This window comes from Jaculus jaculus, chromosome 1, assembly GCF_020740685.1.
Source record: "Jaculus jaculus isolate mJacJac1 chromosome 1, mJacJac1.mat.Y.cur, whole genome shotgun sequence".
Lineage (NCBI taxonomy): Eukaryota > Metazoa > Chordata > Mammalia > Rodentia > Dipodidae > Jaculus > Jaculus jaculus.
The window spans coordinates 274,290,470-274,344,942 of NC_059102.1; the positions used below are offsets into that span (position 1 = coordinate 274,290,470).

The 54,473-nt window shown below is 45.6% G+C and overlaps 1 protein-coding gene across 1 annotated transcript; it reads left to right on the top strand.

Moving 5' to 3' along the window:
* The first annotated feature begins 2,570 nt into the window (after nt 1-2,570).
* On the top strand, nt 2,571-31,298 carry Calb2 (calbindin 2). The gene is made up of 11 exons (XM_004659562.2): nt 2,571-2,721; nt 13,667-13,743; nt 16,793-16,882; nt 19,177-19,257; nt 23,483-23,539; nt 24,498-24,575; nt 25,057-25,112; nt 25,431-25,470; nt 25,656-25,709; nt 27,103-27,174; nt 30,605-31,298. Exons 1-11 carry the CDS (start codon nt 2,628-2,630, stop codon nt 30,719-30,721), a joined length of 816 nt encoding a protein of 271 aa, XP_004659619.1. The 5' UTR covers nt 2,571-2,627; the 3' UTR covers nt 30,722-31,298.
* Nucleotides 31,299-54,473: the final 23,175 nt, after the last annotated feature.

A 54,473-nucleotide genomic window follows, 5' to 3' on the forward strand; every position in this document is an offset into this window, starting at 1 on the left:
CTTCCTTCTAGACATGGAACAGGTCAGTCTAAGCTGCTTCCCAGACAGCTGTAAGTCAGAAACTATTGATGTACCTACCGTTCCATTAACCATTGACTGCACACAGTATTCATGCTAGCTAAGCCCTGCTTAAATTGTTTCTCGTCAGGTATGTAATCACAACAATGAGAAAAGTAACTAATACACTCCTCCACCTTGTTTTGGCACCAGCTCCTCCAGGAGCCTTTAGCTAACTCCATAGTGGGTCCTGAAAGTTATTGTTTGGGTAACATGGCAAAGGCTTTGTCTCCAATGCAGCAGCTTTCAGAAGTGGAGCTCTGGGGAAGAGGAAGTAAGTGGATGCTGAAGGATCTGCTTTCATCAGTGTTTTAATCCACTGATGGATTCTTAGTTGACTGGATATTGGAGTTAGTAGAAACTGTAGGAGGTAGGGATTAATGGGCGGCAATAGGTCACTAGGGTGTTTACACTGGGGGACCATGTTTTGCCCTTAGGGTTTGTCTCTCTTTCTCATCTACTCTCTTCCTGCCCTTTCCCCTCTTCTTCCTCCTTCTTCCTTTCTCTCTCTCCTGCCCACTTCCTGGCCACCATGAGGTGAGCAGCTTTGCTCCAACACATCCCCTCCGCCACAGTGTTCTACCTCACCACACCCCAGAAACAAAAGAGCCAAGTGACCATGGGCTAAAACTTCTGAAGCCGTGAGCCGAAGTAAACCCTTCTCTTTAAACTTGATTTTGTCATAGTGACAGAAAGCAGACTAACATACTGACCAGTTCTCCAGAGATGACAGTCATTGGCTCCATGAAGGGAAACAGGAACATTAACTCATTTAATCCCCACAACTGTGAGAGGCGAGAACTCATCCCATTTTACAGAAGAGAAAACCCAAGGCACGGACAAGTTGTGCAGTTCACACAGGGCGTCAGACACTATTTGGGATTCAGCCCATGGAGCTTGATTCTAGAGCATTGCTCTTCGGCACTGACCCATCCCTCCCCAAAGGCAGGCAAAGGGCATAGAGACCTGTGCAGCTAGCTTTTCCTAATTCCTGTCTCTTAGCTCACTCCTCTGAACACACTGAGCCTGGACAACACGGGAGCAGTTTAGGAAGCTGGGCTCTGTACTGCCCCTTTGAGATGAGCTCTGTACCCCCTCCCCCTAAGGGTTGGCCCGGCCCTCTCGCTCTCTCCCCGGGTTCTCATCTCCCCAAGCGACCTGCTTTTGCTTCTCGCCTTCTTCTCTTGTGCTCTCCCTTGGAAGGCAGCTAAGCTAACACTCATTAGCACATGTTAATGAGCATCAATTCACATCTCCTCCGTGGGGGGGAAGGGAGAAAGGAGAGATGCTGCTGTCACTCTGGGGGTAAGGTGGCCACAAAGGCCAGGACAGACCTCAGAACTAAGGAAGCGCATTCTCTGCTGAAGACAAGGGCCGGGTGGGGAGCAGGGAGAGAAGGGTGTCCTGGCTGCGGTCCTCGGGTTGTGCTTCACGTCTGGAGGGGCTTCTGTTTTGTCTGAGACAAGCTTTGGATGTTTGCTGTCCCTACGTGTGGTTGTGAGATCTGTCCTGCCAGCCCCTGGACAAATGTCTAAAAACTTCCAGAGTATGCCCAGGGTGTATCCGGTACCCAAAAGTGAGGGAGGGACCTACAGAAAGGAGAGCTCCAGGGAGGTAGAAACCCCTCTATCACTTGCATCTGAATCCTCCCAGGCCCTTACAGATTCCAGCAGCCAACCAGCAAAGCCTTGAGAACTCGGCTTCTCTGCAAGTCTGCGTCCTCTGAAGGAACCACACGCGAGAAGAGTGCTGGAGTTCAAATCCCAGCTCCGCCACTTATATGTTAATCCAATCTTACGTACCTCATCAAAAAAAAAAATGATCCCTCGGGCTGGAGAGATGGCTTAGCGGTTAAGCGCTTGCCTGTGAAGCCTAAGGACCCTGGTTCGAGGCTCGGTTCCCCAGGTCCCACGTTAGCCAGATGCACAAGGGGGCGCATGCGTCTGGAGTTCGTTTGCAGAGGCTGGAAGCCCTGGCGTGCCCATTCTCTCTCTCTCCCTCTATCTGTCTTTCTCTCTGTCTGTCACTCTCAAATAAATAAATAAAAAAAGAACAAAAAGAAAAAGAAAAAAATGATCCCTGATCTTCCTGCTGTGTAAGGGTCAGGTAAGGGGTAGGACAGAGATCCAACGAATTCCAAACTCGGAGTGCAGGTTACCCGGGCCAATTAACCTCAGTATTGCCATCAGTGTCAGAACTGTCACTCCTGTTAGTGATTATCTTTTCTACTGCAAGAAATCAGCTCAAAGTGGCCAGAGAGTGGGGAATGTGGGAGGAGCAAGAGCAGCCTCCCTCACTTTCTACCAAGAAGCCTGTGGTTTTTTCTCTGGAGGGGGCGGTGAGCGGGTCTCGGTGCGTGCGGGATGTGAGTCCGCAGGGAGCCCGGCCGCACCGCCGCGCCCCTGCTCGATTCCCAGAGCCCGCGCGCCCCCTGCCGGCGGCCGGGCGCGGCGCAGCTCGGGGCTGCGTATAAAAGCCGCGTGGCGCTCCGGCCCCAGCGCGAGTGCCAGAGCCAGCCGCGCGGCTCCGAGTGACAGCGCTGTGCTGCCCGAGGTCTTGAGCGGCTCGCCATGGCTGGCCCGCAGCAGCAGCCCCCTTACCTGCACCTGGCCGAGCTGACGGCGTCCCAGTTCCTGGAAATCTGGAAGCATTTCGATGCAGACGGTCAGTAAAGCTCCCAACTTCTGAGCCCGCTGCACTCCCCCACAACCCTCCCCACACCAGGACCTGCGGTGGGAGGGACAGGGATTAAAGGCTCTAGGTGAGCTGCTGGTGCATTTGCCCCCAAGGGGATGTGCCGGTGGCAGAGCCTGCTGGGGTCTCGAGTTTAGGGAATGCCGTGCTGCTCTGATGACAACTGTCAGTAACTTTTCCCTGACGATGTAGAGACAGCCCACCGACTTTTGCATTCTCAGGCTGGGCAAGTTGGAGGTCTGGACAGGTAAAGAGAGACTCCCCATGATCCACCCCTCTGCCATCTTCCCCACCCTTCTCATCAAGCTAACTTCTTGTTTCTAGCCCTGCAGCTACAGGTCTCCCGAAGCCCACTCACTTCTCCCTTCATGCTCCTGGGGTTTTGAGGGTCACCTCAGCAGCCCCAACACCATTGTGGGATTTGGGGAAAGCTAGGCAAACCCGTGGGTCTCCTCGGGCTTGCTGGCCAGGAACAGCAGTGGATGATGGATTTGGGACTCAACACCCCTCCCACTTTCTTTGTCTATTTTACATCCCCACACGCAAGTGGGTTCCAACCACAGCAGCAGTGGATGTGGTGGGAAGGGTCAAGTGCCACCCCCTCACCAGGCCTGGTCCCTCATGGTGAGAACCTTGGACTCTTAGTCTGTTGATAGAGGAAGAAAATCATTTCTATTGACAATTTTATACTTGTATCTACAGTATTTGATCATATTCATTTCCCATTACCATCTCATCTCCCACCACCTCCCACTGAGCTCCTTCCCAACCTGACCCACTTCTACTTGGATGTCTTTCCTTTTGTGATCCACTCAGTCTAATTAGGGTTGCTTGCATGGACGTGGGTGAGAGGTTATTTACAGAGCACTGAGAGCTTACTAGTGGTGGGGGGGAGACCACGCTAAGCACCCCAGTAACCAGACGCTTTGTTCTGTGTGGCTTCACAACAACCAACTCAAAAAAGTGAGGGCCAGGTGAATAAATAGTGTTTGGACTTGGCTCTCAGACCTGGGATCCCAAATGTCTACTATGGTCTGACTCAAGCATACAAGGAGCAAACCCCACCCCCTCCACACCCATAGAGGCATCTAATATTACTGGAGAGGTTTTCTCCATTACACTCTGATTGATTTCCCCTCCATCGTCCTGGATAGTGGGCGTCCAGATGCTCTTGCATCTCAGACCCCTGGCAGGGTGGTGGCTTAGGGTATTTATGGGGAAACTGAGAGGGAGGGGGATGGGAAACAGACTGTCAAGTGGTGACTTGCTGAGCTCTTCTCTCCTCCCTGCCTCACCACTCAGGGTGTTTAGGTGGCTTCATAGAGATCTTCTGGTCAAAGTGCTGTGGGGAGTCAAGGGTTAATATCTGGGGCTATAGGAAGATAAAGTTTTGCTTCTTTGGAGGCAACTGAGATAGCTAGAAGGGCACAGGACTGGGCGGCTGGATTCCTGGGGTAGGATGGTGGCATGCTTGTGGATTACTGAAAGAGGTGGGTCAATTGTTCAGTCTGAAAAATGGGAGGAAGAAGGGGTGGTGTCTCCAATATGTGGCTCATGCCATCCAGCTCTCCGGGTGGGAAGGGCTATAACAGTACTGATGCCTCTTAATATTAGTACATGACATGCTCTGGCCAGTCTGTCTGCACCAGAGACTTCCATGGCTCAAGGAAAGGTACTAAGTGGCCAAGGTTATCCTGCTCGATGAGTCAGCTATAAACAGACAACTACAAGTCTGCTTTTCCCTGGGGACAACTGATAACCCTTCAATTACCAAACAAATCCTTATGCTTAGGTACATTTTGAAATGCTGTACTTTTCAAAGCAGTTGCACCTTCTTGAATCCTGCACCCAGAGGCTGCTGGGCAGGTTTCTCTTGTGCAGATGAGGAATTAGATGCTGAAGTGACTTGGTTGAGGTCATGGAACAAGTCAGTGGTGCTGGTTCCTAACCAGAGCACACGTCCCCACTCAGATGGACACCTACAAGGTAGAAAGAGGGTTTTTGTTTCAGTTTGGTTTTTTCTGTGATGATAAGTACAAGCCCACAGAAAAGTCACAACCCAAATTCAGCAGAATGGGTACTTCCATCATCTCAGAATTGCTAAATTACAGTAAGACACAAGAGTTTTTAAGGATCTTCCAAAGCCAGTGTGCGTTGGTCTCCTCGCTCCCAAAAGTGGGGCCCTGGAACTAATGGAGAAGGGGGAGGCAGTGAGAATTAAAATGTCAGAAATGGAATCAAGTTCGACTGGAAAATACATTTACCAACAAACTAGAATTCCACCAGAGGATCCAGAAATAGGCTTGAGATCATTTTGCTTTGTACTTTTGCTATTAACCTTCTCCTTGACCAGCCTGCCCCTGCTGAGCATCCTAAGGCTGCAGGTGAACCCAACACCACACCAACTGAGGTGCCCAGTCCTGTCTGGGCCTCTCTTTCACCAGCCCTGGCTTCTGTTTGCAACCTAGGGATTTGTTCCAGCTCTACGCGTCTTGCTTTAAAGACCTCTGGGAGAGTCTCCTTGACTGTTCACCAGGTCCCTGGAGTAAGCTTCCTAGAGCCCAGTTAATCACAGCCACCAGGAAAAAGGAGGCACCTCCTTACCTTCCCAGTCTCTTATAGCAAACAAAGACCTTACAGAAGAGCTGGATCCCAACAAGAGTGGGAGTGGGGTAGGAGTATCCCTTACTCAAGCCATTCCAAAACAGACAGAAGAAACACCATCTTAGTAGCCTTCAAATGGATAGCTAGCCTTGTAATGGGGAAAGGCAAGAGAGGTATTTAGAGAGTGGAGAGTTGGTACCCTGAAAGATATAATACTTTTCATAAGATCACACAGCATAGCAGGAGAGGACCAGAGATCTGGTCTCCTAATCAACTATATAGCCACAACTCTTCCTTAGTGGTCACTAGGGCTTGGTACTGGGAGGGGTCAGATGTCTCTTCAAAGAAACATTAGGCATTATAAAATGGCACCCTATGACCCTAGTGGGGTCTGGAGCTCTTACACATATCACCTCCACATTGTGAGTGACACTATGTCTAAGAGCATTGCTTCCTGGTCACTTTGTCAGGAACTTTTTTACTATGTAACATCCAGGTAGCTGCCAAGCCTGACAGTGCAGGTCTATAATCACAGCTACTTGAGAGGCTGAAGCAGGAGGATTATAAATTCAAGGACAGCCTAGGCTACAAAATGAGTTCCAAACCAACCGAGCAGCTTAGTGAGTCCCTGTCTTAGAATAAAAAGTGTCTAGGAATGTAGCTCATTGGTAGAACTCTTGTCTAGCATGTCAAGTCAGCATTCATATGCCCTCTCTGTGTGGTTCTGATAGATACCATCAGGGCCCATTACACTGTCAGCCCATGAGAAACCAAGTTGTGATTCAGAAGAGAAATACTGTAGTTCTTGCTACCCTTCTGAAAGCAGAAAGACTATGAAGAGGAGGCCTCTCCCAAAGGCAAGCACACATCCATGGGACCAAGCTAAGCATCCCATCCCCTGTAGCCTTCTAGCCTACACACGGAAGATGCTCTATGCACAAGAGAACCTATTAAAGGAGTTCTTTGAATACTAAGAACACTAGAATACGAAGACACTGATTTTTGTTATTTTTCACATTTTTTTATGAGAGAAAGAGTGAGAGAGAAAGGGAATTGGTGTGCCAGGGTCTTAGCCACTGCAATCAAACTCAAGACGTGTGTGCCACTGTGTACACGTGTGTGACCTTGTGCACATGAGTCACCTTGTGCATCTGGCTTATGTGGGTTCTGGGCAGTCAAACCTGGGTCCTTAAGCTTCTCAGGCAAGTGCCTTACCTGAAAAGCCATTTCTTCTGGCCGATTTTTGTTATTTTTATTAAGAACTTCAGTATATGGACATGCTGTAATTTGGTCATGTTCCTATCATGTTCTCCTCTTTGGTCCCCTTGCCCAGCCCCATCCCACTGAGGACTCTCCTCTTTCAAGTTCGCCCTCCTTCTGTTTTGTTGCCTCATTCCTTTTGTCCTCCTCTGTCCTCTAGGTCAAAATACTGATGGGGTCAGAACAGTGCAGGTGTTGTAGGGATGTCAGTAACCACTATGATGTCACCAACTAGTGCATGTTGGGAGGTGATTTTTGTGTTAATGACAGATGAACAATGGAGAATATTTGGAAAAATTCAACTAGACTTTAGTGGTTCTTTCCAAAGAGTGAATAAGATATTAAAAGAAATCTTTTCTAAATTAACTTTTGTAGTGTTTGAAAATTTCATATGAGAGGATAGAACACAAATACCTTTAAACTTTTATTTATTTATTTAGTTAGTTAGTTAGTTAGTTTTTTGAGGTAGGGTCTCACTCTGGTCCAGGCTGACCTAGAATTAACTATGTAGTCTCAGGGTGGCCTTGAACTCTTGGCAATCCTCCTACCTCTGCCTCCCGAGTGCTGGGATTAAAGGTGTGCACCACCACACCCGGCTTCAGAAAATAATTCTATGGACATAAAATAATTTTATGGACATCATTCCCTTTCCCAAAAGAATGTATACCTACATACATACAAGTACAAGGACCTGCCCAGAGTCTTCTGAGCTTTGTCTGTTTTTGAATATCCTGGTAGAGCAGGTTCTTGAAGCTTCTCACAAGAACAGAGCCGTGTTCCTCATCTGTGTGGGTCTCTGAGCTCCCTACACTCAAGGACCGTGCAAGGGAGTAACGATAAGGACAGTATGAAGCTGGGAAGGGCTCTTCTACTCCTAAACCCAATGATTAGAAGTGCTCTGCAAACTCATACCCCACGGAGGAACCAGAAGCCAGGCACGCCCTTCCAGAGTGCCAAGCTCTGCTATGCTAGCTCTGTGCCCTCTGTGGGAGGAAGGGGAGAAAAGCTAGAACAACAACGCCTCCCAGAGGTGGAGAGAGGCCTGGGCAGCTGCATTAGGAGAGTAAATGAAAGGGCTGGGTGTGTAGCTCCTGGACAGAGCACTTGCCTGGCATGTGCCAAGAGTCCTGGATTCCGTCCTTAGTAACACACACATGCACACACACACACATACACACACACAAGAAAACACTAAAACATTAAATGAATACTTATGGCATACTAACAGGGAAGGCTTACATAAACAGGCTCCAAGATATCCAGTAGAAGTATTGCCTTTAACTACATTTACAAGTCAATAGACTGTGCTATTCATATGACAGTCATTATACCCATACAAATCAATGGTCAGTCCATTAAAGGCAATGGGGTCCAGTGCTGGGGACCAAGGTTTTATTTGTCTGAAAACAGCTTTCCTTTGGCCCTGTAGTGAAGCCCTGTGGACACCTCATCAACTTTGATGCCAGCATATAAGGCTGCCTGGGAGAGCCTCCTACCTCACCTGAGGCGGCTCCCAAGAAGAGTCCTCCTACCTCCCTCTACCTTCAGCTCAGTTGTAGCATTAACACTGCCCTTTGGTGTGGAGTGTGCACAGAGCTGGGTGATCCCTGAGTGGCCATCGCCCTGCCTCTTGAACAGTGATGGCACCAGCTAGGAGAAGACACTGGGTTTGAGAAGGGCTGGAGCCCCCCAGGGAGGTAGCCAAGCAGCCAAGGGAGCATGTTTTCTCAAACAAGACGCTTCAGCCCTCCTGCCCTGGGCAGTCACCAGCCCAGGCGCACCAAGTCCCTGCCCTCCTGCGTCTTGTTATTCCCCATCCAGATGTGAGCACTTTTACTAGCTATGGTCCTCAGGGAGGTTGCTGGGGCTCAGGAGACCCCTTAGGGGAATCTTTCTCAATACCCAGGGAACCAGAATTAATACAGCAAGGCATGAGGCTCTTCAAGAACAGCGCCTCTGCAGTGTGCCCAGCCGGCTGGCATCCCTCCTGGCAGATTGCATCAGATGCCCTCCTGTGGCCAGCCAGCCCCATCTGGGGCCTCATGCTTGGCCCTTCTCCCCTCCTTTTTGGCTCTCTGTAGTCTCTGCTCTCGTCCAATCTGCCCCTTCCTTCTGGCCTCCCCACGACTGGGACTCAGCCCAGCGCCAGGCTGCCAGCTGTCCACAGGTTCAAGGGACCCAGCCCAACTCCAGAGATTCGTTCAGGAGGCAGATTGAATCCGGTGTATCCAAACAGTCATTGAAGAACTGTGAATCTGGGCCTTTTTTCCCCCCAGGAGGTACTAGAATAGGGAGTGTGTGTATACCTATCCATAAATAATAGTGAAGTCCCTGATATAAACAGAAGGATCATTTGTCAGCCCGTGCCTGAGACTCTCCCATGCTCAAGTTCATTCCAGCACAGGTAGGGTTAGCACCTCTCTGTTTACCTGGCGGCACACTAAAGATAGTGAGGTGGGAAGGGAAAGCTATTTGAAAATGGTGGCCATGCTATGCAAAGTCATACTCAGAATGGAGCCAAGCCTAGGGACCCAATTTCTTGACCCAAGGGCTGGGATCTCATTGTTCCGGAGTTGCTCAGGCTAGAGAGATTATCATAACTTTGAACTCCACACAGACGGTCAAGTGGCCTGGCCTCACAGGTACTTTCTGGGGCAGTTTAACAGTATCTCTTCTCCTTCCAGCTCTGTATCCCATATGCCATGGAATTCTCTAGACACTAGGCACTGATCACAATACCCAGGACACTGGGTCTCAAATTGAACTATGCTGTGGGTCTCGGAAACTAGATCTCTGGGTCACAGCCCCAGGGAGATTCAGTGGGTCCTGGGTGAGGCCTGAGAATTTACATTTCTAACCAGCCCCATCATGGCACACTCACGTTGCCACTGCAAGTCAGGGAATTGCCTGAGACATGTGAAGCAGCTCCCACACCACGTGGAGACAGATTGAGAAGGTTGAGGGAGGGGCGCTGGCTTATGTGTTACAAGGGGTTGAACTTGGGCCCTCACACATGCCAGGGAAGACTCTGCCTCTGAGCTGCACCCCCAGCCCAGATTCTGCGTTTCTAACAAGGTTCCAGGTAATTCTGATGTTGCTGATCCACAGACCACACTGAAACAGCCAGCCAGCCCTTCTATAGTACTCTAAAGTTACTAAATTAGACTCTTCACTTTAATAAGATCCCAAGGTAATTGTTACACACCCTAAAGTTTGAGACGTGCTGCTCCACAGCAGTTCTGAACCTTGATTGTACATTAAAATCACTCAGAGACCTTAGAAAGCATCCCCACTCCACCAATTAAGACAGAAAGTCCGGAGTCCAAACAATGACATTGTTGTCAAAACTTTTACACAAGTCAAGGTGAGACTCAACCCTCCGAAGAGAACAGTAGCTGCCAGAGCCCTCTGGGCTGAAGCGTCATTAGCCATGGATTGACTCAGAGGACCGTAAGAGGTGAGGAATAATAATAATAATAATAATAATAATAATAATAATAATAAAAATCTAGTGCCTCCCATTTATGTGAGATTTTACACTTTCCAGAATGTTTCCAGAAATTACTTTGGTTAGCTCTCACAACCAGGCTTTGCCCACTTTAGACATAAACCAAAGCTCAGAGGAGCTGACTTGCTGAAGAACAGTGGATGGTCATGGAGCTGGTCGTAACAGTTCTCTCTCCTCCTTAGCTCCCTTTTACCTGTTCCCCTCAGAAAATTGGCACATACAACCCTCAGGGAGAATCAAATGCACCTTTTTTTTGTGATGGGGCATCCTACAGTCAGGAATTCCAATAGTCTCTAGTAAAGAGATGGTAAAGAGATGCTGTCCTAGATAAACAGAGGCATGTGGTGATGGAGAATGGAAGCAAGAGTTGGTCTGGGAAGGATGCAGGGTCCCTGCCTTCCACCTAGCACCCTCTCCTAATGTTCCCAGGATATGGTTTGATGAGGAGGTTAGGAATGATGGTTACTATGGTGACCGCATTTTTATTAATGCCCATCCATGTGAGATCTTCTTAGTAGCCCTACCCTCTTGTAACAAGGTCACAGAAAAAGCGGAATGCTTGCCCAGGGATTAAGTCTTCCAAGAAGGATGTCAGCTAACTGCTCCTGTACCCCAGCCCGGCCCCCGCACTCCCCGTTCCCCCCCACCCCACGTGCTGGAGCCACCTAGGTGGTAAGTGGAAGTGACATTAGGAAAGTCACAGCAAGGCAGGCCTTCTCCTCTCCAATAGTAAGCATCTCTCTTTTGGGGCCTGCTTGCCTGTCCACTCCCCACTTGTCACTCTGCCTTCTAAGGCTTGCCTGGCTGCTTACCCTCACAGACCCTGCAGGACTTTAAAGTAACAGGTCCATCTCTACAACTTCAAAAGGTGAAGGCTCATTGCATGGAGCAACATTTTGTCCTCTGGTTGGGGCACATGGGGCGATTCCCAGCAGGGCATAAAGGGTGTACCTGGGAACCTCCTGTTGCCTACTGCATCTTTCCACAGAGCCACCATCCCAGCTTCTGGACCCCTCTCCCTATCTTAGTTTCCTCCCTTCTTTCTCCCGCTTCCCAGAGAGGTCCTCCCTGCCCATCCTGCCCAAGGGGCCCTGGAAGTCACCTCTATTCCCTTATATCAGCATTCCTCGTTTCATGTGACACTGGAAGCAGCATGTTTAAATTCATTTCCCTGCTGTTCATCTGGCCCTGCTTTACCTGTACCTGTTAGCATGTAAGCCCCATGATGGCAGGTCATTATCTAGCTCTCCTTTGTACCTTCAACACCTAGACAACAAGGCCTGTACAAAGCAGAAGTTCAATAAATATCATGTAAACATGAATTAGGTCAGCCTGGGTCTGGTCCTGCTTTACTGTGCCTTAGTTTCTTCTGCAACCAAGAAGGATTCTGCTTCTCCATGTTATGAACCATGAGTCTGAAAGGATTATGGTCACTCAGAAGGCAGGACTACATTGTCACCTTTCCCATAGCAACCCATCAAGGCCTTACACATAGTGAGGTCTTGAATAATCTGCTGAAGCAAAAGAAGGGAATCAAAGCTCTCAGATAAATGAAATATGTTCTACCTATAACAGATTGATGATATGAGGTCCTGCAATTAAATACTTTTAGACAAGAATAGTGCCATGTACCTAGAATCTCAGCCCTGAGAAGGTGAAAGCTGGAGGATCATGAGTTCAAGGCCAGCCTGAACTGAGAGAGAGAGAGAGAGAGAGAGAGAGAGAGAGAGTATAGATATGCCAGGTATTTACATAGGTACTGGGGAATTGAACTCAGGCCTACAGCCGTTGTGATCAAGTTCCCCTAACTGTTGAGCCATCTCATCCCTTTCAGAAAGTCCTGCAGAGGGGCTGGAGAGATGGCTTAGCAGTTAAGGCATTTGCCTGCAAAGCCAAAGGACCCAAGTTCAATTCTCCATGACCCATGTAAGCCAGATGCACAAGGGGGTGCATGTGTCTGGAATTTGTTTACAGTGGCTGAAGGCCCTGGTGTATCCATCTCTCTTTCTCTCTCTCTATTTGCCTCTTAGTCTCTCTCTCAAATAAATAAAATAAATAATTTTTAAGTCCTGCAGAACATCCTAGAAGAAAGACAACTGCCCCATCTTGGAAAAATTGGAACTCTTTTGCTTGCAGACAGAAATGCGTAATTCATCTCAAATGACTGTCTCTGTGCCATATTTATTAAGGCATCTTCTCCACAAGGGGCTGCCTCGAAGGCTATTTATTTAGGATTTATGTTCTCAGTGGGTACTAAGAGAAGGAGCTGGAAGATCTTCCCAATCCCCAGAGGCCAGGGCACATGCTTCTCTGTTGTTATTTGTTGAGTCTATAATTCTGCATGCCCTTGAAGGAAGTAGCCATCTTCCTCCATGCGTATCATGCTCCCCTACTTGGGTTCAGACGTGGAATTTGACTGCAGGCCAGTGATTTCCTAAATTTGTTATACACAGGAGTGCTGAAAAAAGTCACAATGCTCAATTCACACCCCAAGCCAATGACATCAGAATGTCTAGAGGTGAAAGGCAGACGTCCATATTTTGTAAAGATCCCAGGAGATTCCAACATGCAGTGAATTCTGGGAAGTATTGCCTTATCCCTGGCTGAGTTCCCTCCCATAAATATCTCCTTCCCATCTTGTGGCAGACCAATGACCTTAGCAGTGGACTCAGCTTGGCACTGCTATCTGGCCACCAGGCTCCAGGTGTAAGAGCCTAAAGGACATCTCACTACTTGATAGTAATAGAGTCAGCTTGGCACTGCTATCTGGCCGCCAGGAGCCAGGTGTAAGAGCCTAACAAACCTCCCACTACTAGTGTGATCTTCAGGCTTTGACTTTGAGACTTAGTGCTGATCACTGCACTTTCTCCTTAAGCTCATCTTATACACAAATTCTGGTAATTGAACTTTAGCAATGCCAACATTTGTCATGCACTAATAACAGATTGTTCTGTAAATACAAAAAAAATTTCCAATTAAGCCAAGCATGGTGGCAGGAGGAACATGAGGACTGGCTGGGCTACACAGTGAGACCTCGTCTCAAAGCAAAAACTTCATTTGAGTATAATTACCCAGTCTGCAGATGAGATGGGTTAAACTATTTTCATCAACAGTGCCCTTCTGAATAGGGATTCCCAGGATTGTTATTACAAAGTACCACACTCCAGTCTGCTTCCGTCTTCATACAACCCTCTTCCCTATGTCTGGATTTCTGGCAATGGACTGGGGGCTCACCTTAACCCACTGTGGTCTCATCTTAACTAACGACATCTTCAAAGACTCTTCTTCAAATAAGGTCGTGTTCTGAGGCTCCAGGTACACGTGCGTTCTGAGTTTTCCAAGGACACATGTTATATTAATCTTGAATCTCTACCCACAGATACTCTAAGATCAAAGACCCATATACCTAAAACTGGTGGCCAACATACCTGTTTGATGACTAGAAGGGAGAAGTTCTCCATGACTTCCTGACCACTGTGCTAATCTTACTATTCAACTCTGAGGTTAATTCTTTTTTTTTAATTTTTTTTTATATCCTCTCAGGAAATGGATATATTGAAGGTAAAGAGCTAGAAAACTTTTTCCAAGAGCTGGAGAAGGCAAGAAAAGGCTCTGGCATGGTGAGTCCACCTCCCTCCATTGTCTATTCTGCAACCTGTGAGCTGCATGTGTCTTAGGGTAGCTATGAATGCAGCCCATTCATTTGTAGATGACAATGTCATGTCACAGTGTTGAAAGGTTGGAGATCCCTGGTTTTGAGTTTTCTGTCATCTTAACCTCTATGGTCTTAAGCAGCAGGCCTGGAAGCCTCTCTTGTCTTGGAACTTAAAGTTGTTCTTTCATTTTTAAGTATATAAAAAAAATAAGATAGCTCCTAAGAGCACCTTATCTCAATATCCGTGCTATCTTGATTGAAAGGCAACCATGATAAGTATTGGAGTTAATGAGCCCCCGAACTTTACTGCTGTGCATCTAGGCATGAATGTTCAGAATAAATAGTATCTTTTTCCCAGGGACAGAGTCCATAGTTTCTCTGAGATGCTTCAGAGGGTTTATGATCAATACTGAGTGCTCAGAGGACTCCAAGTACCTGTATTTTAGATGAGCATTACTCAGGTACAGCAATATTGACACTTGGGGGAAAAATAACTTTTGTAGTGATGGGGGTGTGTCCTATACAGTAAATGATGTTTAACAGCATCCCTGAATCTATCCATGAGGCACCAGCAGCACCCTCCTTCAAGTGGTAGCAGTCAAAAATGTCTGTAGACATTGTGAAACGTCTCTTGGGTGGGAAGTGGGGGAGCAGAATCATTCTCGGTATAAAACGAGTGTTCTAAGCCCAATGTGCTAGTGCACAGCTTTTAATCCCAGCACTTGGGAGGCAGAGGTAGGAGTATCACTGTAAGTTCAAAGCTACCCTGAGGCTACCTAGTGAATTCCAGGTCAGCTTGGGCTACAACAAGACCCTACCTCAAAACAACAACAACAAAAAAAAAAAAAACAGTGTTCTAGACCAGCAAAGGCTGAATACTCAATAAGAACCTGGAGGACAAGGAACAGTTTCTCTGAAGCAGCATCTAAGGCCTAAATGGTCCTTCCCGGCCTTGTGTGTGGCTGTGTCGTGAACTTCTGAATTGCAGTCACTCTGTGCTAACTGGCTCTAGTGAATTTTCTAAAGCCTCCTGGGAAAGGCATGTGAAATACTGAGAAGCTAAGGTGATTGGCACTAGTCTATTATGAATCCAATGTCCAGTTCTGGAATATATGGATCCCTTTCCCTCCCATTAGCTCCCCTGGGTCCTTTTGGAAGGTCTCTCTCCTCTCTTTTGCTTCATGCCTATTAACTAGCCCACTGCTTAATATCAACTCTTAAGGCAGTTCTCAAGAAGAGTTAGTTTGCTGTGAGCTTCTGGTTTAAAGCTTAGCAGAGTACTTCAAATCAGAGCCATAGGCTTAAAGGGTTGGAGGCAATACATTGGTTTGTTTATCAACATTTCCTTCACTGACTCTCAGTACTAGGATAATGAAGCTCAGATTGTAGAAACTGGGTCATTGACACTAGTTCTGAGATCACAGACAGAGAAATGTGCTTTAGCAATGAATTTCAAATCTTAAGTCATTCCTTTCCTCTGATACCATCAGGGTTGCTTCTAAGTATGTCTATAACAATCCTAACACTGTAAGCCAGGACTGCTTCTCAGAGCAGCTGCCATATACTAGAAAGATCAGTGGCCTTGGGAGTAGAAGAGCTAGGCAATTGATTCCTGGTTTTTGTTAACTGGGTGACCTTAAATGACATCACTTCATTGTGGACTCTATGTGTGTAAGATGGAAGAACATAACCTCAGGTTTGACATGTTTAAGACCACTAGGTTGACTATATTTATAAGCACCTAGCATCATACTGTGCATATTTATAAATATAAATAAATACCATTCAACAAATAAAGATTGCAAATTAAGACCAGTTCAAAAATTGATATAAAAGGAATTCAGAACAGAATATCAAATTTTGTAGCATTTCCCTTGGCCCATTCCTTTAACCACTGAGCCATCTCCCTAGCCCTAGGCCTTGGCCCATTCCTAAGAAGCATGAAAGCCACCTAGAAGCAGAGACAGCAGATGCCCAGGGAATGCAGCACTGACTGGGTATAAGGAAGAGTTCCTTAGTTCGAATGATATGAGCATCCCAAACCAGGGAAGATTCTAGAACTTCAGAAAAACTTTATATTTAAGATAGGAAGTAATGAACTAAATCACATCCTGGTAAATTCTTTGTTTTTCTATAGTCAGAATAATTGAGTGAAATATTTTAATTATCTCTCAGCTATGGGATGACTTTCTCCTCACATTTTTTTTTTCTGACACAAGATCAAAGAACTAGTATAGAATTTCTAGTTAGCCATTGAAGAAAATGAGCAGTTTATATTGCAATGATGGAATGCTTGGAACCCATCTTAGAGCACTGAATTAAGTTGGGTTCTGTTACAAGCTGTCTCAATAAAAAAGTGGGGCCTTGGAATGGAGAAATGGCTTAGCAGTTAAGACGCTTGCCTACAAAGCCTAAGGACCTGGGCTGAATTCCCCAGTACCCAGGTAAGCCATATACACAAAGTGGCCCATGCGTCTGGAGTTTGTTTACAGTGGCTGGAGGCCCTGACATGTCCATTATCTCACTTTCTCTCTCTTTCTATCTGCCTCTCTCTCTCTCTCTCTCTCTCTCTCTCTCTCTCTCTGTGTGTGTGTGTGTGTGTGTGTGTGTGTGTGTGTGTGTCTTGTAAATAAATAAATTAGTTAATTAAAAAAAATTAAGTGGGGCCTTAGATCTCACAGCTGAATAATGGGTTAAGTCAAAATTCTTCTGCTATAGCTATGGGTTGATCCACCTCAAAGACAGAGAGAAGCTATTAATTACATGGCACAGAGCATAGCCAGGTGCCCTGCTCTGTCCTCCTTGGCACTGATGAGGTGAAGCCCTAACGAAAAGATGGTTAGGTTGGGAGAGATCATTACAAGGAAGAGGACATAGCACTGACCTGATGAACATTAACACCACCGGTTCTGTGTCCTGTGTCCAAGACACAAAATGACTTCCACCCTGCTGCATTGGGATCTGTGTGTCCATGGGATGTGGCAGCAAGATCAGGCTCCTTTCTCTGTGTACAGATGTCAAAGAGTGACAACTTTGGAGAGAAGATGAAGGAGTTCATGCAGAAGTATGACAAGAACTCAGATGGAAAAATTGAGATGGCAGAGGTGAGTGCCCCAGGACTGGCTCAGGACCATGTGTAAGAGCCATGTCCCTCAGCCATATACAGGTGCCCTTTCAAGGACCTAATAAGAGGATGGTCAGAAAAGTCCCTGCTCCTAACAATCTGGATGCCCAACATGTGGGAAGTATTCTATGTGTCACCCAAGGAAAGAGGAGGCAATAGACAATGGTCTAGGATCCCTAGATGTTTGGGGCCCAACAGGCTCCAAGCAGAAATATATAATAAACAGAGCTTACAATAAGTAAAAAAAAAAAAAAAAAAATACTGGTCAACAGGAGAGTTTATGCCCCAACTAAGGTATCCAAAGAAAGCCTGAATATATATGTATTCACACATACATGTGCATTTATATATGACTACATACACTCACAGGCATACGCTTATACACATATTCACACTTACCGTAAACATGTGTCAAATGCTCTTCCAGTTTGTGGCCCATGGTCAAGCGGTCGGAAATGATGGCATATAAATTAGGGCCTTGCCTTTCCATGATGCACTGATTCAAATGCTGCCATGGGCCAGATCCTCAAGAAGCCAGGCCCAAGACGGAGATTCCAGTGGAGAAGAGAGCACCACATCCTGATGACCACCACCTGAGAGGGCATCAGCAAAAGATGGAGGGAGATAAGCCAGGTGGCAGTTTCTACCAGAGCCTGGTCCTAGCTGTCACAGGAGGACTCTTTCAAATTGTACCACAGACTGTGTCTCACCTGGCGGCTTGTGTCAGTCAGTCACTGGATGCACCCCATCCTGGGATGAAGGAACCACAGACTGTGTCCAGTGGGGAAGCTCTAGTTTGGCTGAGGGCAGCTTGCCTGCAGGGAGAAATCATGCACTGGTAGAAGGCACCCTTAAAGCTATTAAGGGATGGCACTGTATAGCCCAGTTAAAGAGGCTAGGCACTATATAGATGCCCCTGTTGTAAATACCAGGGTTAGTAAATATTTTTCTCAAAAAATGCAACCTTTAGTGACTGGGAGGATGAACCCATGAGTGGGTAAATATGTTTCGGTGCAAGCGTGAATACCTGAGTTCAGCTCCCCAGCACCCATGTAAAAGCCAGGTCCAGTGGAGCATGTGCCATCTCAGCACTGGGGAGATGGAGACAAAAGGATCTCTAGGGCTTGATGACTACCTAGTATGTCCAGATCAGTGACCCTGTCTCACAAAACAAAAAGGTGGGACACAATTGAGGAAGAGATCCGATGAAAACAACCCCTGGTCTCCATATACACACACACATCCATACAGGTACATCTGTATGTATACATACACACACATATAGACACGCATCCTTGTGTGAATGAATACTACACACACATATACAAGCAAAAAAAATTAACATATAGTAAATGGCAGTGGTTGTGAGCCTCTGTTTGTTCTCTATCCCTTACTTCTGTTATCTGCTCCAAGACATTTTCCTCCTTAAGCTGGTAACAGGTGGCCACCAGATCCAGTCATGTCCATTGGGGGGGGGGGGGCTCTGAAATACAAGGAAACCTTTCCCACAATACATTTCATTGGCCAGAACTGGTTCATGTGCCTTTTTATTAGCCAGTCACTGGTGAGGAGAATGGGACTGTCACCTTTAGGAGAATTAGACTGATTGGCATTTGCCTGTAGCCCAAGGATTCTGGGGGAAGAAAAAGTGATGAAGAGCAATTGGGTAGGCAGGCAGCCATGTTGGCAATACAGAAGTATTTGCATTTTCTAAGGATCAGGTTGTTGGGATACTAATTTGCATCCAATAAGCAGCATGCATTTGGAATACAATCCTGTTAGCTTAGATTTGGGCTATTAAATCACCACCTCAGTCATGACACCGCAAAAGACACCTTCTTCCTGAGGCAGGCCAGCTCACCCCAGGATCACTTAGATGGAGCTCATCTCAGTTCTACCTAGATCAGTTTGTCATTTTCTTTCTTTTTCTTTCTTTTTTTTTTTTTTTTTTTTTGAGTTTTGAGTTTTGAACATGTGGGGTGGATCAGCTACTCTATCTAGAGTGTTCCTTTGAGTCTGGGTGGTCACATTTGAAAGAAGTACTCTTTCCATCCATTTCCTACCCTAAGGATTGGGATGACCCAGAATCACTTCTTGGAACCTTCTTCCCATCTGAAGAGCTACAAGCCCCTGTTCTAAAGGGTGGAAGGAAAATATAGCAAGATGTGTCATCCATGTCCCTCTGCTGGCCATTTTCCATCCTGCCCATGGCAAAGTATGATATGTCCCCTGAAGTCACTGCTCAATACTGATATCATTCTCTGTGTTCCCCAGCTGGCACAGATCCTGCCAACTGAAGAGAATTTTCTTCTGTGCTTCAGGCAGCATGTGGGCTCCAGTGCTGAGTTTATGGAGGTGAGACCAAACTCTGCCTTCTCTTTGCATGAGCAGACCTACCTTCCTCTTACATTTTAGAAGGCCTGCTCCAGGGATGGTTCCTGAGAGATATTGAGCCTGTCAGAGCTCTTCTCCTCAAAGTGTTGTCTGTGAAACAGCAGTATCAGTATTACTGGTCAGGGTGCTTGTCAGAAAGGTAAACTCCCTGCCCCACTGAACCAGAACTAACATAGCAAGATCCCCAGGTGGCATGTCTATAGTAAAAGGTGGGAATCTCAAGATGGAAAGTAACTTTGGGTCAAGGATGATGGGGAGATGTTCTATACATACATCCTTATTTTGGAGACTTATGGTAGACATTTACATATGATATGGAAAACCCCACAGAGAAGAGCCTTGTTTCACTGGATTTGGCTCTAGGATGCCCTACCATTCAGGAACCTTTTTTTTTTTTTTTTTTTATCCCTCAAAGCCAGGTCTCTAAGGTTGGGAAGAATGGACTTAGGTTTCTTGCTAAATCTAGGAGCCCAGTGAAAATTTTGGTTTCTAGTATTTTCCATGTTTGATGTTTGACTGTAATCTGGGCTTTAGTACATGCCTTCCCACACTGTATTAGTTACTTTTCTCATTGCTATGATCAAATACCTGACTATAAGCAATTTAGGGGAAGAACAGTTTATTTCCATTTAAATAGTCCATCACAGGGTGGGGGAAGCATGGCAACAAGAGCGTGAGGCGGCTGGGACATTGCATCTGCAGTCAGGAAGTCAAGAGTGGTGAGTTCTGGAACTCAGCCTGATCTCTCCTTTTTATTCAGTCTGGGACCCCAGACCATAGAATGGTGTTGCTCACATGCAGGGTGGATCTTCTCACCTTGATTAACCTGATCTAGAAACTCCCTCACAGACATGCCCAGAGATGTGTTTTCCTGGTGATTTTGAATCCCACCAAGTTGACAATCAAGATTAACCATAATACCCCCTTAAAATGAACATTGGCCTCTTTGCAATAGAAATTCTTTGGTAAGCTTATGTCCAAACTTTTGATATCTAAACTCAAGTGTCTTTTGAGTAATATTTGACTGATAAATTAACCCATATGAAATTAGTTATATAGAACAATCTTTGCATGTAAAATAGAAATTACATGTGATGTAGCAGCCAATTATGTTACTAACCCTTATGTCCAACATACTACCAATTAATTACTTGTTGCTCTCTTAATGGGCCCTACCTAAGTTATCCAGTGTGTGTGTCCCTGAAAGGAAGTCATCCTGTGACCACCACACAACTACTTTCTCTGATACATGACTGGCCTTCAGCATGATGTCACTCACCAGGCTAAGTCCATTTCCACTAGTACTCCCTTCTTAGTGATTCATGGTCTTGGAATGACTGAAGAGCCTTCCAGAAATCCACATGGCTGTGAGTCCTCCCCACACATAGAAAGTTGGTCATAAGAAACCAATTTTCAAGGTCAAGAGTCATTTTTAAGAGGCAGTCTATCTAAGTATCCCATATGGGATACTTTCAAGGATTTTCCTCCAAATTTTCTGGGACAGCAAGATTCCATAAGCCAATAATTAGCATTCTGGATTCTGTCCTTAGTTCTCTTGCTTGTGTCAGGGAAAAGTCCAGCATATTCTTAGACTTTGCCAGGATGCAGCATTTGCAAAAGAGCCAATTTTAATATATTGTTTATTTTTGGCATGCACAAGACAGAGAAAAAGAGAGAGAGAGAGAGAGAGGAAGAAAGAATATGGGCACATATTCAGATGTATGTGCCACTCTGTGCATCTTCATAGGTACTGGGGAATTGAACCTGGGCCTGTAGGCTTTGCAAGCAAGCATCTTTAATCACTGAGCCATCTCTTTAGCCCTAAGATTCATTTTTTTCATCTGTCTACAGAAAAGAGATATGGGGCTAAGGATATAGCTCAGTAATAGAGCATTAACCTAGTATGTGCAAAGTCCTGGGTTCTGTCTACAGCACAGAAAGAGGACGAGGAGGAGGAGAATGAGGAGACAAAAAAGGAGAGAAAAAGGAAGACTATGCCTGATCCCTCTCTTCCTGATAGGGATGGAAAGCAAAAATGGTTTCCACTCAATCTCTGGTGAGGTAATAAGGTTGTCCTTCAGGGACCAGAGATGATCAAAAGGAACCAAAAGTCTCCCTCCTCCCCACCCATCTTTCAAAATTATTAGTGGGGTCCCCGTGTGACCACCACAGTTCAGTATTATTATAAGCCTTTATTATTCTAAGCCCCAGCATAACTGCAGAGCAAGCACCCTCTCACACAAACATTTCCTGTTACCCTACCCCCCCCCCGCCCCTGTAGAACCACCCTCTCCTGGAGTTAGCCATTTGTTCCATTTTTATCATCTACAAACATGAAATGATTCCTCGGGAGCCCTAAAAAACTGTATTCACAGATAGTTCCATCCCACTGCTCAGCACAACATTCAACATCTAATTTTAGGAACACCTCAGGACTTCTTTGAGATTCCACAAAGCCCAGGTCTCTTGAACTCTTTTCCTTGAATGAGAAGGGAATAAGGACACCTTGATGGATGGGCACAAAGTACTGTAGGGGAAGAGATGTTGAGAGCTTACAGCTCAGCAGAGAGTGGGGTGGTACCCTGTTTAGGGGTTACTATAGGATCATTCAGGAAACCAGCTCTGGGCACTTTACTCCATAGAGGACTAAAGCTGCCTGTAGGATGTTTTGCTTATGACTCATAACTTAAAACATTAGATCCAAATGTCCTAATGTGACACAAAATGGCATTGCTTTGTTGTTTATATTAAAAAAACCCTAAATTGTTCATGGAGCCTAATACTCCTGTTCATAAAGAGGGACCTATGGAGAACTGGGGAACACTGGAGGCAAAATTTAGGAGAATGCTGAGTCTCAGGAGACCATGTGTAGCTCGTCTGGGGGATGAAAGGCAGAAAAGTCGACAGAACAAAACCTGAAAGCCTAAACAATATGAAACATCAAAATAGTCCAAAGACTGAGGGGAACAGCCTCGTTTCCAGAGACCAGACAGCCCACCCCCACCCCGCCCCTACTCTCAGCATTTCTTGATTTCAATCACACAGTGGGGATTAAAGCTGAGGTTTCAGTGCACTTGTAAAAAGGGCCATGTGCTCTTGGGATATTTTATCAGTTAACTATTGTGCATGACAAATTATTCCCAAAATTTAGACACTTAAAGCAACAAACATTTGTCATGTCACAATTTCTATGTTTGGGAATCTGGAGATAGCTTAGCTGAGTGGTTCTGGCCCACAGTCCCTCATGAACTCACAGTAAAGATGGGAAGGCTTGACCAGGGCTGGAAGGTATGACATCTCCATGGTGGTTAGACCCATATCATATACTGAAACTGCATCTCTTTAAGGTGTCAAAGACTGCAATTGGTGTGATCAGCAGACTATGCCCTGTTTCTTACAGGGATCCAACACTTGTACCAAACAACCAAGACTCAAATCATAGCCCAGAACCAGTGCATGATGGGATCCAAAAAGATAGATGATTGACCAGTCATATGACTACCTCTGGGCATAGTGTTCACCTTCCTTAAATCATATGGATTGAGAAGGTGGAATGGATGGTTTCTTTTCTCCTTTTTAAAGAGGACGAAGCCTTTTATAAGCAAACTAAAAGAGTGGATTGGGGATAATCTAAACTGTTTGCATTACTGACCCTGCCTCACCACCACCCATGAATATCAAACACATCATGTCAGAGAGATGGAGGGACAAGTACAGTAAACTAACCAAGCCTGATCCTTCATCTTCTAAAGACCTCCCTTAACCCTGTTCCTATTTGGTATAAAAGTCTTCCAAAGAAGTCAAAGGATAACCCCATCTACCTACAGCAAAAATAAATCCCACCAGACCTTTACTATAGCTCCAGTCAAAGTTGCCTGATTAGCATTGGGAAAACATCAACCCTTCTTTACAAGATGACCCAAAACAGAAGCTGGGTCTGGAGCAAGTTACAGGAAGGAGACCTTGCCCAGGAACTTTTCCTCCTCTTCTGTGATTTTGACCAAGAGACTCTCCCTCATTTCATCCTCTGTGACAGTGAAGAGACTAAGCAAGACCATCTCCATGTCCCCATCCTTCACTGAAACATTCTTTAACACCACCAACCTGTAATCCTATTAAACAGAAATAAAAGGGAGGTGGCAGGTTTTGTCATGTCTTTGTGAACGAGTCGACATTCCCATTGCAGGCTTGGCGGAAATATGACACGGACAGAAGTGGCTACATTGAAGCCAATGAGCTCAAGGTAAGATGGGGAAGTATGAGGGGCATGGAAATGGGACCTAGGCCAGAATGGTTATGTGTTTAAGGTGAGAGGAATGGAGACACTAGGTGAGGAGCATGAATCTGTGATCTCTTGGGAATGCTCGAGCCTGGCACAGATGGTAGAACTTGCTCAAAGGAGCCCTGTGAAACCAGAAATGTGGAGCTATAAGGCCACAGCTATAGGACCACACGCTTCCACATGCTAGGGCGTGCCCATGATAGGAACCCTGGAAGCAATCTGTTCAGTTACCTTCATGTTGCTGGGATAAAGAATCTGGTCAGAAGCATCTGATTTGGGGGGGAAAGTTGTTTATTTTAACTTATAGTGTTTGAGAGATAGCTCTATGGTAGCAGGGAAAACATGGCATAAGCAGAGGCTTTACATCCCTTCCTGGCCAACATCAGGTGATCAACAGCAGCCAGGAGAGCGAGCCAGATTCTAGAAAGAGGAAGCTGGCTTTAACACTCGTAAGCCTGCTCCCAACAACACACCTCCTCCAGCAAGGCTCCACCTCCCAAATTGCCATCAACTGGGAACTAAGCATTCAAAACACACAAGTTTATGGTGGACACCTAATTCAAACCACCACACAATCCCAGAAGGTTGGTCTTCTAGCTTGGACATCCTCCCTAATCCCTCTAAGCAACCAGTAATTCCAAGCACAGCTGAACCCATGTGTGAGCTCTGAGCAGGGAGGCAGAGACAATCTCTACCATCTGTTTGGTTAGTCTCAGAAGCCACCCAGAGGCCACAAGGGTCACACCTCAAGTGTTACAGGATTAGGGAACCACGAAGGATGTAAGCTATATAGCTGATAGATGTAAAAAGAAAAAAAAAAAAAGGAAAGAACAGCGTAAACTGTCTAAATGAATTGGTAAATGAAGAGGTAAAGAGCTGAATGAGTGAGTCTGGCTCTGAAGAGGTCTTTGTGTTCCAGGGTTTCCTGTCAGACCTGCTGAAGAAGGCCAACCGGCCATATGATGAGCCCAAGCTCCAGGAATACACCCAAACCATAGTGAGTGGCACGCGGGCTGGGAACATGGGTCAGGCCATCAGGGTTCTAGTGTGCAGGGTCTTTTCTTTGTTGATTCTTCAGGCCGGAGGGAAGTGACTTAACAGTGGCAAGAGGGGGGCCTCTTGTCTCCACCAGGTTTCCACTGAGCTAACTCTTGGGCCAGAGTGAGACTGGGGAAGGGGAGGCATCTGTTTCCATGGCAACTTCTTCAGCTCCTAAAAAGGATGAACCCAGAAAGGGTGGGCCTGCACAGCTCTGGCTGCATACCTCACCCCCACCCCCTGAGAAGGGGCGGGATAAGCAAGAACCTTGCCCCTACTGTCTCCCCCAGTGACTGACAGGCAATGCTGGTCGCCGGCCTCAAGGTGGCTTCCAAGGAGGCCTGAGCCTCCTCACCTCGCCAGTGGAAGGGGTGGCAGGTGGAGGTCCCATGTGAAAAGGTCAAACAAATAACCCTGGAATCTCTTTCTGTCGCCGACAGCTACGGATGTTTGACTTGAATGGCGATGGCAAATTGGGTCTCTCAGAGATGTCCCGGTAAGCAAGCGCTTGCCCTCCTCACTCCTAGGGTCACTGGGACAGGTTCTCATGCTCCCGTCCCCATGCCTGAGAGCAGTTGGCAGGAAAGTGGCAGATCCAGGTTTCAAGTGGCCCCAAAGCAGAGCCAGTTGGTCTTGGGGATGTTGACACCTGACTGTCCACATCCCTTTTCTGGAACATCACACCAACTCCTGGTAGTGAAGTGCTCAGCGACTATTTCTGTAGCCACAGGCACTGCCTCTGTCCAGTCCCCCAGCTGAATGGCTCTTGCTTGTGTCCTGTCGTCTAACCTCTGCTGTAATGTTTTCTTTTTAGACTCTTGCCTGTACAAGAAAACTTCCTGCTGAAATTTCAGGTACAGACGTCACTTTGCTTTTTGTCCCCTCCTCTCATATCTGTATATGCTTTCAGCCCTCTACTTTCCTTTGCCCTAGTGCAACACACACACACACACAAACACATAGACTTATATACCCACCCTCTTACATACTCATAGTCTGGGGCTTTTGCTTTTTTCTTTAATAATTTTTGTCCTTCCAGGGCATGAAGCTGACCTCAGAAGAGTTCAATGCCATCTTCACATTTTATGACAAGGTGAGAGAACGTTGTGGGTTGGTAAAAGAGGATCCCTGTCACCTGGGGTGGCTCTGGCCCAAATGGTTTGACTCAGTAGGAAGAAACCAGCATTCCAGAGGGTCCCCTGAGTCAAGTGTTTCTTTCTACATCATTTTCTTCTAGGTAAGATGACAAAGAACATTCTGGATTCTGACTGACGGAGTCCAAGAGTTGATTTCTTAAAAGTCTAATGGAGGGACTGGGGCGATGGTTCAGTTATTATAGTGCTTGCCTCACAAGCATGAGAATCTGAGCTCAGTTCCCCGAACCCATACAAAAATGCCAGTCATGGTGGCATATGCCTGCAATCCCATCACTGCAGAGGTGGAGATGAGTGAATCAGTGGAATTTACTGGCCAGCCAAGGTAACCTAACTGGTGAGCTCTAGGCCAGTGAGAGGCTCTGTCTCAAAGAGGTGGACGGGATCTGAGGAACAATACCTGAGGTGGTTTCCCAGCCTTCATATGCATGAATGCACACGCAAAGTGTCACGGAGAATAGTTAGTGGAGGAGGGGTGTGCTCACTGCTGGAGCATGAGTGTGTTGGTGCCGGGCCTTCATGTTGCACTACAGCCAGCTTTTCTGTGTGTCTTTTTTTTTTTTTTTTTTTTTTGAGGCAGACACTCACACTGTAGCCCAGTCTAGTGTAGAGCTCCCTATGTAGCCCAGGCTGGCCTTGAATTCTCAGCCTCCTGTCTGCTGGGATGATCAGATGCTGAGTGCCAGGGTTATAGGCTTATGCCACTGTGCCCAGCCCAGTCAGTTGTTTTTCTGGGACACTGGGAGTGAGATGATCTCCTCATCCCCACCCCTCCCTTAGCTGATCTCTATAGCCAGAGGGTTGGAGGTAGACATAAACAGCCACTGGACTCAAGCAATTAATTCTCATTTAGATATTTTTATATTTTATTTATTTATCTGTTAGGAGAGAGAGAAAAAAAAACAATGAGCACATCAGGGCCTCTTGCTACTGCAAATGAACTCCAGATTCATGAGAAACTTTGTTCATCTGGCATTACTTGGGTACTGGGGAGCTGAACCCATTCCCAAGGTTTTGCAAGCCAGCATCTTTAACTGCTTCCCAGACTTTAACACCTTCCCAGACTTCCTTTCTATTTTTAATTCTTATGAGAAACACCACCAGGGAAGTTTGTATTGAGCTGCCCTATTCCTGCATTGACTGATAAAGACAGAATGACATGTTATTCTGTTGTTTATATGGCCAGAACACCTCCTTTTGCACAGTGAATCAGGAAGGTTAGACCCCTGAGAACTCGTGAAAGTATGCGAGGGAGAGGCCAGGTAGGGAGGGAGGGGATAGCCAGGGCCTGGTTTAAGCTCTGAACCCAGGACTCTCTGCTGCCGCCCCTAGGATGGAAGTGGCTACATTGATGAGAACGAGCTAGATGCCCTTCTGAAGGATCTGTATGAGAAGAACAAGAAGGTGAGCAAGTGAGCATGCGCATGGTGGCCAGGGTGAGGGTCCCAGGGCTGGGAGAGGCGGACACACTCTGCAGAGAAGAGGAACACCTTGACTGCCTTTCTCTCTCCTCCAAGGCAATGGCAGATGCAAGTGGTGTTTCTATTTCTGGCCTGTTGGTTGATTTCTTTTACTTCATTTTTAGGAAAATAAACAATATAGTCTAACATCATAACCTCTACTCTCAGTAGTGAATCGTAGAAAGGCAATCATATGATTACTTCATGACTGATTTAGTTCATGATGACCTCATCCACGTTGTAGCATGTCCGAATTCCCTTCCTTTTTAGAGCTGAGCATTGTGGCCTTGTATACATAAGCCCTCCGCGGGGTGCATACGAGGGCTGCTCCCCCGTGTGGGCTGTCGTGAGTGACGCTGTGAGGACTGACAGCGCTACCATGTCCAGCCCCGTAAAGTGTCAGCAAGAAAGACTTTCATCACAAGGTTGTTGAAGGGGCCAAAAGGAGATGAGAATTTTTATGAATTAACTGTACAGTGTGGAGTTGGAGAACAGGCTACAAGGAGCCACTGGAGAGTGTTTCCTCCCAAAGAAAGGGCTGAGGAAGAACAGTATTCTTTTGCCTAGTGTTGCCTCTGGGGTATCCTTTGGAGACCATCTGGTGGTCTCACTTGGTGCCCTAGATGGGAGTCATCAGGTGGAACTGTTATCAGGAGCCTTGGCACTGTTTCCTTCACCTCCCAGAAAATCTCTTTCATAGAGCACATGGTTTTGCTGTGTTCTTTAATTAGATGGTGAAGGCTCAATAACTGTCTTGGCTGCCAACTAAGAGCTAAATTTAATGATTAATTTCAGTAAAATATTTTTGCTGCAGCCTCTATCTGCCTCTCTTTGCAAGAACTTCGTCTCTGTCTTCATCCTGAATATCAGCTCTCATCTAGTCTATTCTACATATGTTTTTATGTTACCTACAAGTGTTTTTGAAAAGGGACAGGAAATGAATAAGGAATCAGTTAGCTCCTAGGAAGAAGGAAACCTTCACCAGTACCAGCATCAGAACACATCAACCTTTTTCATGACACCGCAGCCCAGTAGAAAATTATTTTTATGCCATTATGTGTCCAAGGGAATATTGAGGACCTGAATGAAAAATATCTTTGACTTGACTTGCATTCATGAGGCATAATTAGTCTTTAAAGGGCTCTGCCTGACAGCTGAGGTTGGTTAACCCTGTATGCATGCATTAAATCTCTGTCTGGCCTGAATTTCCTAGTCATCAATTCACTGGCTCTTTCTTGGTTGACATAGAGGATGGCAAGCACACAGAGGCTGGTCCCAAATGTAGGTACAAAAGCAGAGAGAGAGTCAGGTGTTGGAATTTGGAAGCAGCTTTGAAGGTGAAAGAAGAGGATATTAATAAACTGTTTACCTGAGAGCCTTCCACATGCACCAGGCCCCAGATCTGGCACCTGGACATTGAGAAAATGAATCAGTGGAGAGAGTAAGCCACATTATTAAATGCCAGTACCTGCGCTGGGAAGGGAAAAGGCCATTTTTGGTGAGCCCACATAGCAGGTGCAGTTCCATCTTAATGGTGCCTGCATGAACCAACTGTGATAAAGTTTCTGAGCAGATTAAAGCTGGAGGCTTCTGAAGAGACAAGCTGATGGGATTGAATTTCAACAGTTAGCACTACTTAGCACTACTAAGGCCATGAAAACTTGCTAAAGCCTTTCCCAGTTTCAAACAAAACTTCAAGACATAGAAAATAAGCCACCCCTTCCTCTCTGATGCCAAGTCTCTTCCTGCTGCATTTTCCCACCTGGGATTTTCCCCTAGCTCGTGGTTGATATGTGAGGTCCCATCCTTGGTTCTGGCACTTCCCCCAGCCCCCAATGTTACAAGTTAGGTGACATTTCCAGGGACTCAGTAACTTTAGGAAAGATTCTCGTCAAGATAGAGATGCTTGCATGCCACCACCCTTGGATTGGGTGGTGGCATAAAATCAGAAGTCAGTGATGTAATATCTCTAAGCAACAAAGGGAAACGCTGACTTTTGAGTAACGAAAAAGGGGACGGAGCACAGATGCGACAGGTAAATAGACTTCTGGGCTCAGGGACTGCGGCTGTTTAGTGTGAGTTGATCCATCCTTTTAGTGAATATCTTAGTCTTTATACCTAGGTTTTCTCATTAGCAGAATGGAGATTATGATCCATAAACCTAGAAGAGGGTGTATTTTTTAATATTTTATTTTTATTTACTTGAGAGAGAAAAAAAGAGAGATAGAGAATGGGCATGCCAGGGCCTCCAGCCACTGCAGATAGATTCCAGACACATGCGCCACCTTATGCCTCTGGCTTACGTGGGTCCTGGGGAATCAAACCTGGGTCCTTTGGCTTTGCAGACAAGTGCCTTAACCACTAAGCCATCTCTCCTGCCTGAGGAAGTATTTTTTTTTAAGTATCTGCCAATGTTTCTAATGCATAAGAATGAGGAAGAAGGACTGGGGAAATAGCTGAGTGGTAGAGTGCTTACCTGGCATGCATAAGTCCCTGTGTTTGATTTCTTAGGCCACAAAATATAATACAAAAAGGAGAAGAGAAGAAGAAGGGGGGGAGGAGAGGAGGGTGCAGAGAAGAGGGAAACAAGCCAAGCAGTTGTTTAAGTGACCAGTGTCATGGCAATCTTGTTATATTTTAGACCCCGTAAGTATTTGTAGCCAAGACAATTATTATAAAGTGCATATTCAGATAAGGTGTTTGGAGTCTTTAATTTTGGCCTCTGTTTTATATGGACTCTGAGCTTACGTTCATGGCTTGTCTACATTAGGTTTCCCTAAAGACAAAAGGAAGTCAACAAACAAGAAGGAAGGTGGTGAGCTTTGTTAACTGGAGGAGAGAAAATTCTTTGTTTTAAATGGAGGTTTCTTAGGAAAGTATGGTCCAGGAGGTCTGGAGACAAGACTAAGGCACTTTTCTGGCTGCATTTCCATGACTTGTGGGGAGCCAGGTTGACCCTGAGTAAATAGGGTTCCAGCGAGGTGGGGGAATAGATATAAGTCATGCATGGGCCACACCTGTCACCACAAAAGCTTGTCTTCTCTGGGGTGCCTAGCACAGATGCTAGGTCTACAAATGCATTCCTTGACCCAGTCATCAAGACACCTCCATGAGGCAAGTCTTATGTGAATGTCCACTTCACAGATGAGGCTTTGAGCCTTAGAACAGTTGACTCGTTTCCCCAAAGCAATACAACCATTAAGTGAGGGAGAGAGGGTCTGATTGCAGAGCCCTCGCTTTGTGTCCCTGTAGGCCACTTACCTTGAGTTGAGGTGAAAGAAAGGCGGGTGCAGTTGTGTTTGTGAATGTGTAAGAAGGCTCCTTTGGGCAGGGTCATGCACTAAGCTTGCTCTCACTCTCCCTCCCTCTTCTAGGAGATGAACATCCAACAGCTCACCAACTACAGGAAGAGTGTCATGTCCTTGGCAGAGGCGGGGAAGCTCTACAGAAAGGACCTGGAGATTGTGCTTTGTAGCGAGCCCCCAATGTAAAGTGGGAGAGGGAAGCTACTCCAGCACCTCCCCCAAACTGTGTCCTACTGTCCTAACACTTCTCCCCAGACCTAGAGATCAAGACCTCCCTTCCCCTTTCCCTGCAACCTGCGTACACTAGCTTTCAGAGCAGGAAAGGAGAGATGGAGGGTGTGGGTGGCTAGTAGGGTTCATTCAAGCCCACTGCAACCCAGCCTGACCACGCATACAGCTCTGCCCACAGTGGGTCACCAGCTGCGTGGAAGGTGGGCGGGGACACAGGTGGAGCTTCCCTAGTTCCCTTTGCTGTGATGCATGAGCTCCGTCCTCATATCATTTAGGATCTGTGTCCAACAGAGTAGACGTCTCCCCTTCGCTGGCCCCTACTTTCTCCAGGCCACCACCCATCCCCAACTTCCAGGTTCTGCCCACCACCGTGCTCATGGTGTAGCTATCGCCTTGGAGTTCCTGTCGTGGAGGACGTCCATCCTCTCCTGGCCTTCTTTACTTGTGTGTACCTTTTCTCTTTGGATTTCCTGTCTTCTTGTTTACCAAAGAAGTTTACAGACAATAAAGTGGAAAAATTCTGCTTGTGGAAGCTCAGAATTACTTCTTGTTAAGTGGGCGGCATCTCTCCTTGACAAAGGAAGATCCTGGCCAATGGATGGGGAGGGGACTGGGGCTACCATACTGGAGTAGAAGACCCCAAGATTCAGCCAGGGGTGGTGGTGCATGCCTGTGATACTCAACTTCATAGTGAGTTCAAAGCCAGCCTGGGCTACATGAGAATCTCCTCTCCCCACAAAAAGAAGACCCCCTCCAAGACACCATGACTTTTACTTACCATTATTTGCCTGTCCTTAGACCAAGCAAAGTCACTTCTTTGTTCCATGTGTATTTCTAAATGTCAGATTAAAACAACAGTTACCAGTTCATTGAAGGTTTTCTCAGTCCATGTACTGTGCTTAACAAGTGACCTGGATATCTTTTACTTCTTTAAGAGAAGCATTATGGCTCTCTCCACTCTCCACTCAGGATAACTGAAGATTAAAAGGAGAGATTAATGACCTCACTTCCCAGGGCTAGTTGGTGCCATAGCCAGGATATGAATCCAGTAGACTGAAGGAGCATTATAAACTACAGCCTCTATTTGTAGTAGGGATACCAATGCCGTGTCAATGATGAGGCTAAGTGATCTCCACTAAGCAATAGGGACCTCCAGCCATGAGTTCCAGACCACTGTGGGCTTTACTTTTGCTCATCAAAGTCCTCATTACCCAGTAATACCTGATCAGATACTCCTTATTGTATAGCCAACTTGGCTCTACATTAAGGTCCATTTCTGGATCCGCAGAGTGAGATCCTAAATAGAGAGATAACTAATTTTTAAGCCAGTTTTAATTGTCTATGAGATTCATTTTGGCAATACTACACTACATTCAATCCTGCAACCATTTTATGAGACAGATACTATTTTAAGATGAAGAAATTATGGCTCTAAGACATCAAGTAACTTGTTCAAGGTGCTGTACCTAAGTGGCAAACCTAGGACTTAAATATGGTCTGTTCTAGCTCCAAAGTTGCCTATGGAAATGCCCTTTGATTCGCTATCTAAGAACCTGTCTGAAGCAACAGACCACCACTATCTTAGTTATGAGCATTTCTATGATACCCCACCCTGTTCACAGACTGTGTGCTTCAGTCCACAGAGGACCTCTGTCCTCTTACCCACAGCTGACTAGGCAGAGATGAACATCTTATTCTACCTGGGCCTTTAAGAGTCTCCTGAAACTTGAAGTTGAGACTCAAACTTGCAGAAGATGTAGCATTGGAACTGAGTGGAAATTAGGCTTTGAGACTAGAGCTGGTTCCACAGTATTCCAATGCTTCTATTTGGATACTGGAAAAAGCAGAAACTAAGCTCTTGGAAGGATTCAGTCAGACAATAGTGAAGGAAACATGCACAGACAAACACAGGTGGGAAACCAAACTTTGAGGAACTAATAAAGGGAAAGAAAAGCTAGAGGAAGGAAGGGGAGGAAGGGTGGAAGGGAGGGACCCATGAAGGAAAGGAGAAAGAGGGCAGAGGGAGAGAGAGAATGAGAGTGTAGGGTCAGACATAGTAGGGTCCAGTTCCATCTCCTGGAGAAGCCAGGATCCCAACATTCCCCACTAGTTAAGGGAAGAGTGAAACCTGATCCAGAAAATCAACAGTATGTGCAGCCCCATTCAGACAGAGAATTCTACCTTAAAGGCTATTTGTGTGTCTTGCATTCACACTCTCTCCTTCTGAATGCTTGTTGAAAGCCAGACACAAATCCATGTGTATTTGTACTTCAGAAGGGAGCCTTGGTATCTCAGGCTTAACCTGGGGTACTTGAGTTCTCTGACACCTTTCAAAATGTTACTCTTGTAACCAGAAGTGTAACTTACTGGTATAAGAGTTACTGAGTATATTAAGACCCTGGGTCAGTTCCTAGAACCACTAATAGAGAAGGCAAGACAGAGGAGAGGGGAAGAGGAAGAAAAAGAGAGAGGGAGGGGAAGAAGGAGATATCATTTGCTATGGCTTGAGTGTGTCACCTGGAACACATGTATTGGGACCAATCTCCAAGGTCAATAGTTGATGGCATTTTGAAATAGGGTTTTCAGGAGGAAATTAGGATTAGTTGAAGTCATAAGAGTGTGACTTCCAGGATATAAGAAGAGGAAGAGAGACCGAAGCTAGCAAGCTTGCTCTGTTTTACCATATAGTTCACGGCCTCCACTATGTTATGATGCACTAAGAAGGCCCTCATTTGATACCAACACCATGCCCCTGGACTTTTCAACTTCCATGACCTTGCATTAAATAAACTTGTATTCTTTACACATTATCTCCTCTGTGTATTCAGTTATAGCAACAGAAAATGAACTAAAGTGTCACTCAACTCACATGTATTTCCATCAACTGGCCCAGCTTCTCACAGAGAGGGCAGAAAAAAAAAAAAAGCACTATTAGGAGAAAGGAAGCACTTCAACTCTGTTTAGGGTGTGATGAGAACAGTATTCAGAACCTTGATGTGATAAGTTAGAGTTAGTTGCAATCTCTGGAACCCAAGGCCAAGATGAGAATCTTCTTAGAGGAATCTGGTCCATCCGCCAGATCTCACATCACTGACAATTTTACATGTTTGGACCACTGCAATTCTTCTTCTCCTCCTCCTACTTTTGCAAAGAAAAGTGCTAGAGATATATTTGTGACATTCTACATTGTGGAGCTAGAATACAAAAATATGGGGGAACATGTCTGATGGCACAAAGAAGGTGAGGTTCTGACCACTCAGGAGCACATGACCCCATGACAGGACCTCCTTTGGCATGCACCAATGTCCTTGAAAGTATGGCCCATAGGGCTGGAGAGATGGCCTAGTGGTTAAGCGCTTGCCTGTGAAGCCTAAGAAACCCAGTTCGAGGCTCAATTCCCCAGGACACACATAAGCCAGATGCACAACGGGCGGCACGCATCTGTAGTTTGTTTGCAGTGGCTGGAGGCCCTGACATGCCCATTCTCTCTCTCTCTCTCTCTCTCTCTCTCTCTCTCTCTCTCTCTCTCTGCCTCTTTTTCTGTCGCTCTCAAATCAATAAACAAAAGAAATTTTTTTTAAGGAAGTATGGCCCATAGACCCCATTCTTATGTACCATCATTTCCCCCTGGGAGCCCCTCTCTGGCATCCCGGGGTGTGGGTTGGGCACCACTCCCACAGACACTGTGTGTTCTCCATTGTCCTCATTCAATACCATATTTATTGAGCATCTTCATAGAGTTTATACTTGGAGGTGAAATGCAGACAATAGATAAAAATAGTGTAAGACATAATATTAAAAAGCCATAACTGTCTAAAGAACAGTTAAACGGGAAAGGAAGAGAATAGGAGGAGTGCTGTCTGAGATTCTTGTGGTGGTTTGGTTCAGGTGTCCCCCATAAACTTAGGTGTTCTGAATGCTAGGTTCCCAGCTGATGGGGATTTGGGAATTAATGCCTCCTGGAGGAAGTGTATTGTTGGGGGCTGGCTTATGGGTATTAAAGCCAGTTTCCCCTTGCCAGTGTTGGGCACACCCTCCTGTTGCTGTGGTCCACCTTCTGTTGGCCAGGGGGTGTTGTCCACCCTCTGCTCATGCCATCGTTTTCCCCTGCCATCGTGGAGCTTGCCCTCGAGCCTGTAAGCCAAAATAAACCTTTTTTTCCCAGAAGCTACTCTTGGTTGGGTGATTTCTACCAGCAATATGAACCGGACTGCAACAGTAAAGTGGTACCGAGGAGTGAGATTGCTGCTAGACACCTGACTATGTGGCTTCGGCCTTTTGGAGCTGATTTTCAAGAGAAATGTGGGAAGATTTGAAACCGTGGCCTAAGAGATGCTTTGCAGTGCTGTAAATACAGCTTGATGGACTATTCTGGTCAGAGCTGAAAGACCTGAAGGCAGTAAGAACTATGGACTGTGAGGTTTGGCTTATGAGGGTGAGAAAGAGCTTTGCTTGGACTGGGATAGCAGTTTGTGTGAGAAGCTTGCTCTTGTGCCCATGTCCTTAGAAGTTGTGCAGGGTTGCTTTGCATAGAAATGAACTGGTGTGTGCAGAGGGATATGGCACAGAAAGAAAAATCTTTGGGTGAGCTGTTGCCCATTCAGCTGCAACTGAGAGATTACAACCTATGAGACTGGGCCAGCTGACCTGCACTGGGGCAACAAGAAGAATGTAGACTCTTTTGAAAGGGCCTGAGTGCTCAAGGAGTGTCCTGTTCTTCAAAGTCTGCTTTATTCTCCCCTGGATTAACAAATTGGCACCCTACCTGGTATCATGGAGTATAAGAAATGCTGGAAAGAGGGTCATTGAGTTTGCAATACGGTCTTGGGTTTTGGAAATGGCCATAGGCAGTGTGAAGCAGGTTTGCTGGTTGCCTGCATAGAGACCCCATGGGGCCATGAGGATGAACCGTGGCTTGCAGTGGAGACCCAGTGGAGATGCCAGGACCATGAGATGGCTGCCAAGGAGCTGCCGGCCCTGATGAAGTTTTCCAGGACTGTGAGTAGCCTAGCTGGAGGGGCGGAATTGGAATGCCAGAGACTTGTTGCTGGTTAGAATTATCGGACTTGAAGATTTGTCACTGGCTAGAGGTGTTGGACTTGAAGCTACAGAGTTTGATGTTTGCCCTGGTTGTTTAAATCTTGTATTGGTTGAATGTTTCTTTGCTATGCCCAATGCCATCTATTGCAGTGTGAATATTTATTCTGTGCCATTATGGGTTTTTTGAGGTTATTTTTTGGTATTATGGCTCAGTTAAAAGATCTTGGACTATGGGGATGTATGAACATCATTGGGATTGATTATAAACTATGGGGACTTTTAAAATGAGATGAATGCATTGTATTTTACATCATGTATGGATATCAGTTTATAGGGGCCAGGGGCAGAATGTGGTGGTTTGGTTCAGGTGTCCCCCATAAACTTAGGTGTTCTGAATGCTAGGTTCCCAGCTGATGGAGATTTGGGAATTAATGCCTCCTGGAGGAAGTGTATTGTTGGGGGCTGGCTTATGGGTATTAAAGCCAGTTTCCCCTTGCCAGTGTTGGGCACACCCTCCTGTTTCTGTGGTCCACCTTCTGTTGGCCAGGGCGTGTTGTCCACCCTCTGCTCATGCCATCGTTTTCCCCTGCCATCGTGGAGCTTGCCCTCGAGCCTGTAAGCCAAAATAAACCTCTTTTTCCCAGAAGCTACTCTTGGTTGGGTGATTTCTACCAGCAATGTGAACCGGACTGCAACAATTCTCTAAAGACAATAGGCAAGCAAAGAAAGAAGTGAGTTCCGCATGTGGATGGAGAGAAGCTGCACAGAGGGAGCCATGAGTGCAAAGACCCTGAGGCAGGTGTGTCCTTGGCATGCTCAGAAAGGTCACTGTGGGGGTGGGCTGGAGAAGTATGAGAAAAGGGTGTGGCTATTAGATGGCAAGGGGGGAAAAGAAAAGCAGGTAAGGCCATGTGATACTTGTGGTATCTTAGAGGCCATGCTAACAGGGATTGTGGATTTCATTGGAAATGTCGAGAGAGACCCCCAAGAAGGTGACATCAGAGAGGTGACACAATTTATTTTGAAGGTTGCTCTGTCTTCAGTGTGAGCAGTATGTACAGGAGGCCAGTGGAGACCAGCTAGGAAGCTGGTGCCCTGGTGCAGTTGAGAAAAGCCAGTGACTGGGCCTGTAAAGTGGCAGGAGAGGCTTTAGTAAATACTAGATGCTGGGGCTATGTGTAAAACTGGATCTAGCCGGGCGTGGTGGTGCACGCCTTTAATCCCAGCACTTGGGAGGCAGAGGCAGGAGGATTGCCATGAGTCCAAGGCCACCCTGAGATGACAGAGTTAATTCCAGGTCAGCCTGGACCAGAGTGAGACCCTACCTAGATAAAACAAACAAACAAACAAAAAAAAAAAAAAAAAAACTGGATCTAAAGGGCTTGCTAGGTTCTAGATCGGTGACATGAGAGCCTGACAGATGGGAGTCAGAGTGAATGTAAGGCTGTGGGCTCGAGGAACTGTGTGCCTCGTGCTGAGCTGAGATGCCTGGCAGGGGAGCAGGCTTGGGGATAGATGGAGGGGAATTCAGACTTGGAGCCTGCTTGTCTGGTTTGTGGTGTATCTGTTGGATACTAAACAGGAAGCAGGTGGCATATTTGCATAGGATTATTTGAGGAGGGCTTTTGTTTACAGAGAAACACTTACCAAGACGTGGGTTGTGCATGAGTAGGAGAACCATGGCTGGTATAGTAAGTGGGATTGGAACACAAAGAAGGCTGGTCACCACAGCGAGACTGAGACAGGTGAGAAGGGGCTACCTCTGAGAGAAAAAGGAAGGAGATTTGTCATAGATGGAAGTCTCAAATGTCTTTGCCAATGTCTTCTCAAATGTTGGGCCCCCATAGATCAAGGAGACCCATTTTCCCCCCATAGTACAGGGGACTTGCCTTTGTATCTTTGTTCATTGTACCTGGACTTGGACTTCAGCCATATCTCCCCTTTGACCACTGGGGATGAGAGACTCTTTTAAGACATTCTGGAGGTCTTCATATGCTCTGAATTACATGCCTATTAGTTTCAAATTCTCCTTTCCCCTCTTTGTACTCATTAGGGCTGTGAGAAGAATCCAGGTGACTCCAAAATCTCTAAATCCCTTCTGGTTACCATAGAAACTACACGTCACAAACATTTTAAATCTCACTGCTTTATTTTGTACCTGCCTATTATTGCCATCACCACCCCAGATAATTCTCTTGGGATTTGTGATTGTCCTTACCTGTGATGGAGAATCCATGTTCCATTTTCCTTCTGCCCTGCTTGAATAATGGATTGACCCAATCCAAGAATATCCAGGCTCTGTTTCCAAGGGCCATCTCCGGTGACAATTACTAATTCAGTCCAGGTCCCAAGAGAAAACAGATGGTGCCTCCAAATTGTATCATTCAAGGGGAATTTGTGACAAAGGTCTGTTTTACAAACATGTAAAATAATAAGAGATGAATCGCAATGGAGTTGCTGTTATAACTTTAGGCCTCCAAGGAAAAAGAAGAGCAGAAGGCAACCAGGCTCCAAAGGGGAGAGAGCTAGAGAGAATGTCACATATTTAGATTAAGCACACATCCTATCCCATGTTAACTATTTTTTATTGTTGAGGATCCAACCCTGGGCCTTCTGCATGCTAGGCAAGCACTGGGTCATGATGAGGTAACACAGGAAATGATGGGAGTCTGAGAAACATGTATGGTTCCTCCACCACATGTACCACAAGTAGAGTGTGGAAAGAAATAGTGTGGCCAGTGAACAGAAAGAAACCAAGAAATGGGGGGGAGGGCAGTTCCTGAAAGACAAGGGATAAACATGTCTTTAGATGAAGTATGTAATCAAAGGTACAGATGCTGATGAGATGTGTGAGAGCTGAGACTGTAAGAACTATGCATTTCCTTGTCTAAGCCCTCCAAAAATTCCAAAAATAATGGAAATTCTTTGAGGTAAGGCTGTGTCTTTTGTGCAGTGAATGGGTGCAAGAGTGATTGAATGAAGGAATAATCCCACCATCAAGTAAGTGGATGGGTGTTAGCCTGAGTTTAGACTAGGAAACCTTTTAGGTAATGATAGATCAGCAAGAGCTCCAAGAACCCTGGGACATTTGCCTGTCAGTGATATCTTTGCATGTGTGAGGCCTTTGAGTGGAAAGTGACAGTCCAGGTATCTTACCCAGGCTAAAAGGAGAATTAATGAATAGAGCTGGACTATCTCGTCTATCGAGAAGATCTCCCATGACAACCTGGATGGACAACTGGAATATAGCCAGCATTCTGCCTGTCTCCTGTTTCTGCTTTAATCTGATGGTTTGATTTTCCTAGACGTATGCTCTCCATACAGCAGGAAACATGTCCACTGCTGGCTACAACCCCAGCTTCTAGACTATGCCAACACATAGCAGATACTCGACAAACACTGGTGAACTAGTTGGCTCCAAGTGGCCAAGAGGGACTATACTTTCCTTAGTTCTAGTTCACAGTGTCAAAGGGAAGTAATTCCAATTGGCCCTTCTTAGATGTAATCTCTGACCAAGCAGACATGGCCAGTAGGTGATATAATCCTGGTGAAACTTGAACGTGTGAGATGGAGAGGGAAATTCCAAAGAATGAAAGATTACACTCTCAGAGAAGGGCAATACAGTTGCAAAACAATGGTCAAATCCTTGTATTGTAAAATGCATTTGATGACTGTGCTGCTATAAATATATATTAACATTATATATTTGTTACGGTTTGGCTATGAAGTGCCCCCCTCCAAAAGGCTCAGACTTGGTTTTCAATACAATGTTCAGAGTGAGGCTTCTGGGAAGTGTTCAGGATCATGAGGGAGCTAACACGATTGATGGAATGAGTCACTGATGAATTCATAATTCAACAACAGACTATTGGGAGGAGGAACTCAATTGGAGGAAGGGGGATTCTGGGCTTATGATCTGTCTCCCATTCTTTCCACTCTGCTACCTGGTCAGCTGAGAGAAAAGCAGGCTTGCTTCACCACATGTGATGCTCTGCCTCAACACAAGCCCACAATAAAGGGACCAGATGACAGAAGATTCTGAAGCAATGAGCCCAAATAAATCTTTCCTCCTTTGTTTTTCTCAGGTATTTGGTCACAGCAATGAGACACTAACACAACACAAACATTGTTTTCAACCTAAAAGGTCAGTTTTGATCTTTAGATTTATTTTAAAGATATCAGAACATTTGGGAGATCCCTAAAGAATCGTGAGTCATGGACACCATACTGACCAAGCTTCATGGAGAAGACAGCCCTGAGAGCTAGTGGCAGCCACCTTTCTAACCAGATTTGGCCCAGAGCCACACATGTAGGCAAGGCCTGGACATGCTGAAGGCATATTGGCTGGAAGCTGCGTTGGGTTTTCCCCTAAGCACATTTTATGGGATTGGCTGGCTTCATTCTCACATCAATTCTATGGCTATTGTCTCCTTTTTTGAGAAATGTGCAGAACATGACATTCACCCAGGACAACAAAGCAGTGGTAGAGTCTGAATCCAACTGGAAGTACTTCCACCCTATCACTGTGTTCACAGTAACCGTATTGGATGTCTACTATGCTTCCCAGCCAGATGCTAGGGAAACAGAAGTGAAAATGACCATCCCTGGCTGCGAGAACTTAAATGACTACAGTGAGGAAACTAGGACTTGGCACTATGTGGAGACAGCACCAGGCCTAAGAAACATATAGGCAGAGACCTCTGGTCTGGACTAGGGGCAGGGGTGAATTCCTAGACAAGGCAATGGAACTGCTGAGACCTTCAAGAAATATAATATTTGGTAGGGAGGGGTGGTGAGAGGAAGCTGAAACACTTCAGGCAGGAGGAAACATTGGTATAAGCTGTGGCACAAGGCAAGAGGCAGCCTTGCTCATCTGGGGAATCTCAGGTCACTCAGTAGAGCACACGATTGATGAGAGAAGGGAGATCCATTGCTCAGAGATTGACAAGAACCAGTTGTCCAAGGGCCCTGAAGGCCTAATGAGGGGCTTGGACTTCAATTCACTTAATTGCTTCTTCCAGGTGGCAGCACGGCGCCTGTCTCTCCTCGGGGTCTTGGTTGTAATGTCACCTCAGTGAGGCCAACTCTGATCACACTTCATTCCCCACCACCAGTTTTCTCTATGACACTCTGATGCTTGTTTTTGCCACTTTCTCAGCTATAACTCAATTGCTATAGAGCTGCCAGTTCATCTTCCGTGGCCCCTGCCTTTTAGGACACAAACCTTGGAGATGCTATAGTTTTGAGGTGCCAGATGCAGCCACAATAAATGATTCAGCCACTCACACCCTCCTGAAGCTTCTCTCTCTCTCACTTCAAATACAGTAGAGAGGGCTCATAGGGCCCAGCTGTAACTGTTACAGTATACCCAATTAAATATTTTAATTTCCTAGAAATTGTCATCTAATCCAAATTTCTCATCTTTAAGCCACACCAAGAATTATGTGAATATTTTAAGTTGTTTCATAATCAAATTTTAAATATTCCCAACATTTCTTTAAATAAATATTTTATGTTAAGAAAAAAAGTAAACTAACTCAAAAAGAACAGCATGAATCCCTTCTGTGGGCAGTGCCTCCAAGATTTAATCATATTACGCTATGTGCCAGCTCTTTAAGGCTCCAGCACCTCAATATTACCCCAGTAGGGACCAACTTTACTATCTATGAGCCTTTGGGGAACATATTCAAACCACATCTAATCCACAACCCTTCTCCTTATGGTACACAACTCCTCTGAACCTGGAACACACTCCAAGGGCACTTTTGAGTCTTTCAGGGAAGAGATCCTTCATAAACACATCCCGTGGCAAGGGCAAGGGAAAGACTGAAAATTTAAAGCTCCTAGAACATGTCCCAAGGTCTGACCCAGTGTTCTAAAAAGTTCCCTCTGTGTCTGGCTCCTTGTTTCCATAAGAGACCACTGGCTGATGTGGTACTTTGACCAGAGCCTTCCTTTTGGGTTTCAAGTTCCCATTCCCACCTGTAAGACAGGGAGCTTGGCATGGATGGTGCACAAAGTCCCTCAAATCTCACCATATCACTTTGCTGAAGAAGATATGTGACTGGCAAACCACACTAGAAGATGATGGACACCGTTGGCCACTAGGGAAAGCAAATTAGAACAACAATGGGATACTCCTGCACACCAGAGAAAAAAATAATTTTAAATATTTTATTTCACTTTACAAAAGCAGAGTCCACTAAATTTTTGGGAATTTCAAGAGGCAAAAATAAAAGAGATAAAAGAAATCCTAAAAATAGAACATTTAACAGCAGTCATTTTATTTTTTTATTGATGGCTTCCATAATTACAGACAATAAGCCATAGTAATTCTCTCCCCACCCCAACTTTCCCTTTCACAGCTCTACTCTCCATCATAACCCCTTCCCCTTTCAATCAATCTCTCTTTTATTTTGATGTCATCATCTTTCCCTCCTATTATGATGGTCATAGGTAGTGTGAGGTCATGGATAGCCAAGCCATTTTGCGTCAGGAAGAGTGCATTGTAAGGAGTCCTAACCTTCCTTTGATTCTGACATTCTTTCCACCATCTCTTAGAAGGTGTGATAGAGATGTTTCAGTGCTGAGCACAACAGTTTAAATGACTACAATGACATTCTCACAATGCTTCATGAAGTTTTATGTGTGATTATGTCTCATTCCACCAGATCTTAGCTTATCTACTCACAGGAAGCCATCTGCTTCTGGACCAGAAAAGTTTTTTCTGGATCAGAAATCCTGGCTCAGCTAGGATTCTCTGAGAGCAGCCTAGGTGTCTATAACCATGAGTCTATCTGAGGCACAGCCATTTACCATGAGCTCTACATTCTTGCTCATGGACACACACAAGCTGCTGCCCTAGCTCACAGCAGACTCTTTAAAAAGTAAGCAAAGGGCCACCTGTACATAGAGATCTCACAGTGGTGATGACATTATTACTGTAACCAGCAATATCAGAGAAGAATATCACATAAAATGAGCAGGAACACCTTGGCAAATTGCCAAGGGCTTCCAAGAAAACATATGATATCTAAACTATTTAATTTATTAATATCCTTTTGTCCATATAGGTTGAACTTGGGGAAGTCTGAGCATCTATTAGATCAGATAACTCTTCTCATGTTCATCTTGCAATAGGAATATCCCAATTACCTCTAGGACTTTTCCTTTGTAAGAAGAAGGGACATAATCTCTGTGATTTTTCCCAGAACCTTCTGGGAAATCTCAAAGATTATTATAGATGCAAAAAATTAGTTCCCTTTCATTTCTTCTACCCAATTTGAGAAGGCAAGATTTGAAGACTTGTAACAATAACAGTCAGGATATGGTGATAGGAGCTGAGAAACTGTGCATTATCCATTTATTTGATAACATTTAAAAATAGGGCTGGAGAGATGGCTTAGCAGTTAAGGCTTTTGCCTACAAAGCCAAAGCACCCAGGCTTAATTTCACAGTACTCATGAAAGCCAGATGCACAAAGTGTCACATGCATCTAAAATGCATTTGCAGTGACTAGAGGCCCTGGCATGCCCATTCATTCTCTCTCTTTCTCTCTCTCTCTCTCTCTCTCTCTCTCTCTCTCTCTCTCTCACACACACACACACACACACACACACACACATAAATAAGTAAATAAATAATTAAATAAAATATTAAAAATTAAACAGACCCAAGAATGTTTTATATGGATGCATGTCTTGAAGATATGTATCCACATAAAAATTTGCACATTCACAGCATTACTCATAATAGTCTCAAAGTGGAAATCATTTAGATTTCTATTCACTGATAGAGAAACAAAACCAAATATATATATATGTGTGTGTGTGTGTGTGTGTGTGTGTGTGTGTGTGTGTGTAAAGGAACCAATCATAAAAGGCTAAATACTGAATTACATTTATGTGAATTGTTCAGAATAGGCAAATCCATACAGACAGAGTTATAGATTAGATTAGGAGTTTCCATGGATTGAAGATGGAAAAAGTATAAAATTTCATTTTGGAAAAATGTTCTGGAGTTAGAATAGGATAATGTTTACTGATATCTAATGTTTACAGGGTACTAAAAACCACTGGACTGCACTCTGTAAAATGGAAAATAGTATTTCAATCTTCCTTTTAAAGCCTATGCTGAGAGCTAAGGCTGGCTCAGTGGGTAAGGTCCTTACTGGTCAAGAATGAGGGCCAAATATGGAACCCCAGCATGTGCATAAAGGCCAGGTGCAGCAGTGTACACCTGCAATCCCAACACCGGAATATGGGCATAAACTAGAGTGAGACCAGTAGAGAGAAGAACTAGGGAGAGATGAGAGCAGAAGTTACCTGACAAGTTAGGGGAGGGTAGAATATTGGAGATGGAAGGGGTGTGGAGAGGAAGGTGGTGTAGGGAGGGTGTGGAGGGAATTATACAAAAGTTATGACAACATGAATCAGTTCCATAGAAATCCTCATTCTGACTAGCATTCTATAAGATCTAACTACCAATAAAGGGGGAGGGGGACAGTCCAGACAGAAGGTGGGGAAAATTTAACCTTAAAAACACAAACTATGGCTGGTAATTCCCAGGCCCAGAGTGGGGTTGCTCCTCACAGTGAGCAGTTGACCAGGGAGACCCATGAAGTCTTCAAAAATATGTAGGCCATTGCCAAAACACTTGATCACCTGCCAGAGCTAAAAAGGTAAAATCCTAAAGCTGAAGACAAAACAGACTGTTGTCACAGGACTTTGGAATACCATGCTGGAACAAAAATGGAAACTTAGCTCCCTCCTGGCTACCCCTCATAGTGTTGGAGAGCCCTGTGGGAGCTGCTGGAGTCCAACAGCCACCAACAGCATGAATAAGCAGGGAACCCTGCAGACTACAAAATCAACCAGCCAGTCAAGAAGTTCACACATGTACAATAGTGGCATGCATCCTCTACAGGTAACCAACTGTCCTCTGATTGGGCATGAGACCCCCTCAGTGGGAGAGAACTCATATCTGGTACTAGAAACCAAGTCAGAATTCCAAGGTCAGGAAACTCATACTTCAGAAAGAAGCTCCTACTGCTCCCTGGAGAATAAGAGTATGTTTGCATAGCAAACATCTCTCAAATAACTTTGCCTACCCCCTTTAGCCCAAGCTTCTCTCAAGAATCTGCTTTATTTTACAGATGGCAGAGAAAATGGAGGAGAGCCAAGATTCGTCAACAAGACAAGAAGATAACTGACTTTCCATCACCAAACTAACCACCTCTTCCACATCTGCCAGGGCCCAGGAGAATTTGCAGAGTAAGCAACACCATGAACACTGCTCTTACTGCTAACCTGACAACCAGCCCCAGGACAATGGTGGCAGACACAGTGATCAATCAAAACCCATCAAAGCAGAAATCCAGAGGCTACATAGAACTCAACACTAAATCAGACTGCCAACAGACCTGCTATAGCTCAGGAAACATTGTTGAAGAGGGGCCCAAAAGGTTGTAAGAGCCACAGAGTGAGTAAGATACCCTGAGGCATGGTTCCCCTGCTACCTTACATGGCCTAACTGAGGTCTTCATGACCCCACAGTAAATCTCATAACCCCACTGAGGAGAATCCCAGAAAAACAGAAGCAGGGGTAAGGGGATGGATAAAAGAGTATAATCTGTTATAATATATTTATTTATATATATATCATATATATATATAGCATATATAATTTTTAAATAACTAAAATTTTATCTGTGTTGTAAGTGTACGTCATTGCTACTTTCAAGTGAATGTTTAACTAAGTAGTTTAAGTGCCTCTGTTTTACACAGAAACTATCAATAGTTTTAACCCACATAAACAAAAGCTCTTTGGGCAATCTCAGTAAGTTTTAAGCCTGTGGTGGAACAGGCCAATATGAAAGCATAATGCTGAGTTAGAAGGAAGAGACTAAGGAATGGTAGAATAGCACCTGTGTGGATAAAAGATGCTTACATACAAGCAGTGCTCTTTGTTAGAGCATTAACGAAAGACACCATTGGCTGCCAGAATAGTGAGTGGTCTACTGTAGTGGGTGAGGAAAGACAGTGAGAGAGAGAGAGAGAGAGAGAGAGAGAGAGAGAGAGAGAGAGAGAGATCTAGCTTAAAAGTAACAAAGCAAGGAAGATCTGGTGCTGCCCGCTACTAATGAGATACAGCACGTGCTGAACTCAACCCTCTGCACTACAATTCCCACCACACTTGCCCCAAGAAAAATACCATTTGCCCCCTCCCATCCTCCTGCAGCTACAGGTGTCCAAAACAACAGAGAAGATACAGAGTCCTGCTCCTGGTCCCCTATCATCACCTTCCTGAATATGCCTCATCTTGGAGTTATTTTCGCCAACAAACTCACCCAAAGTGAGAAACCAAGGACAGTCAGCCATGTGGAGAAGAGCATTCCAGTGTAAGGAGGGTATCTAGGACTTGACAGGTATTCTCAGAAGGCCACAGTGATATGCTCAGTTGCAGGGAGATGGAGGGAGTATTTCCAGAGTGAGAGGCATTGAAAATAATGCAGAAAGTGGTAGAAGTGGTTGGAGGGATGAATAATGCTATCCCACTATTCAGTGAACATTTTGTAGGAACACAAATGGAAGAGTCACAGAACCCACGGCAAGGGAGATGGAGGAAAGGTGGCCTTGGCACAGACACAAAGAATTCAGATTGGAGGGCCAGAAGCTGGCAGGTGACAGCTTTTCCAGATACACAATGGAGAGCTGAGGAGATAGTTCAGTTGGTAAAGTGCTTACTGTGCAAGCATGAGGACCTGAGTTCAATGCTCAGAGCCCACATAAGAAAAATCCAGGCACAGGGGTGTCTGTGTGTAATCTCAGCACCGGGTAGGTGGAAACAGGAGGCTCCACCTCAGCTTATTAGCAAGCACTAGGCTAATGAGAGACCCTGTCCCAATATAAACAAGTTGGGTAGTTCCTGAGGAAGAGGCTGTCATCTGGCCTCCAAAGCACATTTACACAAGTACATACACACTTATGCCACATGTACAACCATAGCGTCAAACCCACACAAAGCAAGCGATCTATGAGGTCAGAGCTACAGAGGCAAGTCACACCACACATGATCTGCCCTGTCCACTTTTCGCAGGCATTCCATGGCACATATTACCATCTGACCCACTGGTTTTTTTACGTCCGAATGTGCCTGACTGGAAGCCCATTGCTTATCTGTCATTCAGTTTGACATCATCCACCATTTTGCAGGTCTTTGCTTTAGAGTGCTGCTATGGGCTCTCCATCATGCTCTGTCCTGCAGAGGGCTAGAAGAATATTGCCATTCAAAACTAACCCAGCATGTTTTCTTGAATCCCATATAAAAATAAATGCCATCTCTGCTCATGCTGCTCCTGTTTATTAGAAAGAGCCCCTCTGTGTTCTAGTCCTGGCCTCTGCTTGCTCCTCAACTCCAGTCTCTTTGACAACTCTTTCCCCTGCCAACTGGCTACCCACCCCTCGCTGCCTTCAGTAACCTTCTATGGGCACACTTCCACTCTGACACAGGTACACTTCTGCTCTGACATGGTTCTTCTACAGAACCAGGGGACTGATTTGTTAAAAGCAGACTTCTTCAAATGTTGTGTAGAATTTCATGCTGGCCACAGTAAGCACTAAACTGACCCAGGGCTGTGTGTGACCTCATAGTTTTCAGGTATCTGAACCCAACCCTGACCTCTCTTTAATGTGGAGAGATAAAGGAGCCCTCAACAGCCAGACTGAGACCAACAAAGCCAATGCTTGCCTGTGACAACAGCTTGTCATGAAAAGGGGAGGTGCTCTCATCAGCAACAGCTATGGAAGCACCCCAAAAATCTCACTAGCTTTCCATTTAGGGGAATTGCTAAAAGTGGTTATAGCAGACATTGCAAATTAAACTAAAAGGTTAAGGAAAAGCAAGATTTCTGAATAGTCATTTTAAGAACCAAAGTAAAGTTTTGAAGAGACCTAACCGACCACAAAATGATGCTCTAAATCATGAAAGCCCTCTCACACTGCCTGGGGTGGGTGACTACAACTGTGGAGATCTTCAAGGCTTTAAAACTCAAGATATGGACTGTGGGATATACTAGGTGCCAAGAGGGACTTTCTATTGACAAAAAAGAAAAGCTGAGGAGGTGTAAGCTGCTTCTAGAGAGGGAGGCCAGGGGAGAGACTTCTCATGTCTCCCGGTGACTCCTGTAATCCCTGAAGGAAGGGGCTACTCAGGACTCCCTTTCCAGCATGACTTTGAGAAGCCTCTGATTTCAAGAAAATCATGGAAGTCAGAATACGTTCCTCAGAAGATAGGAGGCTTCACTGAAGGCAGAGCTGTTGAAACCAGTTCATTGTTAATTAACTGAAAAGCCAATATTAAAAGTGTATAGAAAACCACCTCCCAAGAAACATTTGAGGCTAAAAGTTTTAACCTCATCCAAGGGTATCCCTTCTATGACAGACAGGAGTTGGTGAAGACACCTCAATTTCCTAGACCATTTACCATGGCTTCTATCACCCCCACCTCACACAAACACCGTCACTTAGCATCCAATGCACACGTCAGAAAGCAGTTGAATTTCAGGGTGACAAAAATGAATGACAAGTCAGATCACAATTCCAGGACAAATTGCCGCCCATTATATTTGAAAACAGGCGATCCTCTCCCCTTCCAAAATAAAAAATGTGGTGTCACTATGGCATTGAAGGGTTTACTAGGAAGGCATATGACCAACATTCTATGGAAACAATCAAGCGGAACCTCAAACAAGCCTTGGGAAGGCCATCAGCAGTGCGTCATGGCTCTGCAACACAGAAAGTCAGGAATAAAGAATGTGTTTTGAAAGAGGCTGTCTTCCAATTCTGAGCGGTAGGGTGAGCTGGGGAGTGGCAGAGTAAGGAAAGCAGGAAAAGAAGTCTCTTGCAGCTGGTCAGTGTTTCTAAGAAAAGGAAACAAAGCCGCAGACCTGTCCGGGGGCAGTGGGCAGCAGGTCCTGCTGGTGGGTAGGCTATATAAGAAAGGAGAAAGAGCAAAAGCTGCTTGAGGAAGTGAAAATGAACCAACATCAAATCAAAGACCTGGATAAAAACCTAAACAAACAGAAATCTTGAAGAACTTCATCCCATTCTCCAAAGGAACTGTCTGGAAGGCCAGAAGAGTTCCCCTGCCACGTAAGAAGAGAGAAAGCTGCCCACTTGAAATACACTTTCCAACAAGCCCACCGAGGAACAGAGACCCTGAAACCAGCACCTACTCCACAGGTGGCTCGTAGCCGTGGAGACATCCTGACAGAGCCACACGTCACTGTGCGGAGCCCCGGAGCAGGGTTAGTACCCCACCATCAGGACTAATCAACACACTTGTGGATTCATCTTCTTGCTGAAGGAGCCCCATCTTCATTCATTATATTATGCTCAAGGGTCACCTGAGACCTCAAGACCAGCACACAGCTCCTAACAGGTCTAGCACCAAGCCCTGCCCCCAACAGATGCAAGAACCCTTTTCTTGTGAAGAGCTAAAAAAAAAAAAAAAGGAGATGGCAATCAGGTTGGTGTCATGGAATAGATGCCCTAGATGCCCACCCCACCCAGGAGACTACCGCCCCAGCCAGAAGGACTTCCTGTGTTTCCCTTTGCTCTGGCCATTTCCCCCACCTCCCTGCTTAGATCTTTTGGAGAAGACATAATCCATGATTCCCTAAATGAGAGCAAATAAGTTTTCATATATCCAAGAGAGTATAAAAGCACTACAACCTGAGGCTTGGGACTTTAAAGAACTTTTTTCCCTACAGAAATTATCCTCCAACTGCCAAAAATGACCAAGCGGTGCTGTCTCCTCACACTCTGCCCCTGGAAGTTCAGCCTGTAATGAAGACTGTGGCCTGCTGAGGAAGCATTACATTGTGTCCCATGAGAAGTCTTCCCTGACCTCTGTCTCTGTTGTGCTAAAACCCCTTCTCTGGGTAAGTGCAGAAGAACCACTGTGTCAAAGTGTCAAAGAGGAACATAGTCTTTTTCTCAAATGATAGCGAATATTGAGACAGCCCAAGCATAGCATCCTTAAGTCCTCAGCATCTGTCCCTGGTTCTTAGAGCATGTGCCTTAAAAGGCAAACAAGAGAGTGGTGTTTGAGCCTGGTTTCCCTGTGGAGGACAATTAAACAGACAATAACCAAATGTATCAGAGGCCTCACCATATGATACAACATATGAGGGCCCCAGAGAGTGCAGACAATCTTCTAAGTCATGGAGACATAAAGTGCTTCCACTACCCTTCCACCTAAGCTTTCTACAGAGCATGCTCCTTGAGAACCTCCTCTGGTGTTTGCCTGAATGAGGAAACACTCTCAAGTTTCTGGTTAAACAAAAGATGCTCACAAGAACATATGAGTTTTTCAAGAACCTGCTGCCCATGGCAGTCACTATCTAGTCACAGTGAAGGACTGAGGAATCATGTTTGCACTTAGTGCTCTTCAAAACCTTTAGGCTTGAGTGACAGGACATTCAACAGGTTACTGAATAACTGTAGACTAGGTCACCGAGCACCGTCTGGGACCCAGTCATCTGTTTCAGACAAGTCGGGGACTTGGAAAGTCTGTAGCCCTGGTTCTACTTTGTAAAACCCCTTTTCTGGGGTTGCACCAGCGTGGTGTACAGAAGTACACAGAAATCAATCAGCAAGGTTCAGAAATCTCACTGTTAATACAAAAGGCTACAACCACTTACAGTTTTACTCCAAAGGGGACCTAGGAGGAAATTATTTCCATCAGGGGTGATTCTGCCTCCTGTTCCCTCCCCTCCCCTTCCTGGAGACACTTAGCAAGGCCTAGAGACAATTTTCATTGTTAAAACTGGGACAGGGTAGGGTGGAGGGTGCTACTGGCATCTAGTGGATGGATCCTGGATTCTGCCAATCATCCTGCCTGCACAGGACAGTCCCCCATGACAAAGAATGATCCAACCCCAATGTCGATAATGCCAAGGCTAAAGAGCTCTGCTCTAGAATACAAGCACCCAATCCTGAGTCATGACCCCTCTGAGCATCTTAGTTAAGTTTCAGACTCAATTGCTAGGAGGAATCCATATAGATTCACCATATGTATACACAGACAAGACATTCAAAGGTTCCTTGGGGGAGGGGCTTGTCAAAAGCCTTCCCCCAGCGCATTCATGAGTCTCTTTCATTATCAACCACCAGACACTCAAATATCAAGGTCATGTGCTCTTTTTTGGAAGTGGTCTAACTTTTTATCTGTAGAAATAATAGGGATCCTGTTTAAATGGACTGTGTGCCCATACAAATACATTAAACCTCAGAGTCACCCATCTGGCTTGGGACCATTATCACCATATGACAGAGGTCTGGTGGACAAAGAAGTTTAGACAACTTTTCCAAGGTGACACAGCTAGTGAGTGGCAAACGCTTCAGGTTCAGAGACCATTCACGGAACGCACAGTAGGAACCCAGGTACTCCAACACCCCAACTCCACCCAGCTCTCCACCTGATTCACGAAGATGTAGTGGCAGAGCCTAGAGAAGCCGTTAAAGGCATTCTTCCAGACACACAAGTAGAGGCACAGACATGGACTCCAGGAGCACAGCTTTGATGTTGTCCAGAAGCCCGTCACTGTAGTGATCTCCAACAGATATAAATAGCCCCAGGTGCAGCGCTGGCCAGACCACCACTAGTGGCAGGAAGCCTCTGGGCCCCCCATCAGCTCCTTCTCCTGTCCAATCTCGCCCATGGACATAACCAGCAACGAGTGGCTGATTGGTGGTACCAGCAAACCAGCTCCAGGATTCATCCTCATGATCAGCCTGCATGCTCAGAGTCTGCCAGGCCCTACTCTGTGCTTCTGAAAGGTCAGCTGTCTGCCATTATCTGGAAATCAAGGGAAAGAAAATACTGGTGAGTCCCAAGGTTTCTCCATTTTGCTCTGGCCAAATCTCTCCAGGAGTCTACTCAGTTCCCACTGAGAAGCAACCTGTGGGCCAGATGGACTACTGGACACGCAAGAGCCCATCTTACTACAATAGGGCCTGGGGCCCATGAACTGTCCTCTGCCCACATATTCTGATGTTCATTCCTTCAGTCTCATCACTGTTGAAAACCACCCAGCACATGACTTTCACATTCACAGGAAGCCTAAGATAATCAAGGTACTTCATTCATCCAAACTACGTTTAAAGGGCTGCAGAAATGGCTTAGCGGTTAAGGTGTTTGCAAGCAAATCCAAAGGATCCCAGTTCAACTCTCCAGGACCCATGTAAGCCAGATGGACAAGGGGGCACATGCATCTGGAGTTCATTTTTAGTGGCTGGAGATCCTGGCAAGCCCATTCCCTCTCTCTCTTTCTCTCAAGTAAACAAACAAATAAATAAAATATATTTACAAATGGTGCTTAGAAGCAAATGTTTTTCTTGTGGTTTGCAAATACATGTCTTAAAATTTTTGTTTCAAGAAACAGCCAATTAGGTTTATCAGATGTCACACAGTTGCCTGAACAGTCTTCTAAATGAATAAAACCTGCCATTCCTTGAATCCTGCCCCACCCCACCAACATCTGTCGTTGTATGTTATGAACCCCTTCTCTAGGCATTTCTGCTACAGGACTATCGTGTAACAGAATCAACATGCCTTGCCACCCAGTGTATTTACAGAACTAAACAAGAAATGTAGCTGTATTAAGTCAAGGTTCTCTAGAGGAACAGAACTGATAGAATGGAAAATTATTATAAAGGGGATTTGTTAGATGACCTTACAAGATAAAGGCTGGGTGTTCCAATGATGGTTGTCTTCGGGCTGAGAGAGTCAGAGAACACAGTAGCTGTTCAGCCCTTGAGGCTGGGTTCTTCAGTAGTCCCAGTCTTGCATTGCCAGCCTGGAGTATTCCTGGAGAGACATTGGTCTTCAGTCCCAATTGGAATGCAAATAAAGCTGGGTCCCATTGTCTGAGATTAGCAGCTACCATGTAGATAGGTACACACACCAACAAGTAGCACAAGCACCCAGAGAAAAAGGCACAGTGCTCCCCTTTGGTCTTATTTCCGCTCACAATTAATCCTTCCCGTAAATTCCCTCACAGACACACCCAAAAGCTTTCTTACTTGATTCCTAATCTGAGCAAGTTGACAACCTACCCCCCCGACCCCAGCATCTGACTGACCTCCTCTGAGCCCTATTGAGTTATCACCCTGGAGGGCAGTAGCATCTCTGTAAAGTGAGGATGTTGGGTCAAGCCCCTAGCTTGGCTATCTCAGCTGTTGTCCCAGGACCCCTGCACTTTTCTGGATCATCCCTGTATCTAGCAGATCTGTAGTCTTTCCCGAAGTCATCATTTGGGTCATCCCTGGGGACACAGGAACTGAGGCCCTTGTTTAAAGGCAGTCTTCAGTCCCAGTGTAGACCAGGGCCTCACCCATAGAAGGGTGGGTCCCGGAGTCTCAAGGAAGCCTATTTGTCATGGACAGCAGAATTCTTTTACATAAATTCTGATAGTTCATCTCTGCTTTGAAATTGACTTGTCCAAAATCTGACCGTGAGTGCACATGGTGGCCACAAGGGGGCAGCAGAGACAAAGGCTTTATCTTAAATTCTCTGACTGCAAATGGAACTGGAGGCCAACCCTGACATCAGTGGTTTTTATGGTCTCCCCTAAAAGGAAAAAAAAAAAAAAAAAAGAAGAAAGAAAGAAAGTGAAAGAAAAGGAAGTAGCTACTTTTCAGACCACTCCTGTATTGGGTTACAGCTGAGAACTATTGAACTGAACCTTTGTGACCAACATCATGATCACACGAAGGCTGTTAGGAATGCAAAGCCACAGGACCCACCCCAAACCTGCTGGGTCCAGTTTTTAAGAGATTCTTGAGAGGATGCATGTATCTGCTAAGGTTTGGGGGACTTCTGCCCCAGTTACCAAACAGGCACTGGGTAGGGTCAGGGGTCTGTGTCGGACCTGCAGTAAACATGCAGGAGTTCAAGCCCAAGGGGAAGAACCCGTTTGCTCAATGGCACTGGCCAGGGATTGGAAAGGATGGCCCAGACCTCAAAGACACTGACTCCTAGTTCCATGTTCTTTGCCCCTCAACACCACCAGAGCCAAGCCATGGCATGGGGTTGCATTGATTGGTATCAGGAGCTTGGCATGGTCTTATATAGTCAGCCTGTTTCCTGCAGGGAGCCCAAGGAAAGCTAAGACACTGCCCTGGCCAAAAGCGCATCTGTGGTCAGGTATGACTCAGGACAGACACATGTGAGAGGCAAAGTACAGCCTGTCCCTGGGGCCGCCACTGCAGAACCACCTCGAAACCAGAAATCCAGAGGTGGGGAAAAACATGAGCATGGACGGGGGCTTGGAAGACTACCTGACGTCTGGACTTGTGCAGCAGTGAGTTAGAGTTCAGTAAAGGAGAATGAATGGTGTTCACAGGAAAGGGGTTGGGATGACCTGGTGTGGATTGGGCCATGGGATAGAGGTTCGAACACAGAAAAGGCTCTGACGTCAGACACAGAGACTCAATGCACAGCCAGGACTGGGAGCCACAGGGAGCCATGTAAGGTGCTTGATTTGGGGAGGTATGAGAATCTAGGTCTTAGAAAAACCTGTTGTGTTGGTCCTGTACATTAGGTGTGACCCAATAGAGGATGCAGGCGCTCCTACCCTGCAAGTTCACGGAAGACACGGTTC

Bases quoted from the DNA above. Each gene is read 5' to 3' on its own strand.
- Calb2 (XM_004659562.2), top strand. From the start codon at position 2,628: ATGGCTGGCCCGCAGCAGCAGCCCCCTTACCTGCACCTGGCCGAGCTG. The intron at 13,744-16,792 runs GTGAGTCCACCT...CTCTGTGTACAG, and splicing joins CAAGAAAAGGCTCTGGCATG to ATGTCAAAGAGTGACAACTT. The intron at 25,710-27,102 runs GTGAGAGAACGT...TGCCGCCCCTAG, and splicing joins TCTTCACATTTTATGACAAG to GATGGAAGTGGCTACATTGA.